General features: G+C 40.0%; 3 protein-coding genes and 1 non-coding gene across 9 annotated transcripts; 1 reads left to right on the top strand and 3 right to left on the bottom strand.

Annotated features, from left to right (window-relative positions):
• Positions 1-8,706: 8,706 nt before the first annotated feature.
• Positions 8,707-8,813, top strand: LOC141636167 (small nucleolar RNA R71). The gene has a single exon (XR_012540799.1). It is a non-coding gene; the product is annotated as a small nucleolar RNA R71 (small nucleolar RNA).
• Positions 8,814-17,273: 8,460 nt separating this feature from the next.
• On the bottom strand, positions 17,274-47,620 carry LOC141626664 (uncharacterized). 5 transcript variants are annotated; one of them, XR_012536260.1, is made up of 4 exons: positions 20,025-20,430; positions 18,949-19,012; positions 17,880-17,923; positions 17,274-17,323 (listed from the first exon to the last, which is right to left on the bottom strand). XR_012536260.1 is itself a non-coding variant. In XM_074440366.1 (3 exons), exons 1-2 carry the CDS (start codon positions 20,400-20,402, stop codon positions 18,956-18,958), a joined length of 435 nt encoding a protein of 144 aa, XP_074296467.1. In that variant the 5' UTR covers positions 20,403-20,430; the 3' UTR covers positions 17,752-17,923; positions 18,949-18,955. The 5 variants fall into 5 exon arrangements, 1 of the variants encoding a protein (XP_074296467.1); XR_012536259.1 differs by having other exon boundaries at positions 17,274-17,318; XR_012536262.1 differs by lacking the exon at positions 17,274-17,323 and adding an exon at positions 47,441-47,620 and having other exon boundaries at positions 17,752-17,923; positions 20,025-20,235.
• Positions 23,069-25,583, bottom strand: LOC141626996 (5'-3' exoribonuclease 3-like). 2 transcript variants are annotated; one of them, XM_074440524.1, is made up of 8 exons: positions 25,451-25,583; positions 24,591-24,992; positions 24,427-24,503; positions 24,152-24,342; positions 23,925-24,044; positions 23,771-23,833; positions 23,483-23,666; positions 23,069-23,397 (listed from the first exon to the last, which is right to left on the bottom strand). In XM_074440524.1, exons 4-7 carry the CDS (start codon positions 24,227-24,229, stop codon positions 23,517-23,519), a joined length of 411 nt encoding a protein of 136 aa, XP_074296625.1. In that variant the 5' UTR covers positions 24,230-24,342; positions 24,427-24,503; positions 24,591-24,992; positions 25,451-25,583; the 3' UTR covers positions 23,069-23,397; positions 23,483-23,516. The 2 variants fall into 2 exon arrangements, with proteins under 2 accessions (XP_074296625.1, XP_074296626.1); XM_074440525.1 differs by having other exon boundaries at positions 23,483-23,618.
• Positions 47,621-55,932: 8,312 nt separating the features above from the next.
• Positions 55,933-56,721, bottom strand: LOC141627649 (uncharacterized). Its single transcript, XM_074440880.1, has 2 exons — positions 56,180-56,721; positions 55,933-56,095 (listed from the first exon to the last, which is right to left on the bottom strand). Exons 1-2 carry the CDS (start codon positions 56,719-56,721, stop codon positions 55,933-55,935), a joined length of 705 nt encoding a protein of 234 aa, XP_074296981.1.
• Positions 56,722-70,672: the final 13,951 nt, after the last annotated feature.

Genomic DNA, 70,672 nt, shown 5'->3' with positions numbered 1-70,672 from the left:
CTCTTTCTCGATCATGTCTTAGATAATGTGTTTGAGCTTAAAGCAGGTTTCCGTGTTATGACCTTTCCCTTGGTGGTACTGACAGTAGGCATTAGGGTTCCAGAAGCGGGATTTCTTAGCATTAGACGGATCTGGGGTGGGTCCGATCGGTTGTAACTTCCCTTGGTCCATAAGCCTTTTCAGGGCGCTTGCATAAGTTGACCCTATATTGGTGAACACTCTTTGGGGGCGCTCAGCTCTCTTGGCAGTTGGTTCAAGGAGGTTGACCTCATCAATCTTGTTCGTCTGACTATAAGGGCGAGATCCAGTTGATTTGGATCCCTGGTAGCCTCTACCGGTGGTTTTGGCTAGGACACCCTTGCGGAGGTCGTCTTCAATGCGTGACCCAAGGATTTGTAGATCCTGGAACGTCTTGATGTTTTGGTACCTCAATAAGTTGGCATATAGCGGGTGGAGATTGTTGACAAAATTTTCCACCAAGGTTGACTCACTCGGTTTGCTGACCAACTGAGTGATTACCCTCCTCTAACGGGTTAAGAACTCGGTGAATCCCTCCTTGTCGTTTTGGGTTAGGACCTCAAGAGTACGGGTATTGGCTTGGATTTCGACATTGTCGGCATATTGCTTAGCAAATTCAACTGCAACCTCATCTCAGGTAGTGAGGTTCTTCGGGTCAAGGGAGTAGTACCATTGGCGAGGGATCGGTTCCGAGGATGATGGAATGATCCGGATGAAAAGTTCTTGTTTAACCCCTTTAATGGCCATATAGTCTTTGAAGGATCGAATATGATTGAGAGGGTCCTCCACTCCCTTGAATTTGGGCACATCGGTCAAGGTAAAGTTGTCAGGTAGTTGATCCCCAACAGGTTCAAACCTTCGGTTATTCTCAAGATGGATATTGTTACCCCTGGCTAGGAGTTGTTCTTCCAAGAGCTTGAGCCTTTTCTCAGTTTTCGTCAAAGGTGGAGTGTTGTGCTCTCCAGTTTCCTTGTTCTCCAGGGTGTCGATACGGGTCTCGACACGGTCCAGAGTGACCTTAAGAGCAGTGAGCAGGCTGGCTAGCTGAGCAGTTATGACATCTCTGTTGTCGTTGTTGTTGTTGGATGAAGCTGAAGACGGGGCCATGGTTCTGAGGCAGAAAAACGGCTCACATTACAACTCAATTCGACACGGTTCGAAGACTAAACGCAAACAACGCAAAGGACGGAACAAAGATCAGACTCAACAAGACGAGGATGACCGTGTGTGATACCTCAGTGCTGACTCGATTTATGACGTGACGGTGTTGACCGAACTTTTGGCACGCGTCCAACGTAGCGGCATGACGCCATTGGACGAGTCTCGTGGTGAGACGACTCATAAGTAAAGACCCATAAGTATGTTTGCTTCGACTCGATAGACACAAGGCGGAATTGGAATGGTGAACTTAAGTTTTCGAAAATAGAAATTTTCAAAAAGATTCATTTGTCGCTTTATGGACAGCTTCTGAAGATAGGGATCTCCGCAAGTCGGTTAGTTGGAAAGGTTGTCTTAAGTTTGTTTGCAAAAGACGGCTTGAGTTTGAGTCGGCTCGGAAAACAATGTATTGTTTCCCAAGACGGTTTTTGAAATTCAAAATATATGTTTTGAAAATCGAGTTTGAAATGTTTGAAAGGGTCTCAGGGACGGTGTATGGTCCTCGGGATCTCGAAAGTGTCTCGAGAAAAGGCTGTGTGCTTTTCTCGGGTTTTGAAAGAGCGAAACGGGTTAAAATCCGTGTCTAGACGCGGCGATTATAACGGCGTAAAAAGGTGTTTGAAATGGTTATAGAAAACCGAGTTTGAAAATCGTCATTATGACGGCCTATGAAGGCGTGTCGAAATGGTTATAAAAACCGGGTTTTAAAATCGTCATTACGACGGCCTAGGAAGGCGTGTTGAAATGGTTGTAATAACTGGGTTTAAAAATCGTCATTACGATGGCCTAGAAAGGCGTGTTGAAATGGTTGTAAAAACCGGGTTTGAAAATCATCATTACGACGGCCTAGAAAGGCGTGTTGAAATGGTTGTAAAAACCGGGTTTGAAATCTAGAAAGGCGTGTTGAAAAGCAACGGTCGGCGAAAGACCGAGGTTTGAAATGGCCATTGTAACGGCCAAAAAGGTGTTTTTGATAGTTTGAAATGACACGGAAGGAATTATGATCATATAGCACATAAGCACTCACAGTTTCATTATTGTATGCATAATGCTGACACGGGTTTTGGCCTAGAGGGTGGGTTACCCACCAAGCAATCAAACCCCGATTTGCGAGAGGGATACCAATCCAAACAAAATGTGTAAGGAGGGTGCCCTAGCCTCGTGCTCGAAGGTAATGAAAGCTCTTTGATGAAACAGAAATGTCTATCGTCAATGGTATGCTTGACTCAATCGGGATTCGAAACGCGGGGATGAGAAAACTCACGCCGACGAGACGAGCCAATTGGTCAAAAAGGGTTAGATTGTGGGCCCGGACAAGGAACCCGACCGTGACCATAATATCAATTAATGCATTCCAACCAAGACCTCATTCGAGTCTCACTATCTAGGGATCACAAAGACACAAGTGTCCTAGTTCTCCCCAGCGGAGTCGCCAATCTGTGGATGATACCCGTCGTTGTGAGCACCAAAAATAATATTTATAATTCCTATTAAAACTAACCTAGGCTAGTGGTAACAGGGTCGAACCACAAGGAGGCGAATGTAATTAAAAGTTGTCTAAATTTAGTCTAAGGTAACAAGAGTGGGGGTTGGTTTGATTTGGTCTATAGCTAATAACAATAAAAATTAAACTAAAGAAATATATTAAATCAAATATAAAGAAGGGTACTAGGATGGTCGGTTCACTATAGTTTCGGCGGCAGCAAACTAAGTCGGTCTAAATCAAACATATGAGGCGGGAAAATAAGAGGTCCTCTCGGTCCACTCTTTACAGATAGCATCTTTCGATCTCGCTATAAGTCCCTAATATCACTAATACTGACTCTCGTCCTGAAAAGTGACTAATAATCTAAACTTTACCTATCTTTCGATCTCAACATAGTTTAGTCATTTTAATTGGTGATCTAACAACTGTCCCTATCTCTCGATCTAATGGGTCAGTCACATCCTAAACATTCAACTAGTCGTGTGCACTTGATTCATCGAATAAAGAATTAAAACAATTATTACGAAGGTAAAACCTCACGTGGCCAGTCGATCGACCAGGTATGGCGGTCGATCAGGTATGGCGGTCGATCGACTGACACGCGATTTCAGTCCATGTTAATTCTACGCCGCCTAATCCTACAGTTCCCCTACATCCTAGCACAAGCAATTTAGCTACTCATACTGAAATTAAAGGCAACAATAAAATTGGCTAAATAAACTACAGAATTCATGATTAATGCGGTAAAATAAACAATTAACATAAGACGGCAATTCGGCTTTGGGGAAACTGATCTAGCAATTCTACAACTACGAATGAATGCAAAATAACTGAATAGAACCAGAGAATACCGTGTGAATTGCGAAGGAAAAGAACAAAGCCGAATGCAACAATGAATTGTATTCAATACCGAAGTAATCCTCAAACCCTAATTAATAAACTCAAACTAAACGGAATTGAAAACTGAATAAGAACTTCCTCCTTTTCTGAATGTTCTAGGTTACGTTATATAGAAAATATACGTAATACATATTATCAAAACCTAAACACAATGGGCTTGCTTTTCCTCGATCTTCTTATTCACGTCTGATTAGCGTCTTGGTCGATCGACCAAGCATGGCGGTCGATCGACTGCCCTGAGCTGAACAGTAGCTACTGGAACCCGCAGGTTGGTCGATCGACCGAAGTAGCTGATAGTTGGCTTCTATAATCTCGTGGATTTGTCTTTTGGGCCTTGAAACGCGCACCAAGCTCGTTCCTTAAGTGAATTCTTCACGTCAAATGCAATGCAGATACTGGGGACGGATTTAGCTCAATTTCCGTTGAATTCTTCACATTTCTGCAATAATGTACAAAAACACGAAAGTAGACGGAAATAGGGAGAATAGTAGCATAAACTACTAAAATGAGCTCTGAAATGCGTGTAAAACAGGATGTAAAACATCATATAAAAGACACGCATCAAACTTCCCCAAACCAAACCCTTGCTTGTCCCCAAGCAAGAACTAGACTCGATCTAATTACCTAATGGAACGAGTTCAATCTCAGAGCGAAATGCAAACTGTCTAGCCTAAACCAATTTAATGCAATAACCAACAATCAATTAGCAATGTGAATCATGCAAACGAGTTATAAAGTCGTTAAGAATCTGAACCGTTAATCGTAGAGACTTATCAAATTGGACTCTCACGGGTCGCTCAAATCACTCATAAGCACAGGTGAATATATAAGAGGATAGAAAGAATTCATTTTGTAGAGACTCTCACCTAACTACGACCTATAAGAACATGCCTGCAATCTAATATGAAAGTAATCTCTTTGACCGTACATATGCATTCCAACCAACAAATGACCATGACACATGCCGAGGTAAATATGGATAATGTGAGGTATGGGTAAGAAGAGGCAAAACATTTACGGGAAAGTGGAGGTACAGGTGATCAAGCTAGTACCAAAACGGAACCATATGACAACATCCTTCTTCTGGCTCAAAATTCAATCGATACGGTGCTATAGCAAGCACAAAACTCACAATCTCCATCATAACAGTAATCAATCAACTCCCCATAAGATACTAATGCAACATGGGAGCAAAAATCGCCATAAGATAAGGATTTTGAATTATGCGAATCGATTCCTTCGGAACCCAGTCGATCGACTTGATGTAGTGGTCAATCGACTGGGTTAACAGTACAGAACTCTTTTTTCTCTTTTTTGAATCATTTTTTCTTTCTTTCTTTTTCCTTTTCTTTGAACTTCTTTCCTCCTTCATTATTTTTATCCAACAAAATCTCAATAAGAGCAAATGCTACCAAAAACCGAGTAACAATCCCAAGAACATAGACTACTAGCTTGACAAGGGCAGGCTAAATGTAGGATGTAGTAATGGGACAAAAAGGCTGTTTTGGCAGTGTGAAGCTTATTGGGCAAAACGAATAAAGGGAAACCTCTACCACATGTGCCAACAAACCACAAACCGAATGCATACAGGTATTAAGCAGATCAAGTTCATATTTATGCACATTTATGTAACATGTCTCATAAGGAGTACTACTCACATCCTAGATAAACTGGTCATAGATGTCACCAGTTATAAGCTCTAAACCTTAGAAAATATGATGTAGCTTGCCAAAATTCTAAGTCAAGTCTCAAGTTCAGCAAATAATTAACGAAAACTCGTAGATATGCACTTATACGATTCTACTAATAACATGTCAATTAGCAAGGCTTAGGCATAAACAGGTGAAATTGCAATGTCATCATTGAAATACTACCGTTCCGACTCGACTAAATGCTACAATAAACATGCAAATTTTGAATTTTGATGAAATTTTTCAATTTTTTTTGGAATTTTCTTTATATATATATAAGAGAAATTAAATAAACAATGCAAACTGAAATGTAAACGTGAATGCAAGCAAATGATATGCGACGCAAAACCCTTCCCCAAACCAAATCGCACAATGTCCCCATTGTGCAAAATCATGTAATGAAAAAAAGAGAAACGGGAATTTGCGAGAAAATAAATAAATACGACAAGAAGTAAAACTTGGGAACTCACAAGACTTTAAGCGCAGCAAAAGGAAACCTCCCCAAACCCGGCGTGAGCTAGGAGGTTTCGTGGCTATGATGCTACCAAAAAGTACGAAAAGACAAAAGGACCACGCATAAGTCCGAGAAAACAATTTTGAAGCGGTATTATGTGCACAATTGAGAAAATAGAAGAAATAAATAATATGACGGAACGTAAAGTGGAGTAGAAAACTCCCTCAATCCCGCAAATCGACCAAACACAGTAGGGGAGAGGTCGTGAGACAGTCAACAGTCCAGGGCGGTCGATCGACCACCTAGCCCGATCGATCGACCGAGTTAACAGAACGAAGCTCCTGGGAATCAGCCAGTCGATCGACTATACAGGTCAGTCGATCGACCGAAAATACTGCTGTAACTTCTGATTTCTTCGTATTTGCTCAATAACTTGAGCTAATGAGGTCTAAAAACCTGTAAGTGCACAATAATACGCGCCCAAAATTGCGCAAAACCCAAAGTAAAGTCTAAAGTACTTAAAAATCCTAAACAAAATAATTAAATGCGAAGTCTCGCGCACACAAAAGCAATAAAATAGTTTAAAAGCAATAAAATGAAGTTTTTGATAAAGCGCGTGATCAACTAGTAGTTGATCAAGAATGGCACAGTATGGCCCACTTCGTCGGCTTCTGGCTACAAGAGGTAGCCTCAACAGTGCTCATCTTCTCAGCTGCACCTTTCTCAAGTTCAGCATCCGTAGAGCTTGACGGATCAACAGCTTCGTCATCTCCCCAATCAATGACCTCTTCCGGCTCATCAAAGTCCAAGTCGGACTTTCTCACTCTAGCTGGCTCATTTTCAAGCTCCTCATCAGTGCCATAGCTCGGGCATCCAAGACCGCCTCTTGAAACGACTTGCTCCTTCACACAGTGGAGTAATGGGCACCTCGCCCTTCCCAAACCAGCTCCCAATATCTAAAAAAACAGATTCTTCCTCCTTTTTGCTCCCAGTCTGGGGCGGAGGTGTTACAGCAGGAATAGGAATAGAGACAGGCATATTAGAAAGCACAAAATAGGATTTCTTTTCAGAAACCGTATTACAAGTGACAGGCCACATGGGGTCCTTCTTCCTAACTGTATGGGCAAAGACAATGGAATGCTTGCCTACCTTAAAGGTCAAAGTACCCGAACCAATATCAATAACTGCACCAGCAGTGTGCAGAAATGGCCTACCTATGATGATAGGTATGTGGGCATCCTCAGGCACATCTAGGACCACAAAGTCTACAGGGAAGAAAAACTTCCCTATTTGCACATGAATGTCCTCCAAGACTCCTATAGGCTGGACCGCAGAGCGATCAGCCATCTGAACGGTCATGCTCGTAACTTCAAACCTATACAATTTTAACTTTCTAGCAAGACTCAAGGGCATGACGCTAATACTAGCTCCTAGGTCACATAATGCCTTCTCAATAGAGAAGGTACCTATATTACAAGGAACGGAAAAGCTACCTGGGTCCTCTAGCTTATGGGGTGCAGTGTGAGTCAAATAAGAACATGACTCTTGAGTGAGTGCGACAGTATGCAAAGTTTCAAGTGACCTCTTTTTAGACAGTAATTGCTTCATAAACTTCATGTAAGCGGGCACTTGATTCACTAATTCAAGGAAAGGTACTTGTACGTTTAAACTACGAACAACATTTTCAAATTTATTGAAAGATACCTGTTCCTTCGCCGGCACCAATCTCTCCGGGTAGGGGGCTGTAAGAAGTAACTTAGCCCTCGCCTCTAAATCTCGCATGCCGGCATCCGTGGACTTAGGCTGGAAGTCCACTACCTTCTCCTTATTGAAGCTTGACCCCTCTTCAGACCGTCTCAAATATGAACCATTGATTGACATTGGGTCGTACTTGAACCGGATCGACCCATCAAAGACACTCGGGTCTTGCCCAATACTTTCGGAGTTGTCGTACCCCGAAACAAGTGATCCCTCAGATTATTGGGCATTGGAGGACGAAATTGTTCAATATCAGCAGCGCCCTCGGTCGATCGACCATGTTGCTCAATCGATCGACCGGATTCGATAGTACCAGAAGCTCCTGTAACTCGCACTTCAGTCGATCGACTGGGTGTATCAGTCGATCGACTGATATACCTGGTAGACGCCTTTTTCTTGCTATTACTTGTTACAGCTTTATTCTGATTCGGTTTCGCCCCATCTTTTTCATCAGCGTCCTCGACCATGGCAGGCCCCTCCAGGGTAGACCCACTCCTCAAAGTAATGGCATTTAGGATCTCTTTCAGGTCAGTTTGAGTCGGTAAGTGTCCCGGAGCTCGAGTTGTACTCTTGCTAGCCAATTGAGCAATTTGGCTCTCTAGTAGTTTCATTCCGGCCTCTCTAGCTTGGGACTCCTTTTGCAACATATTCTTCAACTCAGCAAAGTCAGAATTTTGAGATTGTTGCTGCTGCGGCACATAGGGAGGTTTTTGATATGGTTGTTGCTTGTGAGGGGGCACATAATCTTGCTGCTGCTGCGGAGGTTGAGTCGGATTCAGGACATTCTGGCTACTCCACCTCAAGTTGGGATGGACATTCGGCTCATAGTACGTGTTTGTCTGCCTGTAATGTTGAAAGGCAGCACAAGACTCGAAGGGACTAGGACAATTTTCTAAGACATGTCCCTCAGCTCCACATCTTGTACAGACGAAAGGACCGTCTGAAACAGCATTCACATGATACATCCCTCCTTTTGAAGCTCCTCCCAACTCGTATTTGTCAAACCTCGCCGTGAGAGCCTCTAATGCAGACTACGAGAGGGGATTCAAAGACTCCTCCTTTGATTGCCTCTCGAATTCCCATATTGACTTTATGGGTGGCTAAGTCATCAATGATCTTCCACCCCTTAGTCTCTCCCATATTCTCAACAAATCGGCCATTGGTCGCATGAAAGATCCAAAATAGCCCCTCGATCGTCATACAACCCATTATAGAACTGATTGTAAAGACTCCATTTTTCGAACCCATGGTGCGGAATAGTTCGCACCAGCTTCTTGAAACGGACCCATGCTTCATGAAAGTTCTCATCAGGTCCCTGTTTAAAGCTCGTGATCTGAGCTCTAATGGCATTCGTCTTCGTGGCAGAGAAGTATTTCTTGTTGAATGCCAAGGCCAAAGAATTCCAGTCGGTGATCCCATGAGCGGCTCGATCCAGATCTCTGTACCACTCCCTTGCAGCATCACGGAGTGAGAATATAAACATGGTCTCCTTTATCTGGTCCTGGGTCACACCGGTCGGTGGGGGTATAGAGCAGCAATAATCGATAAATATCTCCATATGCTTGGCTGCATCTTCATTTGCAGCACCCCCAAACTGGTTCCTCTCAACTAAGTTGATATAGGAAGGCTTCGGTTCGAATTTCCTATCAGCTCCAGGTAATTCTAACTCCTTTTATAGATTTGCTGATGTCGGCTCAGAATGACTTGCTATAGTTGCTTCTTCAGCCATGACTGGAATTTCCGAAGATGTGACTGTCTCAGCTGAAGAGGTAGAAGCAGGAGATGTAGGTGGGTCTTCTTCGAACAATTCGTTCTCGTAGTAACTAGACAGAGTACTCAGCTCTTCCTCTGTCGGCAATATCCTAGATGATCGTCTCAACTCACGCAAGGTCTTCTCAATCTCAGGATTGAAAGGTACTAACTCACCACCCTGTGACCTGCGCATAAGAAGAAACTACAAAAAGAATATAAGAAAAGTTTAAGGAACGGATGTCCCTTAAACTAAGAAACAGACTAAAATAAAACAACTAAAAATTAGAACAATTGCCTCCCCGGCAACGGCGCCAAAATTTGATACCCGCCGTTGTGAGCACCAAAAATAATATTTATAATTCCTATTAAAACTAACCTAGGCTAGTGGTAACAGGGTCGAACCACAAGGAGGCGAATGTAATTAAAAGTTGTCTAAATTTAGTCTAAGGTAACAAGAGTGGGGGTTGGTTTGATTTGGTCTATAGCTAATAACAATAAAAATTAAACTAAAGAAATATATTAAATCAAATATAAAGAAGGGTACTAGGATGGTCGGTTCACTATAGTTTCGGCGGCAGCAAACTAAGTCGGTCTAAATCAAACACATGAGGCGGGAAAACAAGAGGTCCTCTCGGTCCACTCTTTACAGATAGCATCTTTCGATCTCGCTATAAGTCCCTAATATCACTAATCGACTCTCGTCTGAAAAGTGACTAATAATCTAAACTTTACCTATCTTTCGATCTCAAAGATAGTTTAGTCATTTTAATTGGTGATCTAACAACCTGTCCCTATCTCTCGATCTAATGGGTCAGTCACATCCTAAACATTCAACTAGTCGTGTGCACTCGATTCGTCGAATAAAGAATAAAAACAATTAAAACGAAGGTAAAACCTCACGTGGCGGTCGATCGACAGGTATGGCGGTCGATCGACCGACACGCGATTTCGATCCATGTTAATTCTACGCCGCCTAATCCTACAATTCCCTTACATCCTAGCACAAGCAATTTAGCTACTCATACTGAAATTAAAGGCAACAATAAAATTGGCTAAATAAACTACAGAATTCATGATTAATGCGGTAAAATAAACAATTAACATAAGACGGCAATTCGGCTTTGGGGAAACTGATCTAGCAATTCTACAACTACGAATGAATGCAAAATAACTGAATAAAACCAGAGAATACCGTGTGAATTGCGAAGGAAAAGAACAAAGCCGAATGCAACAATGAATTGTATCAATACCAAGTAATCCTCGAACCCTAATTAATAAACTCAAACTAAACCGAATTGAAAACTGAATAAGAACTTCCTCCTTTTCTGAATGTTCTAGGTTACGTTATATAGAAAATATACGTAATACTTATTATCAAAACCTAAACACAATGGGCTTGCTTTTCCTCGATCTTCTTATTCACGTCTGATTAGCGTCTTGGTCGATCGACCAAGCATGGCGGTCGATCGACTGCCCTGAGTGAACAAGAGCTCCGAAACCCGCAGGTTGGTCGATCGACTGAAGGCAGTGGTCGATCGACCGAAGTAGATGATAGTTGGCTTCTATAATCTCGTGGATTTGTCTTTTGGGCCTTGAAACGCGCACCAAGCTCGTTCCTTAAGTGAATTCTTCACGTCAAATGCAATGCAGATACTGGGACAGATTTAGCTCAATTTCCGTTGAATTCTTCACATTTCTGCAATAATGTACAAAAACACGAAAGTAGACGGAAATAGGGAGAATAGTAGCATAAACTACTAAAATGAGCTCTGAAATGCGTGTAAAACAGGATGTAAAACATCATATAAAAGACACGCATCAGTGGACATGAGCCACGAGCCGGTCTGTGGATTTGGGACACCCACCAGTCCGTAGTCACGGGCCACCTGCACGCCAAGCCGATCTGTGGACATGCAGCGGTCTAGAAAGCCACGCTCGGCAGCGTAAAAGTATTCTTTCGACCGGATCGTTTTAGATCGGTCGGTTTCATCTCGACAAGGGTCTCGAAACGATTAGAGATGTTCGGAGTCGCCGCCAAGCATTTGTGGGATGCTTGGAACCCGTTCGAATCCACTTTATACCTCGGTCAAACGAAGCACAAAGCAGTGTTTGACATAGGTACTAAAAATAAGGAATAGTCCCTCTTTAGCATCTTATCTCTAGAATGACTCTCGTACGCCCTGGATAAGGCCATCTATTATGCAAAGTTTCTGACTAAGAGGTGAAGGTACGTATTGGGATACCCTTTAATCAGACACCCAATCCCGCCCGCGGTAGCGGCCTCTACTGATCGATCTTGGTTGGTTTAATGCAAAAGTAGATAAAAAGGTTTAAATGCAAGAATGTGCATCCAATAGTTTAAACCTAACATGTGAGAGCTTTCTAAGTCGGTTGATTTAATCCAAGTATCAAGTATAAGATGTCGAGTTGGATTTATGGTTGATTTGCATGCAAGACAGAAATTATACATCCATTTACCGAATTAGGTTTATGGTGCATAACGTGATCCATTTGTCTTAGTAAGGCATTTTGCAAACACGGTTTTTGAATGAGAAAATTAGTCATCTGATCCGTCCTATATCCGGGTTAACCGGAGTCGAGATCGTCCTAAACCAATGCTGGAAGGGGAACAGACCCTGCATCAGGCAGCCAGAAGAGGCGCAAGCCTATTAGCGATGTAAAGGGCTCTCCCCTGGTTTGAAAATAGAAAAAGAAGCGGCCTGTTTAGGCTCGGGTCAGTCAACGGTATATGACGCGTTCTGACCATTGAAAAACGTTTATAAAACGTGTTGAAAAATGGGTATTTGACCCGTTTTGGTTTAAAAAGGCCGTTTAGGCCGCTTTTGTGTTGATTTGAAGAACGAAACTTGAATAATCGTCATTGTTTTGACGATATTCGATGTCGAGTTCGACTTTGCAAGCTTGACATGAATAATTTTGAAAATGGTTATGAACTAATTGTTTTAAGTTAATTTGAATATAATTAGTCGATACTTATCATCGTACTCGGATTAAAATCCGACATGGTATGTAGAACCAAGGATGACTTTGTGTTGGTGACTAATACATTTATTTTGAAAATGTAAAGAAATGATGAAAGGCTTTAAAATACCTTCCAAAATGTAAAGAAATGAAATAAAAGGCTTTAAAATACCTTTTAAATGTAATTAACCAAATATTATCACCGAAACACGGATTAAACCGTCATGGTATTAAGAACCAAGGGTGAAAAATGTATTATGGTTAAAGCTTGTAGAAAATGGTTCGAAAATACTTGAAATGGTAAAAACCGATTACAAATATGAAAATGAAAATAGAGGAAAAGAAGAGACCAAACCCGGATTGTACTTAAGGCTGGGTAGGGTCCTTTAGGCGCGAGCTTATGCGCTACGTAAGTAGCCTCTGCCTCAACCAAAAAGTCCAGTTTTGGCTCATTCTTCCCATGTTTTGGACCATGTTATGCATGATTTAGCATGTTATAGTCATGAAACAAGTAAAAACATGATAAAAGAAGATTTTTACACCCTCATACTTACATGCTTGGCTTATGGCGAGAAACCGACATAAGTGTATCAACTCGTTTGGTCAGAAAAGACTCGGTTTAAAACCGTTTTAGTAAGTAAAGAGAGTGTTTTATTAAGTTTAGTGATGGCGTAGTGGTCGAAATGGTAGGTCAATTGATTTAATGCACGATGACGATACCAAACAATGTGTAAGGCTTGTGTTTACGATCGGTAGGTCATAAACACGTGTCGGATTGTGACTTAGGAAGTCGAGTCGAGAATTTTAAGGGAGGAAAGAAGGGGCGGACACTCGCGTAAGTTCCCAAATGGTGGAATTTGAGGGGTATTTATAGGAGAATGAGTGGTTGTGTGAGTTTTGAGCGACGTGGTCACCTGGGCTGCTCAAAGAGGCGCGAGCCACGTCGCACGTCTTCGAGGTGTCTTGTCGCTTTCATACAAATGCAATCATGATTTGTTCTATCCTAGGATTTGTATGCACATGTTTGGTACTTGACCATTCATGATCCCGGGAAATCTTAACATGGAAGCATTTGAATGGTTTGTTTTTTGTGTTTGACTTGGTTTGACTCGTTGTTGGAGTCGGGATTTGAATTTTGAGTCGGTTTTTGGTCCGGTGTCGGTTTTGACTCTAGTTAGTGTCATTGCGACCCCGTCATCATGCATTAAACACTCCAAATACTTTTGAAAAGTTTTGAAATGTTTTATTTTTGAAATCGTTTTAAGTTTTCCGACGTAAAGTTGTACACAAACTGTCGATCAAACGCCGCGATTCCAAAGCATGTTGTAGTCCGATAATCATCGGGTGTTTGTTGGAGTCTCAGCAGATACTGGGTATCTACAGGTAGTCTTTGATTTCCCTTCTTTATTCATCAAATGGGTGATGGGTTGTATTACTAACACCTGGTACTCTTTCAAGATCAATGGAGGAGTGTCTGGTTTCTTTCCTGAAAAAAGTGGCATCAGGCAAGGAGATTCCTTATCTTCTTATCTCTTTGTCTTTAGCATGGATGTCCTTTCTATATACTTGAGAGTGCTCTGTCATAAGGATTATGTTTCTTTTCATCCCAAATGTATCAAACTCAACTTTACTCATCTAGTATTTGCAGATGATCTGATGATTTTTGTCAGGGGGGATGTCCCATCTGTTTTAGCGGTGAAGGATGCCTTATCAAATTTTGCTGAGCTCTCTGGGTTACTGCTAATGTTGATAAGACCAACATCTACTTTGGAGGCGTCTCTATTAATGTAAAGCAGGCTATCCTCTTAGCTACTGGTTTTTCTTAGGGTTCCTTTCCATTCAGATATTTAGGTATCCCCCTAACTAATTCAAGAATAACTGCTGCTCTCTTTGATCCTCTCATTACCAAAGTTCAGAATGCTTGCCAGCACTGGACTTCCAAACTTCTCTCCTATATTGGTAGGGTTCAATTGATTAATTCTGTAGTGTTTGGTCTTGAGAATTTCTGGTCCTCTTACATTATGTTGCCTATGGTTGTTGTCAAAAATCTCAACAAGTCCTGCAAGGATTTTTTCTGGGGATGCTCTGATGGTCACATGAAAATGGTTTTTAAAAGTTGGAAGCACATATGCTCACCATGGGAGAGTGGAGGATTCAACATCAAGGATGCTGCTCTTTGGAACATTTCCTTACTCCTTAAATGGGTATGGAAGCTTTCCATTTCTCCTGAGGGTCTTTGGGCTAGAGGGCGTGCTAGTTAATTATACTCTAAAGCATCAGGACATCTGGACTATTAACAGTAAGGATTGGTTTTCCACTAGTTTTAAAGGTATTCTCAAAGCTCGAGACAGCTTCAATGCTCTGACTGGTAGTGCTCAGTCCTCTAAAGCTCTTTTAAACAGTTGGGCAAAGGGATATGCTCTTCATCCAGGTATAGTATACAAGTTTCTGAGAGCTAGCCCTTCTGCAAATCCCTGGACTAAGGGTTTACCTTGTACTGGTATTATTCCTAGTACCAGAATTATCTGCTCTTTGGCTGCTCAGCGCCAGTTGGCTATAGTTGCTAACATCAAAAGCAGGGGTTTCCAGTTTGTTAATCGTTGAGTTCTCTATGAGCTGCAGGAAGAAACTCATGATCATATTTTTTTTCCAATGTCCCTTCTCAGTTGTTGTATGGTCTGGTAATATGGCCTAGATGGGAATCAATCGTGCTGGCCAGGTTCTCCCTCAGGAATTGGCCACTACTATAACTTGTACAAGAACGGATAGATGGAAAAAGGCATGGTTTCACATATCCTTGGCAGCTGTGGTGTATCAGATCTGGCGGGAGAGAAATGCTAGGATCTTTCAGCAATTTTCTACTAGTGCTGCTGAACTTGTTCGTAGAATTCAGTATCTTGTTGCTATCAAGGTGATGATGAAATCATCTATAGCTTAAATCATGCTTCTATTCTTAGTTGTTTAAATAGTTAGCTTTTCCACTATTTGATCTCTCCTAGTGTACTCCCTAGTGGTTATTGCTTTTGCAAAATGTAATTTTCTTTCAATTTGAAATGAAATGATAATTCTTTGCAAAAAAAAAAAAAATAGAAGGGGGAAAGAATTGAAGTTAGACTCTATATGAGTACACTTATATCTAAAGACCGAGCTTTTAATTCCACATCATCCTCGACTCCTGGTGGTAGTTCAATCTGAATAAACGTTTTACTGAATGATAACTAGGGCACGGAAGAGCAGTGTAGCACGGGTTTAGTAGAGTCACTGATAGTACTATCCTTTTTTATCAGCAAAACAATAGAGGACTTATCAAGGCACCGCGGATACTTCACCTGGGACCTAGTTTGCCGACCCAAGCCCCTGTTCGCCACCTCACCTTTTATCCTTCTCAGAAGTGTTTTATCATCCTAATGCTTGATCAGCGGAAGATCGTGCGGGCAGCTTTGACCGCGGAAATCATACCGCTGAAAGTAGGTGATCATGAGGAAAGGGATACATCCGTTCAAATTCTTAGGCCTCTTCAGAGAGTCTTTACCAGCTTTCACAATATTATCTATCAGGTAAGTACACCAGTCGAGTTACGGGATGGAATTCACGTCTTGTATAGCCCTTAAAAACTTTAAGTCTATACCATTATTTGTTGTAGGGGTGAGGAATAAGGACATACTGAGCAACACAAAGAGCCGACAAAATTGACCACCTCCCTTTGTATCAGCCTCAATTTCGTCGAATACCTTGCCAACTGTCTTTCAACGCCTTATTCTCAGGGTTGTTAGAATCTTTCTGAGGCCCAGTTGGTACCAGTGGAAAGGGCTTGGGGCTAATTGGTATCAAAAAACAGTCATATACGTCGTGCTTACTGACCATAAAATCTTTCTTCCTGGACGCTCGAAACACATACGACCCATCCGAGAAGGCATTGAGAAATAAGGGTGCATGTTTAATTGGGAAACTGCAAATCTTAAGATCCAAAAGACCACCAAACTCAATTCACTGTACAATAGCTATCTGAGTTTCATTAAGTTTTTCAATCAAGTTAACAAACCTAAAGGGTCGACACGAGACCGTGGTATCAGACAGACGAGGAACAATGACGAGGTTCTCTTTATATAGTTCTATCTCGTTCTATTCTTTTATCAATTTTAATAAAAGTAGCTATGTACAAGTTACGAAATAACATAGTAATAGACATTTGACGAGACAATGGATTCGATGATGTCAGTGAAAATGAAGATGAAGATGAAAGTGACGAGGAGGATGATAATATGGAAATAGATGGTTAGAAAAAAAAATGTAATATGTAATTTATATTTTTATTGTAATGTATTGTAGTAGTTGTAAAAATAATTAATATATATAAAGCGTAAAAATTTTATAAGTTCAATTCGACTTTTATAAGTTCATTTCAGTTCAGCTCTTATAAGTTCAGTTCTGTTCAGCTCCTATAAGTTCAGTTCAGTTCAGCAAATAGAAGTCCAAAAGAACAAAGCCCAAGTCCTTTAATTTATAAATGTAGCAAATTGGCCCCATAAGTTTTTCTTAATGTAACCACATATCTAATTTTTAAGAATAAAATTTACTAAATTAAATATTTTACTATTATTAAACGACAAAATTATTGAACAAATATTAATCCTAAAACTCCTAATTATTAGAAAGCATGTTCAAATATTTTTCTTAATTTATTTTGGTTAAAAAATATTTATAATATGATATTTTTTAGTGAAGTTACAACTAAATTTTTCGTTGAATATGTAAATATTGTATTTAATTTTTAATATTTATTTTCAAAATGATTTTTATAGTCGAAAATAAAAGTTTTAGTTTTAAAATGGTAGAAAACTTGATTTGTGCTTAATTGCATATTTTTGGATATTTATGGGACTTACACATAATACATAAGTTATGGAGTAATTTGCTACATTCCCGGATTTTTAACTCCCAAACAATAGGCAACAAATAGAGGTATACTCCACTTCATCGACCCTTCTTACGCTCTTCGGTGTACTCTAAAAGAGCTCAGCATTACTTGTTGGAAATTTATCGGATGTTGCCGATAAAATAGCTCGGCATGACTCGGTTATAAACAAATAGTGTGTCCCTATAATCAGTCGCAGGCCCTCTGCTCTACCAAACCAGTAAAACGTTCCAACAAATTAATTAACACGGGAATGTCACACCACCAAATCTCAATCTCAATATAGAAAGGGGAATCAATGTGCTCATTAATCCCCTCAAATATTGTTGAAAAATAAGGCGAAACTCGACCTTCTCACAGCCAACTAAAACTATTTTCTCAAATTAATCCTCAAATACAAATATGGTATTTAAAGTGACCAGAAAGTAGGAAATATAATTACCAAACAAATTTATCGATGATAAAGTAAGCAGTAAGACAATGGATTATGAAACCAGCATCGACAACTTGTATATTTGAATAATGAGTATTTATTCGCTTTATAATTTTCTTTCCTGTTATTATAAGAATGATGGATCAAAGGATTATGAAGCAGAAACTATCATAAAGTGAAATTGTTTTAATTCATCATCACGGATACATTCAGGCTTCAGCAAGAAGAAAAAGTGGAGTTCAAAATATTTACAGATTGTACGACTCTACCATTAGGGTTTCAGAATTCAGCGACATTATGAGAGAAAACCACTAGATCGATGTCAGCTTTACCTTACAACACTGTCAAAACATCCAGAGCCGCAATAGCAGTAGTTCTGCAACATATGCATAAATGAAATTATGTCAGGGCAGGCTATTCATGTTTACATAAAAATAAATCATTAGAACTCTTAAGGCCTGAAAAACTTCTGACTAGGGGCAAAGTTACATATTCCTGAACATCAAAGGCGGTTTTCTGCAAGTCTTGATTGGGTCAACAACAGTCATCACAAGGTAGCAGAGATAGAACGAACAATAGGTATTGCTACCAATAGAACATGTAACAGCTCAGGATTTTTAAGAATTGATCAGTCAGTTAAGAAAACGACCAAAAGGCTATAAGATTAGCTGCATTAGCTTCTTCGGGCAATGCAGTACAGGCAATGACTTAAACACAACTATTCTTGAACTCTAAGAAGTGACAGGCTCATGGAAGAGTTTTCGCATCAGCTTTTTTAGGATGAGTCATGAGTAGTATGTGGTGTATGTAGGTCAATCAGAATAAACCTATGTTATGATAATAACTTATCATCGTCTATCAATGTAAAGAATACCAGAGTATCGTGTGCTCATGACACAAATGAAATCAAACCGCGAAGCTAAAGCCACTAGAAGAGCGAGCAGGTTCAGAACAAGGATAGCATACCCCCATTAAAAACATGGTATACCAATGCTTTATCGATTATTGTTGAAATCTCAGTATAGAGATATTGAGGATTAAATGTAATAGATATGGACACAACCACCAAGTAACGAAAATTCCTAAATTTACAGCCCAGGAGATTAAATATTTTGATTTGGCAAAGAAACATTATACTTTATACAAGGACGATTTTTTAGTCAAAGCTATCATGATTATCATCAGTTTATTACACTGAAAAGTAATTACCACAAACAGTATCCAAGAGGTTTCTTTGTAGAAGTTAGTAAAAATGGACAAGAGTAAGCCTGCATACAGGCACTGATGATAGAAAAAGTGTTGAACCATTGCATCAAGGTACTAATAAAACATATGTATTCAAGAAACAAAATCCAAAAACAGACTCCACGATTATTGATATCATAACCCCCACAACATTACCTTCTGGTTAGAGAGACAAGCCAGCAAAAAGCAACTCTAACTCTTCTTCCTGTGAAGCAGATCTCTGAATAAAAAACCAAGAAACAAACATGTGAATCAGCAATAATATTCTACCGCAAAACTGTGATACTCTGACTCTCCGACACAGTGTCACATGTGTCGGAGTGTCGGATAGGGCTATTTTGAGCAAAGTTTCCTATTTTGTGGTCTAAAGTGAAGTGTCGAAGTATCGTGTCGTGTGGGACACGCGACACGGCGAGTGTCTAGTAACATAAGTAAGTACATAACTGCAAAATAGTCAACTTTCAAGGGAAAGAGTTGTCACAGATCAGCATACAGATAAAGGATTTAAAAGGTGGATAAGTGCCAATAGTAATTTATCTACATGGGCTAATAAGATAATGTAATGTTATCATTTTCAAGATTAATGACAGCAAATCCTTAAAAATTGGTGTTGTGGTAGTTCAATTCATTTTCATTTTCAAGATTAATGTTATCACCGTCATTTTCATTTCAACAAAAATTCTACCTCAGCTAAAGTGTCTCACTTTATCATTGAAGGTTACTTACTCTAAACTTGAGTAACAAAGACAGAAAACTCTCAAGTGTCATGCAGAAAGAAACCGTAAACCTTCAAACAAAAGAAGTGTGGAGTAATAATTATCACAGCTCCTCATCAAAAGAGACATAAGCCTCTCAGCAACTCAAGTAATGAGTGACGACCAAAGTAAAAACAAAAAACAAATAAGTAGTGGAAAAAGAAATCAGAGAAGACTCACGCCAAAATTTATTTTTTAACCAACGTTACATGGAGCACGTATTGTTTGCTTCAACATGAGAAAAAAAAAAATATACAGGACTAGGTTGACTGATCAACATTCCAAAAGGCAGTACATTATTTGCCAGAAATATTATAAACATCACTATATTCCTTACCGTAGTCAACAACAGAAACAAATTTTTCCAGATATCACAAGTATAGTAAATCAGTTTTCTCCGCCTACACAGCCATGACGATGAGATAGGCATACATACATAATCACCAACTTAAGTGTTGGGAACATGAACATAATTACCTGAATGGACATAAGCTGCAGTAATTTGTTAAGAACTCGGATGCGATGAGTGGCATAGCTACTATTGACAGGAAGCTGATGCATCCGCCTCATCTCTTCTTGAACCGTCACCTTCTTCCCCTCTTCCCCCATTTGTTTCCATTGACTTCTTGAGTTAGTGGTCACTTCACATCTCTCAGGCATGGGAGAGGCCTTTTGACCTTCAAAATTACTGAGAGGATCCAGTGTTTTGAGTCTGTATTCCAGTTGATTGACAAAATGAAAGTTACACAAGCGTATGACAGAATGGTAGCATGAAAGAGTGCAGCACAAGGCAATGTGATAGCATACTTTGATACCAATATCAACAACTGACATCAACCTTACATCATAAAGCATGTGTCTAGCCAAACACTGATTCTTTCAGAAATTTAAAACAGCCAAAGTGACGAGTACAGTATGGTCGTAAGATGGCAAGAATGCATAATAAGGTAGACACTGATGGACCCTCATTACCAATTGAACAATAAACTAACCATGCATTTTGAAAAAATCAAAAGTCATAATAGCTTAGATAAGTTTACAATGCAACGAATTATAAAGCGTAAATTATTTTTCAAAAAGTGAAGAGTATACAGTATACCATCCGTACGCCTTAATACAAACCTCTACCCAAGGGTGACAGGATGAATAGTCTCAAATGTGTGCTACAACTTCCTCTTTTTGCAAAAGGCACTGATAGAGCAGAATTTAAAACATCAACCACGTCGATAACCAATAATAAACTAAACGTGCATTTTGACAAGTTTGTAAAAGTGTTTTTGGACTCAAAAACACTTTTTGGCCAAACACATAGTTTTCTAAAAGTTAAACAAAATTTCTCAAAAACTAAAAATCCATATTTTTGCCCATATAAATAGAAGCAACTATTTGTTGTTTCTGCTTTTGAAAAACACTGAAAAACAAAAATTCATTTTTTAGAATCGAGGCCAAACAAACACTTTTTCAAGCTAAGCCAAACACACACTTAGTACAAGGCACTGATAGAGCAAAACTTATCAATTACAACCACGAGTGATAAAACCAAAGCAGTTACTGGATAGCGAAGATAAAGTTCCTGAAGACTTGGACGACCTGTTTGCTATCACGTTGTATATGTACGGCTCCGTTTGGCGAGACATTTCAGGTACCTGATTTGGTCAAAGTAGCTTATTTGACCAAAATTCAGGCACCTTATTTTTCTGTAAGCGTTTGGCAAGTAGCTTATTTAACCAAATAAGCGACTGAAATGAAATGCTACATAGAGTAGATTTGAGATTTTGACACGATTTGATTTGATTTTCCGTTTTTATTCCTTAAATTTATATTATTAAATTATTATCATATCTTTTTACGTCATTTCATCAAAATCAGTTAGCTTTTCAGTTAGTTTGGCAAACATCTTTTTATATAATCAGCTACCTTATCAGTTCCTAATTTTCAGCTACCTTATCAGTTACCTTTTCAGGTTTCAGTTAGCCTTTCAGTTTTCAGCTACTTTTTCAGGTTTCGGCTACCTTTTCAGTTAGTTTTACCAAATAAAGCCTAGTGGGAATAGAAAACTTCACAAATCAGGTAGAATTATAAAGATGGTTGAATCAATAAGGGTTTCCAAACACCGCCAAAATAGTTGGTATAAAAGCGCACAGTCATTAATAGAAAAGGAAATGTATGAAGAAAGTTGAAGCTTCCCCCACCAACTCATTATCTTCATTCTGAAAATCATTAAGATTCTATTGAAAATAGACCGTAACTCCAATATCATGGGTGATAAGCTAATAATCTCAGACAAAGTACTCTCAGAACTCAACAAAACCTCAATACTCTCAAGAATTAGCACAGACTTGCAATTGCATTCGTGAATCAACCTTAATTAGGCAAACTATAGTAATTGCATGCGGGAGAGTTCAATACCACATGGCACATACTACTAGTTTCTTCATGTCCTAGAAAAAAAAAAGAGTCAAGTAAAGATAGACACACCATTTACATGAGTTCTTCCTCTTGCACTACCTTTGACAATACCAAAAAGACGCATAACCCTTGCAAACCCTTAAAAATATTATTTTCTTAGGTTTTACATACACCTCAAAATCTAAAATTTTCACCTTCAAACATTCAAATCGGGGCAATAATTATCCTGTTGCATCGTTTCTTAATTCTTACATGACCAAACCACCTTTAGGTGATTCTCCCGCGTCTTACATACCCAAGATGCAACTCTTACTTCCTCTCTAGTCACTTCATCCTTGCCAAACAGCAAAAGCAGCTCATGTATCTTTGTCAAATTCATATTGTGGCGCAAATTTTTATTGTCTTGTAACCATGGATGCATAACTTCTGAGCAGTAGACATTTGGGTGACGTCTGAAATCTTTTTAGAAAGTAAATACATAAATCAAATGTGTTGGGTTCCTTTGATTGATGATAACATGCCCATTTAATCAGGGCCGTCTGGGACATTTTCGAGGCCTGTACAAAATTTTAAACGTGGCCCCTATGCCCTTATAAATTTATATATTATATCTAAAATAAGACGGTATCACAAGTCACACCGTTGAGGCGGTTCATTACTTTTTACAAAAATTACTGATTTATTATTATCAATATAACTGTAATTTTTACATAAATGGACGGTCATACAATGTAACACCGTCTAACACAATAATTACTTAACTTTGTTTTATTACTAGATTTTGTGCCCGTGCGTTGCACGGGTTTCAAATTTGTCTTTCCTCTAACTTTTATGGAGCTTTCAATATCATTTTAAATGATACGCAACAGTTGTGTTTCAATTACTCAAATAAGGTACTTTGTACCGTTTTCCCAAATTTTCGAAATTAAATTTTAAACTAATTAACTATGTCAAACAATAACACATGGAATTTGCATGATTTTCTCATATATCGTAAAGCTAAGACTCATGCTTGTTTACTTGCACATAGTCTCTTAGAATTTTTTTTTTTTGTTTTTTACTATCAAATCAATTTTTAATTTTTACTTTTCTATGCCAGATAATAAAAGAGATAATAAAAGAGCCCGTAGTTATCTATTGAATCAAGAATGTCGGACCGAGGCTAGAACTCATAACATTCTTAACAATCCTTCCTGTCACCACCATAATCTTACATGCTGCTAACTTTGCCTTCCTCGCTCTCATAAGCCCAATACGGCTTGTTCCCACACTTGCCTGTGAAATTGTGTGAGTTACGCTTGAGCCTAAAATATCCTTCCTCTCCCCATTTGTTTCCCCACGAGTTCCTGACAGTCCAGTAATCAACTCCATTCTCAGTTCCATACCCGACTACCACCACTGCATGGTCTACGTTTGTCCCATATTGACCCGTGAACACACCCTACACATATGAGACCAGTAACGAATCAATCAAATTAATCACGCTAATCACCGGGATAAAATTGAGTAACAGATAAAAAGCTTACGGATTGTTAGTGCTGTAGAGCTCTGCCGCCGGCCTCAATGGCTACGGTAACAGGCTGGTGAGCAACAGCTTTCCTTAAAGCTCTCTCCAGCTTTCCTCTTCGCTTTTCCTTCACAATCTGCAGCGAAATGGCCGACCTGGCCACACAAAAAGCACTTATCTTGTTGTCCCGGGGTGAATACAACCTGCATTGACATATAGAAAGTGCGTTTCAGAAGACAAACAACATTGGAAATAACATTCAAATGGACTGTGCCAGCCACATAAGGATAAATCTATGATTACAAACCTCTCTCAGGATTGAGAAGTGAACTTCATGGGCAGCCAATGCCAACATAATCAAATCGGCATCCTGTTCAATAACATCAGAAGAGATCAGGTGACCTTAATGGGTACCAACTGCACGAATTAAAATCTCTATGTCTAATTAAAAGAGCATTTACCAGTCCGTAGAGACAATGTCTTGTATTTGGATCATATCCAGGAAGATTCCTCTGTAGACGTACATAAGACATGATCTTGTGCTCTCCTTCCCTAGGAACATTGGCATCAGATAATATAACCTTGTAAAAATCAACCACAGACATGATTAGAAACCAGCAAAACTACTACTCACTGACACAACTACCATGCGAATAAACACCATACAACCCGAGAATTAAAGAACTACCTTAATGGATTTCCATCCTGGGTCACTATTTAGCCTCATGTGGACATAATATTGCAACGCAACAGACAATACAAACATAAATCTGTTCCAGGAGTAATAATATTGGAATCACACGTTTGCGACGACTCCTTAGGAGGAAGCTTTCTGCCTTCTTGTTCAAACTCCTGACGCAGTCGTTCCTCTTCAGCGAGCTAAACAAAGACGAAAAATAGAGATGAACATGTAAATCACCCATAGTATCAACAGGAAAAAACACCGTCAAGGAAAGTACATACGGCATCTGCTGCATCTTTAGCAGCCCTGAACCGCCTAGAACGCTGCTGGTTCATCTTTGCTCTAGGAGCAACACCATCTGAAAGCAGATCATGTTAGATGAATGTGATTTCCGGATGATAACGCACATAAAAAACTTGGAATATCAAGCAGAGCTGAAACTAACCGATTGCCATATATAGAAGCTTTCTCGGGCGAACCATATTAAATATGTAGTCAAAAACATTCTGAAACACCTCATCAAAGGTTGACGGAGAAGCCTGCATGAAGAAGAGAAAGCATTCAGAAAGTACTGAGTCCAAACCACATGAGGTAAAATAGTAATTAATATTCATACTATATAGAAAGTAGAAATTAATATTCATAGTAATTCAGAAAGTTTTGACTTTTGAGTGAGTTTGTGGCTGTAAATGTAATTAACTTGAGTCGGTTTGGTCTCACATTATATCAACACAAAAGATTAGATGAAAAATCAACAAAGGCAAACAGACCTCCCATATCAGCAGCAATGAGAATTCCATCCTTGTACTTGATGCCAAGAACCGATGTTCCCGTCACATACGGCTGCCTACATCATCAAAATTTCGACACAATCAACCCCAATTCAACCACCTAACACAATCTTCTACTAAATTCAATTAAACTTCATCTAAACCTAAAAAGTTTAAAACTTTAATCAACCTAAATTCTAACAATTAGCACAATCTGCTCCGAATCAAAACTTTAATCAACTCCAATTCAAACAACTAATACAATCTCCTCCAAATTAGCACAATATGCTCCAAAATCAATATAACTTTATCTAAACCTAAATAGATCAAAACTTCAATCGAAAATACTAAATCCTCAATAAAATACAGTATAAAAATCCATCTTAATCATATACTTCTACCTAAAGGCCATACATTTAAGAAATTAAACGATTGAAAAAGTGGATGTGCTTGATTGAACTGAGACCCAAAACAGGAAAAAGAATTAAAATTGAGAAAGAATGAAGAAAGAGAGAAAGGAAAGATGAGAAATTACTGGGTTCGTTGAATGTCATTGACGAGTAAAGAGTTGTTGGTGTTGCCGAACTCCATTGTTGATTGTTGTAAAGCTTGAGTTTTGAGTATGGTGATCTGCAAAAAACAATAATAATCCTAAAAAAAGAAATCGCAAAAGTGGTTTGCATCAGTTAATAGATCCTACAACCAGTTGTAGCCAGTTGTATGCTCTAGAACCTGAGCTATATAATAAAGTTTTCGAGTTTTGTTTTAAAGAAGTCGAGTTATACCATAAAATTTCTGAAGTCACTCACTTAAACATAAAAAACTTAACTTTAAGAAAGCTTAAATTACACATAAGCTCGATAAGATATAACTTGGTTGTATGATGCTATTATACCACTGGAGGTATAATGTTATTTGTGGGTTTGCATGGTATATATATACCTACTTTATAATTAATGTTTTAGTTCTTAACAAACTCAAATGGAAAATAGATCTTTTGTTAGTTGTTATTAATTATAATATAATTATTATATCTTCTGCATTATCTGTTTGGCCAAATTTATAACTTTTCGTACATATTAATATTTAAACTATATAGGTGTTTTACAAAAGTTGGAGACTCTAGAATTGCCTGAAAAAAGCCTCTTTTATATATATACTAGATTTAATGCCCGTGCGATGCACGAGCCGTTTGGTAGAGTCTTTTGGTAAATAATTGAAGTGCTTTAAGATAAAAATTGTTTGATATATGTCTCAAGTTCCGTGCTTTCTCGAGTAAACAATGATCAAATAACGAACACTTTAAAAAAAAGCACGCTCTTTGGTCTTTGTACCAAAATCAAAAGTAAATAAATGACAGAAATGGAAGAAATATATTAATAGTAACAGTTTTACAATAAAATTGGGCATAAAGTTATGTAACTTAAATAGCGTAGATGGATGAGAGATTGAAAGGCAAAGAGTAATATAATTGATAAGTCTGATGAGAGACCGTCTCTCACTACATTAATGAGAGAAAAACTAATAAATACAGTAAAAACTAACTAAAAAAAAGATAAAAATAAAATAAAAATAATAACTACCTATTATGTCTCTTTTAAGAATTTGTGATAATTAATATATAGTTCTAAGAACAGAACAATCATACTACTTAACAAATTCATATAAATAAGGGTTATTTGATGGGAATAATCCCAACTATTACCGACCTGCTCAAAGTAATCCATACTATTCATAATCCCATATTAATCTAACGTATTCCTTCATTTAACTTTTATCGCCTTAAGTGAAGGGCAACCTATTGAGCAGGTTACTCCTTCATCTTTAAGTCACTTTAACCCTTCGCCCTTCTGTTTACTTATCTTACCTTTCTCATTTCTTAACTTTTTCATCTCTATTACTCTTCATCTCCATCGCCATTCACCTCCATTGTTCATTCTTCACTGTTCTTCATCATCCAGTATTTCTTTCATCGTCAATTTTCTTGTTTCATCGCCATTGTTAGAGTCTCAATGGATAAATTAAATTTTGGGATTTTTATTATCAATTGTTATGTAGTATATTTTCTACTCCATTTCACGAATGTGTTGTCATTAAGTTTTTGATTTGGATTCAATTATTATCAATTGTTATTTTCAATTGTTATGTAGTATATCATCATCATCCAGTATTCTTTTGCTTCCTCCATTGTTCATTCTCCACTATTCCCTGGAAATTAATTTTATCAAAACTGGGCACATTCATCCTTCTGACACGGATCATGGATGCCAATTACAATCAGGTACCTAGAGAAGCTAGTACCTATCATGCTAAATTGCTAATAATGAGGAGGCTAATTGTTGTTTATTAACTTGTAACTTCCTATATCATTTTGCATAAAAAATAGGAGGATAAGAATATACGGAAGAAAATAAAAGTTTATGAAAGATAAAAGATGAGAAACTAAAATTAAGATACAAAAAGGAAAGATTCCATGTCGGAATTTAGTAATTAATTGACAGCTTGTAAAACATAGAGCAAATTGGAGGAAGCAACAGAAAAAACAGATCTGGTTAAATTAAATGGAGGAAGAAAAAATGGAGATTGTAGTTGGGAAGGAGAAGAACAGGAAAGCAAATAAAGGTAGGAGAAGAAGATTAATTAAAGAAAGGAAAGGTAAAAGAAGAAGATTATATAAAGGAAAGGAAAGTAACCTACAAAAATCAAAACGTACCGGTTGCAGCAGGTAGGTAGGAAGGAGATAACATTGAAAGTTAAATGAATGAATAAGTTAGATTATTATCGGATAATGAATAATATGGATTATTTTGAGCAGATCAGTAATAGTTGGGATTATTCTTATCAAATACCCCTATAAATAATTGTACTACTAACTAAATTGATGTTTGTTAGATTGTTTTCCAACACATGCACGTTTACAAATTTCTACATGTCTACTTAAACTCAAATACGTGCTCGTTTATAGTAATTTTTTTCATCTTATAATCCAATTTGGAAATTTTAACATTTTTTTCTAAATAATAGTTCCGTTTCTTAATTTGTGCTTTTTATTTGTATATTCGCTAGTATTTCACTAATATTGGAGTGTCTCACAACGCTCGAAAGTTTTCAAAAGCCCTTTACGTAAGCATTCAATTAAGTTTGATTGTAATTAATTATTTATGTAGTGAAACTTGTTGTAGTGCTCTAAGGATCAAGATAAAGAGTTAATAGCTGCGCCATCCACGATTTCATTTTTTATATGCATCAGACAATTCCTCGAAGACGACTAATTTTACTATGACATACTCCCTCTGTCCCGGTCATTTGTTGTCATTTTCTATTTTAAGAATGAACTTGATGAGTAATTTGATCATTCTCATTCAATTTGTTCCACTTGTCATTTATTTATTGGTCTCATTCAATTAGTCTCCTCAGAAGCGACGCGCTGCACTTCTTAGACCCGGGTGTAGTGATAAGTATGTGAGGGTTGCTAGGTCGTCGCCCGGAAGCGACGCGCCATCTTTACATCTGGGGGTGGTGTCAAATAGGCAAGGGTGCGCTACATCTTCTAGACCCGGGTGTAGTGAAAAATATGCAAGGGTTGTTAGGTCGTCGCCCAAAAGCGGCGCGCCACCTCGAAGTATGGGTGTGGTGTCAAATAGGTTTGGATCTAGGAAGCATGGTCAAGAGCGGGTAAAGAAATCAGGACATGACTTTAGGAAGGGTAGTAGGTTACGGTTTGGTACTTGGAATGTTGGCTCGTTTGTGGGAGATTAGCCGAGGTAGGGAAGTTATGAAAAGGAGGAGAGTGCATATAATGTGTCTACAAGAGACAAAGTGGGTCGGAGATAAAGCAAGGGTGATAGCGCCTTGGGGTTATAAGCTTTGGTACACGGGTAAAGACAAAAGTCGTAATGGAGTGGGTATTGTCATTGATAAAGATTACATTGATGATGTGGTAGAAGTATCGAGAAAGAGTGATAGGATTATGAGTATTGTCGGTAGTCGGGGATGAGGTGGTGACGGTTATAAGTGCTTACGCACCTCAAGTAGGTTTGGATGCTTCTTTCGACGAGCCTTCTGGGAAGATTTGGAAGAGGTTGTAGAACGAGTCCCTATTGGAGAGAAATTGATCATTGGTGGTGACCTCAATGGGCATGTGGGTACTAGTCGAGTTGGCTTTGAGAACATTCATGGGGGTTTTGGGTTCGGGGAGAGAAATGAAGCAGGAAGTGACATATTGGATTTTGCTTTGGCATATGACTTGGGTATAATGAACACTTGGTTCGAGAAAAGACATTCTCATTTGGTGACTTATAGAAGTGGAGGTAATGCTAGTCAAATTGACTTCCTTTTGGTAAGGAATGTGTGGAGGAAAGAGTACACCGATTGCAAGGTCATACCCGGGGAAAGTGCCGCAACACAACATAGACTAGTGGTTCTTGATTTTCGGGGTAAGAGAGACTTGAGGAAGAGAAAGATAATCGGTGAGGCACGGATCAAGTGGTGGAAGCTACAAGGGGGAAACCAACAAGCGTTTTTGGATAAGGTTGGAAGTAGCGATATTTGGTCGGATTGCGAGGAGAAAGATATTGATGCAACATGGGATAAATTGGAGCATGTTGTAAAGGATTTGGCGAGGGAGGTATTAGGGGAATCTAAAGGGAATATACCATCAAGTAAGGACACATCTTGGTGGAACGATGTGGTGAGACAAGCGATAAAGACTAAACGTGAATGCTATAAGGTTCTGGGGAAATGCATGAGTGATGAGAACTTTAAAAAGTACAAGGAGGCTAGACGAGCCGCTAAAAAGGCCGTACGGGATGCGAGGGCAAAAGTTAACCAAGAAGTGTATGCCAGGTTGGACACGAGGGAAGGAGAGAAGGATATCTATAAACTGGCTCGCATAAGAGACCGAAAGACGAGAGATATTGGGAGAGTTAGGTGTGTGAAAGATATGGACGACAAGGTTCTCAGTTCGTGATAACGAGATAAAGGCTAGATGGAGTTCTTACTTTGATAATTTATTCAATGGACATCAGGAACAAGGTTTTGGGGATGTAGAGGTAACACCAAGCATGGTTAATCGGGAATTTGTGCGTAGAATACAAAAGAGTGAAGTTAGAAAGGCGTTAAGGAAGATGGGGTCAAAGAAAGCAGAGGGACCGGATGGTATACCCATAGAAGTTTGGAGGTGCTTCGGGGAGAAAGGGATTGAATGGGTAACCATGCTCTTCAACAAGATTTGGAGGAGCAACAAGATGCCATCGGCTTGGAGGAAAAGCACTCTTGTCCCTTTGTACAAGAACAAAGGTGATGTCCAAGAGTGTTCCAATTATCGGGGAATTAAACTTATGAGTCATACAATGAAGTTATGGGAGCGGGTAATCGAGCAAAGGCTTAGGAGATATGTAGACATCTCGGAAAACCACTTTGGATTTATGCCCGGGAGATCGACTATGGATGCGATTTTTATCATGAGACAGTTGATGGAATACCATCGGGACAAGAAGAAGGATTTGCATATGGTTTTTATTGACTTGGAAAAGGCATATGATAGGGTACCAATAGAAGTACTTTGGTGGGCTTTGGCGAGAAAGGGTGTGTCGCGAAAATATATTGACCTCATAAAGGACATGTATGAGGGGGCTAGTGCAAGTGTTCTCACTAATGTTGGGAGAACGGAAGAATTTCATATTACCATCGGGGTGCATCAAGGTTCCGCACTTAGTCCTTTTCTCTTTGCTATAGTTATGGATGAGTTGACAAGGGATATTCAGGACGACATCCCTTGGTGTATGATGTTTGCTGATGATATTGTGTTGATTGATGAGACAAAAGAAGGGGTGGAGAAAAAGTTGGAATTGTGGAGGCAGACTTTAGAGACTCGTGGGTTCAGCCGAGCGGGAGTAAGACCGAGTATTTGAGGTGTCGATTCACTAAGGTGGCGGGGTTGAGATCGACAGAGGCGGGGAGTATTATTTTCGATGGGAATGTTGTTGAGGGTTGGATTTCTTGAGATATCTAGGATCTATTATTCAAAAAGATGGGGAGTTAGACGGAGATGTGGCTCACAGAATTAAAGCGGGATGGTTGAAATGGAAGAGTGCCTCAGGGTTTCTATGCGATAAAGATATGCCCCAAAGATTAAAGGGAAAATTTTATCGCACGGCAATTAGGCCTGCCCTACTTTACGGCTCCGAGTGTTGGGCCGTGAAACATTGTCACATTCAAAAGATGAGTGTGGCGGAGATGCGCATGTTGAGGTGGATGTGCGGACATACAAGGAAAGATCGGTTAAGGAATGAGGTGATTAGGGAAAAGGTAAAAGTGGCGCCAATAGAGGACAAGATGATGGAAAACCGACTAAGATGGTTTGGCCATGTGAGAAGGAGACCTATGGACGCACCTTGGGTTAGGAGGCCGGAGACTTGGAGAACGAGAAAAAGGTCCCTAGAGGCAGAGGAAGACCGAGGCAGACATGGTTGAGAGTGATAGAGCACGATATGAGAGTTCTGGGGCTTGAGGAGAGTATGGTGACGGAGAGGGCACAATGGAGGGAAAGGATACATGTGGATTTTTAGTATTTGATGTTTTTTGACAGATTTAGTGTTTTTTTATTTAATTTAAAGAAATTAATTTATTTATTTTTCTCTCCTTTATTACACACTTTTTCAACAACCACTTTCTTATAGATTTTACCTGATTCATTCCGGATCCTTAACTCTATTTCGGTTTTTAAAAATCGTTTTAACCTTTTCTCTCGATTTAAATTTTAAGTTTTTATAAAAGAAAGACGGAATTCGATTTTAAAACCCCTAAGTTCTCCTTAACTTTCCATTACATTTTCGTTCTCCCTTTTGTTTTTTATCTTCCCTTTTTATTCGCATTTTGAGGCGTGCGTTCACCCATGGACGGTTCGAAAGGATGATTCATGTCAGCCGACCCCAAATCATTTTGGGATTAAGGCTCTGATGTTGTTGTTGTTGTTGTTGTTGTTGTTGTTGTTGTCATTTATTTATTGGCCTTCTCCTTTTTCCTTGTTCTTTGTGCCAAAACTAAATAACAACAATTAACCGGGACGGAGGGAGTATTCACTTAGATAATTCACATTGTTAATCGAAGTCATGGAAGATAATCACACTTAATGTAATTTGGGAGTACAATTTGATTGGAAGTTAAAGAATTAGGAAAGTACATTAAAACATGCTGAAATCTATTGCTAATGAAAATATTAAGAGTAAGTTTGTGCGTCATATGAGTAAGATCAACTTACATTTACTCTATAATACTTTTTTTATCAGATGGATCTTTATATCTTGCAGAGTGATTCTTATGATGGTTAGACACTTAGAAGTTAGACTTGGACTCTCCCCTCGTTATTTACAATGATGTACTCCCTCCGTCTCGATCAATTGTTGTCCTTTGGTTTTGGAACAAAGACCAAGGAAAGAGAAATGAACCAATTACTAAATGACAAGTGAAACAAATTGAGTGTGAATGATCAAATTGGTCATCAAGTTCATTCTTAAAATAGAAAAGACAACAAATGATTGAGACACCCTAATATGAAAAAGGACAATAAATAACCGGGACAGAGGAAGTAAATCATAGCAGGTCATCGTTGAAGTAAAATTATATGCCGTACAATGTTTTTTTATTTCATATCTTATTTAGAATTGTAGTGGGAGTGTAAGTCGGTCTAATAAAGAGCTAAGGACTTCGCTAGTTCATTTTCTCTTTATCCATTCTCATATAAGTTACTCTGTATGAATGTAAAGGCAGTCTTCCGCAAAACTTCTTAATTGCATTGATGTTATCGAATATGGTTATAATAATTTATTTAAATTTCTTACTCCTTAGAATCACACAACTGATATCCTTATTTGTGAATGTCATGGCAATATAATGAACCAGTTAGTTGAAGTTCCGTGTTCCAACACCACCGACACCCAGCATGTAATCCCGTGAGGCTATAAGATATCACAATAGTAAAGGAACATATACGGAGACATAATATTAGAAGCAAGATTATTAAAATTGGCATAGCAAGACAACAATCAAGAAGCAAATAAATAACTACATAAAACAGCTAAAAACAACAAAAAAATGCATAATGATGATTATGGTGAAATCATGAAACACAGTTTATATTTTGCATAAATATAGCAGTGAAAGACTGTTAAGAATAGACTTGTAAGTTGTGATACCCATGCTACCTACACCAAGTACAACTAAAACTAAGATCTTTGTCATTCATTGTCAAAACAACTCAAAATCATTAGATATAAAACTAAAGTAGCAAAAACAACATAATAATAGCGCAAGTAAATGTAACTTACAAACTTTTCTTTGTAATCTTAGAATTTCCAAACAAACAATTAATTTTGTTGATGACTATATCAAAAAGCAAGTCAGTATTCTTTAGTTCTTTTGCTCCTGAAAATAACAAAAAAATCCAACTATTAGTACGCATAAAAAAAATTGGGTGACAATCTATATTATCAAATTGATTATAGAAAAAAATACGTATATGCATTAGGTAACATAAACAATAAGCGAATACAACAAAAGATCAAAATTAGGAGCAATAATAATGCATCCTCTATAAATAGATCAATTAGTTCTAAATAAACAAACCACAATTTATACGTGAAGTAGTCGAGTTTAAGTATAATTGTTGCTACTATAACAAATTTCACGTACTTTGCACTCCTTATTGATTCTTTTCAATTCTAATTCTAATACAGGAGAAACACCGAGTATTTTAGTATTATATTCTTATAAATTTCCGTTAAAATATATCTTTGAATTATCAACTTTTTTGATTGGCTGTTAGAATTTCACAAAGATTGGAGTCTTTCTCATCGCTCGAAAAAAGCTTCCTTTAATAATATAGATAGATATTGATTAATAATCGACGTGATAAATATGCTATTGGCCAATTAAGTAACTTAAAACCTTGTAGGCTTGTATAATACACTAAACGATATTGAATTAGAATTAGAAAAAATAATAAAAGGAAAAAATAACAAATTACGATATTATCTTTTTAGAAAAAAAAAATAACACATTAAACAAAACTAGTAAAAAAATTATAGAATGTCACTGCCAAGAGTCGAACACACAACCAAATGGAGAAGTAAACACACTGACTACCAACTGAGATAGTTATGCTTAGTTTTACTTAAATGCACTGTTCTATATATAACTCTACTGAACTGCTTTTTCCATAAATTGGACCCCCAAAATTCGGGGGCCCTGTTCAATTGAACGGGTTCAACCCCCTCATATCCGGCCCTGCATTTAATGTGTGTTATCTTAGTTTACCTTTTCAGGATTTATGATCAAATCAAGCTTGGATTAAGATGTGTTGAATCGTTGGTCACCCAAACTATAGAGTCACTTGTGTTATCTAATGTACAAGTTAGGGAGTAGAGTACTTAATTAAGACTACTGTTATTCTTAAAAGTGACAATAGCTTGGACTGTCACTATGATCCGTAACACTTGAAAGTTATTTTTCACTTTTCGAAAATCCTTTTTATTCTTTTAAAGCAACTCGGATTTTATAAACAAACTTTCAGATTTCTCTTCAAAGAATTGGGTTTCTAGAAAAGAGTTTAGCTAATTACCAATTCAAATTGTTTCCTCTTTGTGTCAATTTGACTCCTTGGTCTTTTATAAAACAAGGTTTGCTTTTTGCCATTTTGGTGAAAACTTGTCACTTTGTGACTTGTTTTCCACCCTTTGTTTTCTGAAAAACCAAAGGCTCCTTTTGGATAATTACAAACTCCATTTTCTTGCTTTGCCTCTTAATAGAAGTACCTTCTTTTGTGCAAGTTTGGGAAAGTGTTGAACTACATCACATGTGATGATCTTTGACTTTCAAAAACCCTAACACCTACCTTGCTTGCTCTCCCTATAAAAGGCGTGCCCCATCCCTTCATTTCCTTAAAACTTTTTCCTGAGAATTCATTCAAGTTTGCAAAAATTGTTTTCAAAGTTTTAAAACCGAGTCATTGTTTTGCAAAGTCTTAAAAAGTCTTCAAGTGTTACAATCATAGCCACTGTTACTTTAAAGTACTAAACTCTCTCACTTATGAACCGTTTGATCTTGTAAAAGTTGTCCATATCAATTCTTGTCGAGAATAAGTTTCTGGAAACTTGATCCATATAACGTTCTAAGTTAGTGTGTAGAGTTTAGGACGGAGTAGTCTATAACTCTTTGGCAACCGGAGTAGGTTGCAAGTCACCTTGTTCTAGGACGGGGTAGTTCTTGAACTTGTGTCACAACCGGAGTAGGTTGTTGGTCTTTTTATTGTACGGGTTTTTAGTAGTCGGAGTAGATCACTAAAATTAATCAATAAAAAGTAGATTGGACGTAGGCACTTGAGTTCTTGCCGAACCAATTCAAAAATCTCGTGTCTGATTTTATTTGTTTATTCCGCTGCTCTTTAGTATGTTTGCATTTCCTTTGCTTAACTCTTGAAGTAACAGTTCCTCATACTGTTACATTTGGTCTGTAGTCTGTACTCCATAAATTGAGACAAATAGCAACAGTCAGAACTATTGTTACCTTTGTACTTTAGCAAACGTCCATTGTAATACTCGTTTAATCTCTCAATATTATTCGAAGTATTCTTCTATCTCTTTCCATCCAACAACTTACTTTAATTCAATAAAGTTTAAGTTAAAATTTTTAAATAGTACCTCATTTGGGGGTTGTCTGTAGATGGAAATTTCTCTACCAAAACAGTAACTTGGTTAGCGCAAGGTTTGTTCGATCAAACTCTTGACAAATGTGAATTTCAGTGGATTTGGAAATTAAATATTCCTCCAAAATTGAAATTTTTTCTTTGAAAAGCATGTGTTGACGGCCTACCAACGAAAAGTAGACTTCTCAAGAGTCATATTGATGTTCCACCTCATTGTGTTCTGTGCAACAATCCTATTGAAAATAAAGATCATTTCTTTTACGAATGTCCCTTGATTGGGTCTGTCATCCAAGACCTGAACATTATTAGTTTCAACGAGTTTTTGTCAAATTATGATACTATTACAAGTCAAAGTTTTCTAACGAAACTTAATTATCTCAAAGATTTAATTCCAAAAGATGACTTTATAAAGATTATTTTTATTTGGTGGAATGCATGGTTCCATAGAAATAATATTATCTTTAATAATGTTAATTTAAGTATCAGCAAACTTATTACTTTATGTAATAATAGCACTAAGACATGGAATGTGACTAGATACAATCCCGAGGTAGAAGAGTCAGCTAGAAACAATTCTAGTATGGAAGAGATTTGGTGGGAAAACTATACAAACGGTTTCCTAAAGCTAAATTTTGACGGATCGAGAATAGAAGGTAATAAAGCTGCTTTAGGATACTCTATAAGAGATCACAATGGTAAAGTCGTTTTGTTGGGAGCAAAAAGGTGCGAATCCAATAGTATCCTTGTTGTGGAAGCACTTGCTTTAAAAGAAGGTATTTTAGCAGCTAAATACTTAGGAATCTCAAAGTTAATTGTGGAGGGTGATAACTTATGTGTTATTAACTCGATTCGAGGTACTTGGCAAGTTCAGTGGGAAATTTCTAGTATTATTAAGGATGTGAAATTAGACCTTCATTTTTTCGATGAAGTGATAATTAAACATTGCTTTCGTGAAACCAACAAGGTTCTTTGACTTCATGGCTTGGTTGGACATTCATGTCCAACTCTTTCAAGGTGGTTTGATAGCCGGTGGCTTCAACTTACCTCGCTCATTCGAAAGGATGAGATAGGTTGGTCCTACTCTAGAGGATCAACCTAGTTTTCTTACCTAATCAAAAAAAAAAAAAATAGTACCTAATTCTCCCCTTCTTAAGTACTTGAATCTATAGACTCTTCAAAATGCTTCCAGCTATACCGCTCCAGAGGATAACATTCCACACCTTCACTTATGTTAAAAATATTTGGAAAAAAAAAATGATTTGCCCCAAAAAAAGCTCTTCATATCACATCCCCAGTTCCATAGGAGTCTCCTTAGAAAGATCTAGAAAGAACAAATGGAAAACATGGAAGATGCCAAGGTAATGTAAGGTAATGGTCGTTGGTGCTTCACCAATGGAGGGATAAACTAAGCTCTATATTTTGCCAAGCTCAAAGGTACTACATGATATTCTACGTACTATCTATTTCCTTGGATAAGATATTATGTACCAAACTTATCGTTTTTGCGAAGATGTAGTAGTGTAGTACTGACTGTTTATTTTTTTTTATTGGATAAGATATTATGTACCAAACTTATCGTTTTTGCGAAGATGTAGTACTGACTGTTTTTTTTTTTTAGAAAAGAACAATTCATTAATAGAACGTCATTAGGCACTTACAAAGAATAATTATAATCGAAAATAAATCTAATGGAAACCAAAGAAAAATAATTTTCTTATAAATTAGGGATCTCAAAACAGCATCTGACAATTCGGCTCGTCCTATTATCGCTATCTTCATGTAGCTTTAGAGGGGATTCTTCGTTTGATTTATGAGATAAAATTTACCTCTGACTGGTTCAAAAGATGGTTGACAAATCACTTTTACCCTTTGAAAGAACACGCTGCAAACCATCAACGAACTACTCTTGAACTACTCTTAACTATATTACTGATGAAAGTAAAACCACGAATAAATGGAAACCCACAAAATAAGGGACGGAAAAACAATTCTCACCAAAAGGGAGACTTTTATTGAATAGAAAATAGGTATGCATACTATTGATTAAAATTTGAAATAATTTTGGGGCTTACCATCGATTGATTGATAATCGATGGAGCCCCTCCCCTTGTATAATTTGATGGAGGTTAGGGTTTTTTAGAGAGAGTTTTTTGAGAGAGAATTTTAGAGAGAGAAATTAGGTTTATTAGATAGACATGTGGTACTGACTGTTGATAGAACACAAATTCACAAACCCAATTGATCCATCAGTCGCTTGGTGTAAGAGAAAATCCCAACAGCGAGAAACACACACTTAGGGGTCGTTTGGTTACCACTTAAAAAACACAGGCATTAAAAAATCCCATGATTTTAAAAAAACAAGGTAGTTTGGTTGCCATTTTTGGGCAGAATGTAGGAATTGGAACTTCCCAGGAACTTACAATGCCTACATGATGTGGGAAGTGGCTTACCTATTCCCCCCTTGGTCATTGGAAATTCCTGTGGAATTTAATTCCTACATGGGCAACCAAACAACTTTGCCAAATTCACCCGAATTAGATGATAGAACTTAATGTAACACCCCCGTACACCAGAACGCCTTACCAAGGACCATTCCAGTATATGACGGTGTCACCATCTCGGTTTCCCGAGGAGGTAGATCAAATTAGACAATATAAGAACAAAGTTATATCATTAGAACATCTATTACATTACCATTCTATTCAAGTTCCCTAAAGTACAATTCAATTACAACACTTGTGATTCTACATCTCTAGACTAGTAGCGTGATGACTCGATCCCTCCAATCCCAGCAGCAGTAATCAACAATACCTGCTAAACCAACTGCTCACCATCCCCGAATGGATCACCGCAGATACCACAAAACAACACGGGGTCAGTACTGACTAACCAAACATAAGATAAAACAATAAAGTAAATAGCTGATCATCCACTATCCCACACTCATCACCTCGTACCAACACCGACTACACACGAAGTGTGTAGCCCTGCCAGATTACCCATCGCAACAGGTAATCCTCGCCGCCGTGGGTGACCGCAGCCCATCCCCACCTAGTCCAGCTCCTCAACGAGCGACTAACAGTCCCTGTCCCTTAATGTGCACATCCCCTCCCGTGGCGGGTTCCACGGAAGGCGAACTAGGGTGTGGAGCCACTCCCGCAAGTGACTCCACCACAATCTCAATCACAACATCGCAGCTGTCACATGACAACGTCATCATTACCACAACCACTATACTCCGATGATCAGCGGATAGCCATGGATCACAATACAATCATAAATTCAATTCAATTAACGAAGAGGGCGAGTAGGAGACCCTACCTCATCGCAAAGCATGAAAGACTTCCAACTACAGCCGCGCACGACTCCAATAAGCACCCTAACAATAACAACCATGTCCTATTACACGACTATACTCAAAGAATCAATCAAAAGGACACAAAGAACTTACCTAACCTTGCACATCGGTGACGACATAAACAACCACCACCCACGTCCTCCTTGCTCCGCGAATCCCAACATTCCCATGGTAGGGTTTTAAGCTAATACCTTTTAGGTTTGAGGCTATGGAGTGATAGAGTAGGGAGATGTTCTAGGGTTAGAGAAAGAGAAACTGTCGAGGAAATGAGAAAATAGAAATGAATCTCGCGAACACGCATTTATAATAACACGTCGACAAAGCAGCCCATACTCGGTCGAGTATAGGAATACTCGGCCGAGTAGACTCCACTCGGTCGAGTATTGGTGATACTCGGCCGAGTGGCCTCCGCTAGGTCGAGTGACTGACTTATACGCCCCTATTACGGTCGATCCCTCACCCAATCATCCCTAAGGTCTGTTTGGTCAACAAGATCGGCCAACAAGCGTTCCTACAATTCCCGAGTATTACAATCTTCCCCCTTAAAAGAACTTCGTCCCGAAGTTCAGCCCGTACGATACAAAGGTACCATGGCCTTACCCACCTACCCAAAGTATATAACTTCACACTATCCCTCAATTATCATCAGCCATCTTATTCAACAACAAGCCATCTTATTCAACAACAATCGCTTACCACCGCTACCTTCCCAAACAATGCTACTCACAACTTACACATATACATACGGAGATTATACAAAACGGCATTCAACTCTATACTTACACAAGTATGCAATTGAAACGCTTTACACAATGTAAGAAAACCATACACCCTTGTAACTACTACGTTCCATACGTTTATATTAAATATACAATTGTCAAGCGACACACCATTGTAAAGCATGTATACACAATCACCACATTCGAACACGTATACCAATTATCATCAATTGAATCGACTCTTCATATTACTTGACACCCTTGCGCCCTAAAATTTTCATATTACTTGAATCCAACATAGATGTAGCATAAAGAAAACATAATTGTAATTCAGTAATCCCAAATGTGAGCGTACCTAACATACATATGATTCCCAATATCTCATAAAATTAAATACTTACACATGAAGAAGATACATTTTTTCATAAATACAATACTTGTCATAAAATTTAGTTGAGACATCATAGTATAACCTTTATATTACCCGAATACAACATAGCTATCGCATAACCTTTATATTACCCGAATACAACATAGCTATCGCTTCAAGAAACATGAACATAAATTCCGAATGTTAACTACATACATGTAATTCCAAAATCATAGGTATAACTAAACACATATTTTACATAATTAAATACTTAATTCCGCGACATTACTCTTCCCCTCTTAAAGGAACTTCGTCCCCGAAGTTCACCAGTAATCATTTTCCCAAACCCAACGCTAAAACGTACCACATGACGGTGACATTACTTATAAACTCATGTAGCTCAACTTGTTTTACGACATTACACTTTAATGACTTATAAAAACCAAATACTTCAATAACCAACATATATATTCTTATAGCGACAGTTAACATCTAGAATAACTGAAAAAAAAGAACAGGTCTATACTTACCCTCATTGAAACAATTATCATTGTAACCAAACATATACATGCGTATAAAAATTTCTCACAGTGAGCACGTGATATGAGTAAAGTATTACCTTCATATAATTAAATGTCTAGGGTATCTCCCCCTCCCTTAGAATAACTAACCTGTTTTATACCACAAAACATTCATAAATTTATAGCCGATACCAACACTCACAAATCCATGATACCATAATGATCCATCTGTAGGACGTTATCTACTAAAACATAGTAACCAAGTATCTAACAAGCTTTGTCACACAATTATCACGTAATTATGAAATTTTCATAACAAACTGTCAATGTCCCTCTGAAGTCGCAATAATCGACCGAGTATGAAAGGCTACTCGGTCGAGTATGCTCTACTCGGTCGAGTATAGGAATACTCGGCCGAGTAAGCTCTACTCGGTCGAGTATAGGAATACTCGGCCGAGTAAGCTCTACTCGGTCGAGTAGTAATCTATACTCGGTCGAGTGATGCCGCCAGAGAGCGTTTTGTCGATATCACTTGGCTATCACTACAACCTGCAACAACCCGCAACAATACTTCACAATGGTTTAACACATGACTAATTCCTACTTGAAGTGACATGAAACACGTCTCCATACGTTAACCAAGTAACGGCCTTATGGCCTAATACAATCATCCAACAGAAGACACCAAATACTGAAAGCAACGTCTAAAGAAGAGGCAATAAATCCGACACAACAAAACAAGTCCATCACCACTAAATAAGTCTAACATCTAAGAAATCAACTAAACAACGTCCAAGATCAGCAATGAGGACCCTCCTCCATGTCATCACCACCGCCGCCTTGGGAAGTACGCACCCGAACTCCCTGCACTGGAAAACTGCCGCCGCCGAGTAGTCCCCTCCCCGATCGCCGGAGTTGGCTCCCCACGGTCCCGCGAGGTAGCCAAACTCGGTCTCCTCTGGAGGTCTCCAGAAACTCGGGTCCACCCCATAACTGTGGAACACTCCCGTATCCACTCCCGGTCCTCTCCACCATACAGGTTGTGCCAAATCAGTCCCGATGCCCTGATTAAGGGTCATCTCATGAAGGTTGCGGAGCACCAAAGTAGAAGAGATCCGCTCAGCTAGCTCATGAGGCTGCATCCTAGGGTCATGCACCATAGGGTACGGCGAGAACTGGTAGGGGTGGTAAGGGTAAGAATCGGGGGCAGAGTAAGAGGGCTCAGACACAACCGGGTCTACCCTAGGCTGCCTAACTCCACGACGCTCCCTAGGTGGGGGAGGTGCTGCTCGCTGTCCCTCATGTACGGTGACGGGCCCGGGTAAGTCCGGGAGGATCCGAGGGTCGATCGAGGGTAAGACCGGGGCTCAGTCAGGAATGCCACAAGGCTCCCACTCGGCCAAATGATCAACAACAGGGAGGTGAGCTGGGTCCGGAAGCACCATCCACATAGTACCTCTCACCCTCCAAGCATACGACCCATCATCCATCTTCCTCAACCATCGGTTTTGACGCCAGTATTGGGCGTCCATGGTGGGCACAACCTCAACATACTCATTCCCCTCAGGAGGTGGGGCCTCAAAGTCGGTCAGTCGCTGAGCTAGGCGGGTCACTATGGCCCCGCAAGCAATAAATCGGGTCTCAGACTGTGCCATGCGCTCCGGACTAGAGCACACTATACCAGGAACCTTTGTAGTAAAACGGTTTCCGACGGTGGAGGTTAAGGTAGGACACAAGAAGCATGACTTCGTGAGAGTTGAGTTTACTCACGTCCTCTCTCGAGTAAAGTAGACAGGTCAACATCCTTAGAAACATACGAAGGGAAACGTCTTTGGATATCATTAATCAACATGGCATCGCGGTAGGGGCGGGTCCGCGGTCAAATAAGGAAGGTGCGAGGTGCGCCACTTTGTTCTTGGCCACGTCACTAAGGTAGTCATCATCCTCGGCCTCTAAACCCAAATGGTCAGCCAACTCATCAAGGGTAAGCTCATGATCCTCATTCATGAGACGAAAAGAGACAGTCTTGCCCTTCCTATCATAAACGAAAGAGCTCAAAAATTCTAAGGTCAAGTGGGGGTATGATTTCCTTCTCAAGTGATACAATCCCTCCATGCCCAAAATCTTGAAAATGTGAATTATGTCCTCCTTAATCCCCAAAGTCTCAAGGATACTAGGGTTGACACAACGGGTGGGGCGAAAAGGACGGCGCATAAGAGCCACGAAAGCCTTACGATGATCGAAGTTAGCGAAAATTACCGATGGATAGGCCTCCACCGGCGGTACAACCGGTCCACTGCTACCTTGCCCAACCTCGAGTTGGACATTCGCGCGAGGTCTCTTGTTGGGTAAACCTCTAGTTTTCACCATACTGCAAGAAAATTATCTTTAACAAAGGATTGACATTGAAACTCTTAGCACAAAAGACGGACTGTTTCACTTGCATACCGATTTGAGAACAATATTTTTAAGACAACTATCAGAAAATCACCAACTACCCTACTACTCATATGGTTCCAATTTTAAATCACTTCAATCTAGAGAATACTCAACAATCACAATGAGAATTTCGTTTTTTTGATAACCCTACATCATAAAACAATCAACCAAAGATGTACACAAAGTCTATATGAAGTCGAATTCGAAAAATTAATGGGTTTAAGACTGAATTTCACTTGTTTTGAACAAGAAATCGAAGTATAGCATGCTAATACACAATGTCTTTGAAAACAATAAAGGAATTTGAGTCTAAATCTTACCTTAAACGGAGTTAGGGCAACTAAGGACAAGTGTGACACCAAGATTTTACCCAAAAGCTTGAGAAAGGAAGAGTATGGAGTTTTAGAGAGAAGGAAAGATGAAGATGGGAGGCGGAAATAAGAAAGAAAGGCACGAAATTAGGGTTTTTGTATAACCCGCAATTGGCCTGCTACAGCAACACTCGGTCGAGTGTTGGGAATACTCGGCCGAGTGTTCACTACTCGGTCGAGTATTTAGGATACTCGGCCGAGTGTGCGTTACTCGGTCGAGTACCATTCTTACTCGGTCGAGTTTTGAAGACCAGAATAGATTATTATTCTAACAAAATGGGCACTCGGTTATGTAACATGATACTCGGCCGAGTTTGTTCTACTCGGTCGAGTACTCGCATCTACTCGATCTAATTTTCGAAATAGAGAAGGAGTCGTAACTTTTCACTGTTCCTGCAAAATCAAATAATATTGTTCGGAGTTCCGGAATTCCGGCTCGTCACAATTAAAACTGATTCCTACCACGTAAACACATAACAACACGTATATCCGTACATTCATCTCCAAACAATCATCGCTTCTACCTTCATCCCTCACTATGCCAAGAAACTATTTTTACTGTACCCACATGGCATATGTCACAACCTAATTACGGTAACTATCAGGTTTAACTCTATATCACATCATTTCTACTTCTGCTAATCACCAGACATACACCTTATTCACATTTGGAACACAATAATTTCACACCTAACCCATTCAACATAAAACAATTTGATTAATTTGTCACTGATCACACATTGCAACAATTCCGTATTCACTTCCACTTTCCTACACATCCAACTAACACATACCACTCTAGTAGAAGATACACACACAATAGACGCACACAACTCACAACACTTCACAATCCACGACTCACACTATCTGCCCTTTTCCCGTGTCTGGCTTAAGTCCGATGGGGCCATGATTTTGAAATGAGGGCGCCTACTCACTCAAAATCTAGCATCGGCTGGGGCTCCCAACGTACATACACCAGGTTCATTTTAATTGACACCCTATGTTCATTAATTACGTTAGTTCAGGTTCCAAAATCGTCGGCTTTGATACCACTTTGTAACACCCCCGTACACCAGAACGCCTTACCAAGGACCATTCCAGTATATGACGGTGTCACCATCTCGGTTTCCCGAGGAGGTAGATCAAATTAGACAATATAAGAACAAAGTTATATCATTAGAACATCTATTACATTACCATTCTATTCAAGTTCCCTAAAGTACAATTCAATTACAACACTTGTGATTCTACATCTCTAGACTAGTAGCGTGATGACTCGATCCCTCCAATCCCAGCAGCAGTAATCAACAATACCTGCTAAACCAACTGCTCACCATCCCCGAATGGATCACCGCAGATACCACAAAACAACACGGGGTCAGTACTGACTAACCAAACATAAGATAAAACAATAAAGTAAATAGCTGATCATCCACTATCCCACACTCATCACCTCGTACCAACACCGGCTACACACGAAGTGTGTAGCCCTGCCAGATTACCCATCGCAACAGGTAATCCTCGCCGCGATGGGTGACCATGCAGCCCATCCCCACCTAGTCCGGCTCCTCAACGAGCGACTAACGATCCCCGTCCCTTAATGTGCACATCCCCTCCCGTGGCGGGTTCCACGGAAGGCGAACTAGGGTGTGGAGCCACTCCCGCAAGTGACTCCACCACAATCTCAATCACAACATCGCAGCTGTCACATGACAACGTCATCATTACCACAACCACTATACTCCGATGATCAGCGGATAGCCATGGATCACAATACAATCATAAATTCAATTCAATTAACAGTAGACTGAGTAGGGAGACCCTACCTCATCGCAAAGCATGAAAGACTTCCAACTACAGCCGCGCACGACTCCAATAAGCACCCTAACAATAACAACCATGTCCTATTACACGACTATACTCAAAGAATCAATCAAAAGGACACAAGGCAGCAACTTACCTAACCTTGCACATCGGTGACGACATAAACAACCACCACCCACGTCCTCCTTGCTCCGCGAATCCCAACATTCCCATGGTAGGGTTTTAAGCTAATACCTTTTAGGTTTGAGGCTATGGAGTGATAGAGTAGGGAGATGTTCTAGGGTTAGAGAAAGAGAAACTGTCGAGGAAATGAGAAAATAGAAATGAATCTCGCGAACACGCATTTATAATAACACGTCGACAAAGACCATACTCGGTCGAGTATAGGAATACTCGGCCGAGTAGACTCCACTCGGTCGAGTATTGGTGATACTCGGCCGAGTGGCCTCCGCTAGGTCGAGTGACTGACTTATACGCCCCCTATTACCAGTCTGATCCCTCACCCAATCATCCCTAAGGTCTGTTTGGTCAACAAGATCGGTCAACAGCGTTCCTACAATTCCCGAGTATTACACTTAATTCCTATGAATTGCAAGTTCCTAGGAAGTTGAAGTTCCTTGATCAACCAAACGACTCCTTAAACATTGCTTTCGCACAACGGAGCTTTATTTCAACGATTACAAATCTAATACTCCCTCCAATTCACCATATTCTTCCCTATTTTCTAAAACGGTTATTCAGGTTTTCTTCCCCTTTCTATTTTTGGTAACTTTTTACTCTTATTTTATTCATACATCTCTCCTATTACCCCACCCACCCAACTCTTTTAATCCTATTTTATTCCTTACTTTACTATTTATGGCCCACAATTCATTATTTAACTCTTAATTATTCATCCCTCTCTCCTATCACCAAACCCCACCCAACTTTTTATCAATATAATACTCCATTTCTTAATTCTTGTGCCAAAAGTAAAGAGGAAGAAAATAGAGGATTGGAGGGAGTAGTTGCGACATAAAAGCATCATTGTTACCATAGATTACTAATTCCATTGACCCCTTTTCAGCTCTCACTACAATCCCCACCCCCGGAATTACTCAATACATTACAGCATTCCAAAATCCAAGTCATTATACATACAATCACACAGCGGCGGATTTGGGGCCTTGGGGAGGGCGGGGGAGTGAGGGCACGTGCCCTCACGTGACGGAAAAAAAAAAAAAAAACCCTGAAAATCTATGTTTACATATTTAGAGCGCCTATTTTTAGCATGATGATGCTCTTGGTTTGGTGGTAAGAGGCTTATAAACTTCCCTGATGGTCTTGTGTTCAAATCTCACTATGGTTAGGTTTGGCTTATTTTTTTTTTTGTATCTTCAAAATTAGATTTAATTAATTGAATTTCAAAATGATGCTACAAGGGTTCGAAACCTAGGACGTTAGGCTAGTATATTCAATGATTGTCCAACACACCAATTGCATACTAATATTGTTTGTTAAGCATATATATTTTTATATCTATAGAATTATACACTTTTAGAAGTAGTTCCGTGTAAAATTTCCCACTGTCTTATAAATAAAGATTATGGTACTCTTTGGTTAATTTTTTTACTATTTTCATGGCGATAATATATGAAATTGAAGGGGTCTGTCGAATTTTTTTTACACAGGAATACAGGATCCCCAATTCTACCGCCGAAAATGGATATTCCCTCTAAAATAATCCACTTGGGCTTGTTGCTATTTGGTTTAGCCGTTTAGGGTTTGTTGATATATTTTTTCTTTACGATTATATTATTATGTATTGACGATGAAAAAATTTTAATGTATAAAAGTTGTCCGCAAATTTTTTTTTTTTTGGGTGTGCCCCCCTTTAGTCAAATCCTGCATCCGCCACTGCAATCACATGCCATCTTAAGTAGCAAAATTTAAACCAGACAACAAAAACACCGTCTCACTTAAAAAGTTAATCCCTCCGTGACGTCTCATCATTTATTTAACTTTGATTAAAATACCTTTCCAAAAATAGAAAAGGTAAACAAAAAATTATTGAGACGGAGGGAGTATATCATCCTAAGACTATCGGATGATAGCTGAAGCGAATACATACGCAGTACACCACATGAAACTTGGATACAAATCAGCCAACTACAACATCATACAGATTTTCAACTGTTAAAGTATCGAAAATTCGAGAATTTGACGAAGTTTCTAGCTTTACCTTCAAACGATAACAATAATATTGATAAGCATATAATTCAGTTTGTTAATTGCGACGGCACAACCAAATATATGGATATTTGGTATTTGGTCCATCTCAATCATTTGTTTATTTATTTTAGGTGTATTTTAATCGAAAGATAAACAAATAATCGAGACGGAATTTATGAAAAAAAGATAAAAAATAGGAAAACCTGTGTAGAATTGATGCAACAGAAAAGTAATGGGGGCTGTAAATGTTGGAGTTAGAAGTTGCTCCAAAACTTAAGTATGACAATATTTGTCCCACATTTGGAAGAATACTGGGGAAATGTTGTGTTTATATATGAAGTGGGTTAACAAGTGTTAACTAGACTATAGATGATAGACTATAGTCTCCCCACGCGCGCTACCGTCGTCGTCCGGCTCGGCTCGTGACACGTGCGCAGTGGGCCTCTTTTTGCTACTGGTCTGAACTTTTTCCTTGGATTCTTTTCTAGCTGTTGAGATTTTATTACACAGTCAAATCCCGCATTCATTGTTCGAATTTATGGCCATTTAATCTCAGAATCAATACCATTAATATATGACGGTTGGAGGAGCCTTTCTGTTTGCTATATAAACCTCAGTTCTCCACAGTTTTAGAGACAACAAAAAATACAAAACATCTTCTCTTTTTCTTCTCTGTTATATTCTGTCTTATTGAGAACAGTTCCCACTTCCGTCTTTGGTGTGCAACATTGTGCGGAAGGAGGCGTTAACCCTGGAATCGGTGACCACGGAACCCAAGGAGCACCTGTGTGGGGGTCTTACTGATTTAGAGCAGTGTCTTACACGGCGTCTCGATTAAGGGTATTTTCTGATCAGCTAAGTTCTATTTCTTTCAATCTAAATCAGTAAGAGAACTTTTCTGATCTTTGTTATTGCCTACTGTTTTATTCATTTTCAAACAATGACAAACCCATCCGGAAATTCTGACGATTCCAATGTCAATCGAGAAATTGTTACCACCACTCCTAATACTCCTGTCAACCATTTCACAATGCCACACAAAATTGTCCCAGACCTTAGTAAGATGGAACTTTTAGATGGGAAAAATTATAGGAGATGGTTCGAAAAAATTTTGTTTTATTTCTCGCAATATGAGACTGAATATGTTTTATTTCAAGAGCCACAATCCACTGAAGAGTCTAGTTCGTCTGAAATCATCAAACCCGACCCCAAATCTGTAAAAGATAATAACACGGTTAGAGGTGTCATGTCACACTATATGGTTGATAATCTGTTTGACATCTACTATAAAACTAAGGCCGCTAAAGGAATTTGGGATGCTCTGAAAACTAAGTATGGTACTGATGATTTCGGTACTAAGAAATATGTTGTAGCAAAATGGTTAAAATTCTAGGTTACTGATGGTAAACCTATAATGGATCAAATACATGAATATGAAAATATGGTTTCTGAAATTCTTGGTGAAGGGATGGTGTTGTGCGAGTATATGCAGGCTAATGCTCTTATTGAGAAGTTGCCTTCTCCTAGTTGGGATGAGTATAAGTGTGGACCATGAAAAAACGCTCCACTCAAATGCTTTTTCAAAACATTTTTGATTTTAAAAGAGTCGCCACTAAATTTTTAAATGGAATTTAGAAACCAATTTTAGAGATTTAAATTCGTGTGACTTTACGTGTTAGGAAGTTAATTTAATTTCATTAAAACAACACCCAACCCCGCCCGTTGCAATAACGGTCTCTACTAGGTGAAAGATGGCTATTTCGGAAAGATATCACATGCGTATGCAACCATTGAATTTAAATCCTATCATGCGAATTTCATTCTAAGTCGTTTAAAATGCATTTAACTTCGTCGAAGTGGTTTAGCATGTGAGGTTCATTGATTAAACTAGAAAACACATCCAAAGAGAGGGATAGGAAGGCTTACGCTTAGCATAAGATGTATTAACAAACATTAGTGGTTAGCTCATACATACAATATAAATTATAAATAAAGTAAATTAAAATCTAAAACATAAACTAATTAAACTAAGGATTAATCAAACAAAGTCAAACAAGGAAGCAAATTAAAACACAAAACCTGGACAAACCCGTGCACTGCACGGATCTGAAATTTTCGAAATATGTCAGAATTGACCCGTGCACTGCGCGGGTTTTGAATTAATACATTGCTAATTACGAAATAAATACTAAATCAATGCAATAAATTACGAAAATCTACCTAAATTAAAATTACAAATTATAGGTCTGGAAAATCATAAAAAATTAATTTTTATATGGTTAAAAATAAATACACGTAAATTAAATAAACTCGATTTATTAAATTGCCCTATTCCAACACAAGGATATGTAAATGAGACGGGGTGTACGACCGACCGATGTGGCGGATTTCTTTCCCATCTCAAGTCAACGCGGGTGCCGGAATGGTACTTTAACTCATACTCAAACTATTCTAGTTTCGATATTAGTTAGACGATGTTAGACAGTGGTTAGTAAATAAACAATAAAAAAACGAAATAAAAAGGAGAGAAGGGAGTTTTAATGCACCCTCAACCTACATGTATCGTTGACACCGTCTTGGGTCGTAATCGATCGTAGATTTTATCTCAGGGGCCGTCGTCGCGAAGACAATTGAAATTGAATTTTGAAATCACGAAACAAACACGTTCAAAAGGCAGACTTGAGCAGCGATTTTCAATCGCTCACCACGACTTCGTTTCTCAACGATTTTTCAAACCGAAAGATGTTTTGGAAATTAGAAAGACTGAATTTTGTGAATATGGAAACAAACCAGAAGTTTTAATGGGATTTGCGCACGAGAATCAAGGCCAAAGACCACGACAGAAACTCAAAAACACGATTTGTGTCCTGTTTTTCGAGCGGTCATCACGGCTTTAGTTTAGGGTTTTTTGGACGATTGATGGTTGTTATTTGCAGTATGTTATGGGGAGAACTTAGAGGAATGAATGTATGGTGAAGGGGGGGTATTTATAAGGAGTTTCGAAGGGTAGAAGTAGGGCAACAAGCGATCGGGCTGTTTCGCATATTGCTGTCCATCAGCTAATTCGTGGGGTTTTTAGGGTTTGTATGGGGGTTTTCTTGGTGGTTAAGCTAAGGTAATATGGGTAGGATACTAGGGTATGGTGTAGGGTTAATGGGCACGGGTTTGGTAGCTGTTTGGAGCGGGTTTTGGGCTCGGGTTTGAGCACGCAAAACAGGGGGGGCTGCTTTTGTTGCGGGTTGTTTGTGGAGTATTTGGGACGGGAATTGGATGGGTTTTGTGGTGTTCTAGGTGCTGGGTTGTTTTAAGTAATGTGGAGCGCGGGTTGGTGGTGATGGGTTGTGGGTTTGGACCAAGTTTGAGTCGGTTTAGAAGGGCTTTCAAGGGCTATACAAACACGGGTAAAGGAAGGAATTGGGCTGTGTTGGGGAGTGTTTAGGACGAGATTTGGGTGTGGATATGGGGGTTCGAACTGGGGTTGAATGGGTAGAGGCCTAGGTTGGTTAGTGTACTCGAGATTCGTGCCAACTCGTAAAGAAAGCGGGCTTAAAAACCGAGCTAAGATCGAGCTCCAAAACGCGTGGTTGAAACGAGTTTTATATTTTCAAATTCGATTTTTCAAATCAAATAGCACATTTAAAATGAATGATTTTTCAAATCAAAAAAATATATTTTATTTTCAATAAAATAAATTTAAGGAAATAAATTCAAATTAAAACAATAAAATGAATTCACTTAAAAAAAAGCTTTAATTTAAATATCATTTAGATTAATAAAATACTGCGTCGACAACGCTCATTCCACATCGTAAAACGAGCCCAAATAATGACAATGACAACTAAAGAATACATGTGTCCTACCATCATCGGGTGTTTGTCGGGTTCTCTATAAATTCCAATATCGACGGATACGGGTATCTCTGAGCCCCCACTTTGACCGAGGCTTGGACAAGGCGAAAGTCAAAGTATACCCCAAGTCCCTCTCGACTGAGGATTACGGGTCGTTTAGAGTCCATTAGACTTGCGTATGTAAGCTACTTGATCATAAGAAGAGATCATACCCGAAACTTCGTCGGGGATTGACTCTTGCTTCTGTTGTGTCAAATTATCATCGTTAGTCATCGACCCATAAATTGCATATATGGTGGGTTGAGCCTTATCCTCGGGCGCCTACGTATCCGTTTCTGACGGAATCAAACCCGTGTCGTAGTTCGGCTCGATGGCCTGTAGCTTTCTGCTGCTTCGGCTCGGATGCCAATATCCCATTGTTCATGTGAGTAAAGACAAAACTTGCGCTTTGCTTATCAATTTATTTGTTCGCTAGGGAGAACGATTTCACGAAACCGCGTTTTGTTGGGGAAATGTCATTTCCGTAGCATTCTGTTGTCGATCTTTGTTAGGAGGATGCCATTCATGTCTTTTTGTGGTGGTCTCTGGAGCCGACGGCGTGACAGAGCCCCCGATTGGAGCATATTCGCAAATTTAATCATAATATATAGCACGCGATTCACGTAGCGACATTTTGATACTTGAAATGGTCATCGACCGAATTTTGATGGGTCTGGAGCCGGCGACGAGAGAGCCCCGATTGAAAGAAAAGGAAAATGGGTTATCGACCCTTGAGACATGAACATTGCTTAGAAAAGGTGGGTCATTGACCCGAACTTTGAATATCTCGAAAATGATTGGCCTCTTCGAGGCGAGAATTTATTTCAGTTTTCTGGATCCAAATGATTTTTCGAATTAACACATAATTTTATTATTTGCGAAAAATCATTTCAAATTTCTGGAGTTAAATGATTTTTCAAATCAAAACACAATTTTATTTTCAAAAAAATAATCGCAGAAGTTTATTTCAAATTTCTGGAGTGAAAGCGACGGGTAGACACGACCTTTTGACGAAAAGACTCGGACTTTCTGACCCGTAACCAATGCGGGCGTAACCCAATAAAATCCGTAAGTGTGTACGGGATGTTAATTCAACACGGGACGCGCAGGGGATGAGATTGTAAATTAGTCACTTCGGTGCACGAACTATGACAAATTCCGCAAGAGAAATGAGCGAACAAAACCCGGGACGGATGGGGCCCACTTGGCGCGCCACACAGGCCCTACACGGCCGAAATAGAGGAGGTATGGGACTTGCTTTCTTATTTCGAAAAGCTACCAAACTTCCTAAAGCTAGTAGGCTTCCAAGTTTCCAAATTTCCTAGAAGATTTAGGTTTCCAAAACCTAAAGGAATTATACTTCCAAAATTCCTCATCTCTTTTCATATATAAGGAAGGGCTAAGGGTTGAGATTTCCCACAATTTCTCAAACAGAAATCTCTCTGCTTAAAAGAATATCTTTCTTAGAAAAAAACTAGTCATGAATTCCTTGTTTGGGACCATGAAGGGATGGGGCGGAATTCGGGGTTTAGAAATCCAAAATCTGAATGCGGCGGGAATTCAACAAATTATTTTCCTGAGGCAAGTTATGATTCAACCCGTATTTCTTAAAGAGTGCCTGAGAGTGTGGGATCCCGAGCAGTATGTCTTTGCTTTTCCGGAGGGAGAAATATGTCCCCTTCCTGAAGAATTTACCGTCTTGGGAGGATGGAGGACCACGCAAGAGCCTGTGGTTCCCGACTTTGTGTCCAACTGGACCCAAAAATACCGCGAATATATAAACTTGTCGCGTGATGAAGCCCGTACCATCGTCGATGGTGGAAAGGTGGACCTGCTTGCGCTAGTGCATAAATTCCGGCGTGCGAATGACCCAGATATACCGATCATTTATTGACGCCGCGCCTTTGGCCTCATTCTATTGCATCTTTATTGTTTCGAGGGGGCGATAGAAATTCCATCTTATCGCGGCCAAGCTAGACTAATCCGAGTCGTGGAGCAAATGGAGAATGGTGCTAATTCTGCATGGATTATACTAGCTGAGACTATTAAAAGCTTGGATGCACAAAAAGCCAATCCGGATGCTGTATTCATGGGATCAACCCATCTACTGCAAGTTTGTCTTTCTTCTCTTTTTTCCTTTTTTCTCTTTTCTTCGTCTCTTTTTTTCTTTTTCTTTTTTCTCGTCTCTTTTTTTTCTCTTTTTTTTTTTTTTTTTTTTTTTTTTTTTTTTTTTTTTTTTTTTTTTTTCTTCGTTTCTTTTTTTTTCGTCTTTTTTTTTTTTACCTGCCTTTTCCTGACTGTCTAACAGGTATGGCTCAGCGAGCGTCTTGGTTTGATTGATCCACCGTTGAAACCAGAAGATTATCATGTCAGAAGTCTCACTAATCGGCGACGGCGCTACGATTCGAGCAAGGATCCGACATTGGCGAAATATCTTTGATTAGCGGAACAGGGTCTCACATTTGGTCCTTACCATGGCTTCATTTGAGCTCACTTACCAGGCTCGCAGATCACCGATCATACACGGTATGTCACTTTGTTGGGCTTGGATCACCCTGTCTATTTTTACCCGGACCGAGTGCTTCGCCAATTCGGTCGTCAACAAATTGTCCCTGCGACGGAGGCTTCGCGAGGTCCTGCTTTTGTTATTTCTCGGGGTAGATGTCATACTTGGCTCCATGCGTGACGCCGAAGGACCGTGTGGCGCATTCCCGAGCCACGCGAGTCTACTTGGGTTTCCCCTTCATATCTCAAATGGACTACAGAACCGGGCCTTAAAGCAAGGAAGAAACTACAGAAAGATGATGGCATTGATCGGGAGAAGCATGACAGGGGGTTAAAAAATCGACAATTCTTTACTGGGTCGATTTCGGGCCCGACTGAGACCGAGACTAGGCCTGACGAGAACCCTAGGGCTAAACCTGGTGCTCCTAGCATGTGGGACCAACTGGGTACTACAAGTGGTGACGTTCCGACACTTGCAGAGAGACTTGGCCCTCGACCAAGCGTAAAAGAGAGATTGGGCCCGCGAGAAGACAACGTGGTCCCCCCGAAGAAACGGGCAAGAATGATGATGGGTGAGACATCGTCTCGTAGTGACGGGACACGCGACCCAACTAAATATAGGTGGTAGTTACGGCTCTATTATTTAGTATTACTATTATGCTTTTATTTGCTTTCCTGTTAGTTTGATTTGTAATGGGCGTCGCCCGGATTTATCAAAATAAAAGACACGTATTATTTATTAGAAATCCTCAGTTTCTGCATTGAATATTTCATTTTTATTGTGGTTGTACCCTTTTCAAGGGTTGCCTACGTATCTGCTTTTCAACAGAATCAAACCGAGGTCATAGTTCTCTCATAAAACATTTCAGGCAGTGGCAACAAATGCCAAACTTAAAACTTATTCAAATACATCACAATTCAAGTGTTATTTCATAACTTTGAGAGTGAGGTCTTAAGGATAGTACTTCTTCAACTGATCCAGATTCGTTGGATTCGAGAAATCATTTCCATCCAAATCTGTCAAACGTACCGCGCCTCCTGTGAGTATCTTCTTCACGAGATAAGGACCGGCCCAATTAGGCTTAAACTTCCCTCTTGGATCGACTGGTAATAAAGTCCTTACTGATTTGAGAACTAAATCGCCTTCATTAATTCCACAGGCTTCACCTTCTTGTTAAAATCCCGCTCTATCCTTTTTCGATAGAGTGAACATGACACAACGCATTCAAACGACGCTCATCAAGTAACACCAACGAATCATATCTGGCTTGGACCCAATCCGCGGGACTCGACTTTCGAGCAAGATGCGCAGGGAGGGTACTTCGGTTTGTTGGTTATCGCTTCCATCCCGTAAACTAGATAGTACGGGGTTGCCCCTGTGGTCGCATTCGATGGATGTTCTATATCCCCACAACGCGAAGGGTATCTTCTCCGGCCACTCCTTGTATTGTCAGACATCTTTCTCAATATAGTAGCCACCGTTTTGTTAGCGGCCTCCACTGCTCCATTTGTCTGAGGTCGATATGGGGATGACTTATGATGCTTGATTCTATACTTTTCAAGTATAACGGCTGTCTCAGCTTGAAAGTGAGTTCCATGATCACTGATGAACTCGTGTGGCATTCCGTACCGACAGATGATGTCATTCTGAATAAACTTGGCTACTTGCTTCGCATTTAGCACTTTGTAAGACTTGGCCTCTACCCACTTGGTAAAGTAATCAATAGCGACTAGGATATAATAATGCCCTCTGTTCGGAAGGGTTTACTTTTCCGATGATGTCGATTCCCCAGGTTGAGAAAGGCCAAGGTGACGTCATGGTGTATAGCATAGAAGGTGGTACATGTTGAATATTCGCAAATATTTCGCAATTGTGACAATGCCGGACATATCTGCGACAATCTGTTTCCATTGTTGTCCAATTGTATCCTAACCTCATGATCTTCCGAACTAGCATGTGGGAGTTCATATGCGGCCCATATTCCCCGTCGTGGACTTCTTCCATGACCTTTTCTGACGTTGTCTTGTCGACGCATCGCAACAGGACACCCTGTGCTGTCTTCTTATACAATTGTCCATCGTTAGTTTTAACGAATTGGGCGGATAACATTCACAATGCACGCTTTCCACGTGTATCGAGGTCAGCAGGGTATTCTCCTGCTTCTTTGAATCTCACGATGGATGCATACCAAGGTTCGGCTTCGCTTTCCTCTCCATCATCGACAGCATTTATATAAGCTAGTGAAGACCTTTGTTCGACACACAATGGCATGCTATCCATAAGATCAGGGATGTTTATCAACGCTGCCAGTTTCGACAGTGCGTCAGCGAACTAATTTTCCTCCCTTGGGAGGTACACGTATCGCACCTCTTCGAAGAGTTTTTCTAGCTCTTCTATCTTAGCCTGGTAGGGTGCTAGGCTGCTACTTTTGATCTTCCATGACCCCGTCACTTGATTAATGACCAAGGAGGAATCCCCGTGTACTGTCAACTTCATGACTCCTAACTTGTTAGCGCTCTGCAAACCAAGTAGGCATGCTTCGTATTCCGCGGCGTTATTTGTGACGGCGAAGTCCAATTTGATCGAAACTGGTACGTGCTCTTCTCTCGGTGAAATGATAAGGACACCTATTCCGCATCCCATGTTATTCGAAGCCCCATCGAAATATAGATCCCATGCATCATCTTCAACATGGACAATATCCTCATCTGGGAACGACCAAGTGTCAATAATGTCAGTTTCTTCGACTGGATTATCGGCCAGGAAATCGGCAACGACCTTTCCTTTTATCGCTTTCAGCGGCACATATTTGAGATCGAATTCCGATAGCATGAGGGTCCATCTTGACATTCTGCCGTTTAGCACCGGCTTTTCAAACAAGTACTTGATGGGGTCCATTTTGGAATATATACTCACACCGTAGGAGCATATAGTGACGTAGCTTCTTCGTTGCCCGGACTAAAGCTAGGCATGTCTTTTCTAATCTTGTATACTTTGATTCATACTCCAAGAACTTTTTACTAAGGTAGTAAATTGCTCTTTCTTCTTTGTCAACGGTTTGTGCCAGCATTGCTCCCATCGCAGATATCAGAATCGTTAAATACGGTGATAGAGGCAAGCCGCTACTGAGCGGATCGAGAATGGCGGAGAAGATAACACTTCCTTTATCTTATCAAACGCGGCTTGGCATTGGTCATCCCACATAATATGCTCCCCAACTTTCAATTTCTTAAAAATTGGTTCGCAGATCATAGTTAGTTTTGAGACGAAACGGCTTATGTATTGCACTCGGCCCAAGAAACCTCGAATTTCTTTCTCGGTTTTAGGATGGGGCATTTCCATAATGGCTTTAATCTTTGATGGGTCGATTTCGATGCCACGATGGCTAACGATATGACCCAAAAGCTTGCCAGAGGTGACCCCGAACGCGCACTTCTGTGGGTTTAATCTCATATTATACTTTCTCAACCTCTCGAAGAATTTTCGTAATGCCATCAAATGGTTATTATGTTCCTTCGATTTTACGATCATGTCATCGACGTAGACCTCTACTTCCTTATAAATCATATCATGCAAAGAACGTCGTTCTTTGTTCTCTCGTAAGTCGACTTTTGCATTTATTAATCCAAACGGCATTACTGTGTAGCAATAAGTGCCCCATGGTGTTGTGAAAGCAGTCTTGTGCATATCTTCCTCGGCCATTTTTATCTAGTTGTAACCGACGTACCCATCCATAAAGGATAATAATACATGGTTAGCGGTATTGTCAACCAAGATGTCAATGTGAGGTAACGGAAAGTCGTCCTTTGGACTAGCCTTATTTAGATCACGAAAATCAACACAGACCCGAACCTTTCCGTCTTTCTTTGGCACTGGCACCACATTAGCTATCCAATCCGAGTATTCCGATACTTTGATGAACCCGGCCTTGAACTGTTTATCAATCTCTTCTTTGACTTTTAAAGACCACTCGGTATGCATTCTACATGGCTTCTGCTTTACTGGTTTGAACCCTGGCTTGATCGGAATCTTGTGCTCTGGAATTTCCCTATCAATACCCGGCATATCTTTGTAGGACCAAGCAAATACATCTTTGAATTCATTCAACAATTCAACAAACCCCTTCCTTTCTGCGGGATCTAAGGTTGTTCCTATCTTAAGCTCTTGAGGCTCTAAGGTAGTCCCCACATTAAAAACTTCGGTATCTTCGATTACCGAGCTTCTTTGGTCGTATTCTTCCAACCCTTTTACTAACTGGGGAGGCGGTTCCACCTCCTCCTCTTCTTCTTCCACCTGTCTATCCTCGACCTCATTCTCAACGTTATTAAAACAATCAATTGAATCGCAATATAAATGAGACAAGTCGTAAGCAAACTGATTCATCTTATTATTGATTTGAAACTGCACAAATTGCGTTAACTGATGCGTGTCTTTTATATAAGGTTTTCACCTCATTTTTACACGCATTTATGTACTTTTTATGTAGCATCTGGCTACAAATACCCCCGAATATTCTACTTTGGTCCGTTATTTGTAATTTGCAGGAATTGACCGAAGAGGAGCTAAATCGAGCCTTAATTGTCCCAATTGTATGCATTCATGGAAAATAAGGAGCCGGAGCTGGGAAATCTAACACTTGGAAGACGCGTGAGCTGAGTTCGGGAAGCAATTCAAGTCCTAACGTACCTATATAGCTCGATCGAGTGGTTCACTATTCGATCGAGTGCTTTATGTACTCAAGACTGGTCGATCGACCAGTTTAAGGAGCCCATCGAGGAGCTTTTGCAAGAGGTGCTCGATCGAGGGGGTTATTTCCACTCGATCGAGTGGTTTGGTGATGCTTTGTTCGATCGAGTAGATTATTTCTACTCGATCGAGCGGTTTCCTATGTTTTAGCTAATTTTCGCCTAATCATATTATGGGCTTTTGTAATTAGTCCATAGATTAGGTTTTAGGATGAATATTTGGTATAAGATAGAGCAGCAGGACTACGTTAGGGGGCTCTCTCCTTCCTTCGTTCGTTGGATTTTCTTTGTATTTCCTTACTCTTTGTTCTTGGATTTTTGCGCTCTCTTTATCTTTCGTTACTCGGATTGGATTTCGCGATTGGTACTATCATTCTACTTTATTCTAAATTCTATTATTTGCTTGAATTCCCCTCTATTTATCGTTATCATAATAGTTCACCGATTCAATCTTTGTCGAGTTGTTATAATGTTTAATCCCAATTACCTATTTGTTGTCATTGTTAATTCAACGATTATGAGTAGCTAATTTTCTCATGCTGAGACTATAGGGGATCCGTAATATGAAGGGAGAGTAATCGATTTACTAGGTTAATGCTGGTACCGTCTTCGTTGTTTAAATGCTACAATTAATTATAATTGCCTAATTGAGTCGACGCAGTTAGACCTTTATTCTTAGTGATCCTTGACCTGGACCGAAGGGTTGGAAGAGGTAGACTAGTGGTGAACAATAGAGTATTGCAGTGAGGGTGAAAGTTAAACTGTTTACACTTTAGGGTGAATTAAGGACCGAAAGGTGACATTCGCTACCCCTTAGACCGTACTGCATTGACCTGGGACCTAGATTACTTGACCGGATGATTATGGTGAACCGATTGTCTTAGCTGTTCTTCTTTATCTGTTTAATTCCTTCCTTTATTTCTATTCTCCTTGTTCTCTTTAGTTTAGAAATCACATTTTATAAACCCCCAAGTTGTTTACTTGACGAACTTAGATTTAGCTGACATTTTCCTACCTCTCTGTGGATTCGACCCGACTTCCCTAGCTATATTAGTTAGAGCCAGTTGGTTATTTTTGACAGGTACGCGACAGTCGTGTCAAATTTTGGCGCCGTTGCCGGGGAGGTGGCGCAAACTTGTTGCTTTAATTAAGTTGGTCCCTCATCTCAAGGAATTCATTCCTTGAGACTGATCTCATTTCTGCAAATTTTTGATCAGTTTGCAGGTTAGCAGTTGCTTTGAAAGTTTATTTGCCAAGATGCCTACTATTACGGAGCATAAAGAGCCATGTGGTAGATGTGGCACGGAAGGGCATGACCCTATCTTATGCATGGAAAGTGTTGAGCGCGTTCTTGCCTACCAGAAATACAAGCAGGGAGTTCCTTTCTCCCAGCTGTATGAAGAAATCAAGAATGATTCTACCCCTTCTACGCCGATTACCACAACCGGTCTCTCCTTCCGCAAGAGAAGAAATTGCCGAATTAAAATCCATCATGTTGAGTATGTCAAAGATGTCACGGCAATCAAACGATTATATCGGAATTGAAAGAACAAGTGGCGCTAGATTAACACTCGCGATGAGACCAAGCCAAGCTTCTTCCAATTTGCGATCCGATCGAGGTGCAATGAATTTTCAAAATGACCTTACTCATGAAGAAGACGAGGTTTTGATAGCTGACGATAACTCGGATGATGATTTAGACGAGTTTTTGAAGGAAATACTTGCTGCGTGTGCTGTAACCACTCGATCGAGTAACCTTTCTACTCGATCGAGCAGTTTAACTCACCCTACAACTCGATCGAGTGAAAACGGTGGTCGATCGAGAAGCGCAGAATTCCAAGTTGGTCGATCGAGTGACAATCTTACTCGATCGAGTAACTATGCTGAAGAAATCACTCGATCGAGTGAAAAACAAGGTCGATCGAGTGAAACAAGAAAGGCAATTGGTCGATCGACTGATAAAAGTACTCGATCCAGTACTTTAAGTGGCGGGGATCCTAATTTACTATCTAATACCGCCACCGTGTCATCTTCCCCTGTTGTCGAGACGTCACGCAATGATAAGGGTAAGGAAAAGGTTGCGGGGCCACTCATCGCTACCAGGGTACCCTTCTCAAGTCGTCTAAAGGACGCAAAAATCGAGCAGCAGTACGGTAAGTTCGTGGACGTCGTGAAGAACCTCCAGGTAACTGTTCCCTTTTCCGAACTTGTTACTCAGGTACCCACTTACGCTAAGTTTATGAAGGATATTGTGACGCGTAAGAGAAATTTGAGTGAATTTGAGACAATTTCATTTATGGAAGAGTCTAGTAATTTCTTTGTTGAATAAGGCCCCTCCAAAAATGAAAGACCGGGCAGCTTTTCTATTACCGTGTCATAGGTAATATGGTTATTGATAAGGCCCTTTGCGATTTAGGTGGTGCAGTGTCGGTGTCATGCCCTTCCTGTCTGCAAGAAATCGAAGATGAGTCATTTCAAAGTGACTAATATTACCCTACGAGATGGTGATAGATCGTTAGGAGACCCTTAGGTGTCTTAGAGGACGTGCTGTGAAAATAGGCAAGCTTTATATCCCGAAGAGATTTCATTGTTTTGGATATAGGCGAGGACGCTCGGACCCAAATTATCTTAGGAAGACCATTCCTTTGTACAGGGTCATTATCGATGTCGAGATAAGGGCGTCGACTCTTGCGAGTAGGGGATGACGCTATCACATTCGGTTGCCCAAGATTACTTTAGCCCACCCAATGATAGAGGACACTTGCTATTCGGTCGATATCATTGACGAGTCTATTTATGACTTATGGCCGGGTTCTTTTATGAAGGACCCATTAGAAGCTCTTATGCTTTTTGACGAGTGTTCGGATAGCCAGGCAGCGATGACTGCGTTGGATTTACTTGTTGATGATTTAGATGAGCATGAGGGAGAACAGGTGGAACAAATAATTAGCACTCTTTGCTCCATTGAGGTAAAGGTACCTAACGTAAGCCTCTCCCTTATCATCTTAAATATGCTTTCTTAGACGATACAGAGCAATATCCGGTCATTGTCAGTGCCAAGCTTAGTGATGATCGGTGACCTCTTTGTTAGCTATACTTAAGAAAAACAGAAAGCAATGGGCTATTCATCGGACGATATCACGGGGATTAGTCCCGATATTTGTATGCACAGGATAGAGTGGAGGAGGATTACAAACCTTGCGATGTGGTCGGGTGAACGAGAAGATGCAAGATGTCGTGACGGGCTGAGGTAATGAAGGCTGCTGGATGCGGTATTATTTATTCTCGTCGGTAATTCTAGATGGGTGAGTCCAGACGGGTGGTCCCGAAGAAAGGAGGGACAATCGTAGTTAATAATGAGAAGAATGAATTAATACCTACTCGAGTAGTAAGGCGGTTGGCGGATGTGCATAGACTACAGACATTTGAATGCCGCCACTAAGAAAGATCACTTTCCCCTTCCTTTTATTGATCAAATGGTAGAAAGGTTAGCTTCTCATAAATTTTTCTGCTCTTTAGACGGGTATTCGGGTTCTTTCGGATCCCTATCCACCTGCACGATCAAGCTAAGACTACATTTACTGTCTAAAGGCATTTTTGCGTATCGAGAATGCCTTTTGGTTTGTGCAATGCCCCCGCCACCTTCCAAAGGTGTATGATGGGGATATTTTCAGAATATATTGAGTCTATCATGGAAGTTTTTATGGACGATTTCAGTGTATATGGAAGTGATTTTTTTCGTCTGCTGTCTAACCTTGAGAAAGTGTTCAGTCATTTGTATTGAGGTCAATCTCGTCTTTGAATCGGGAGAAGTGCCACTTTATGGTCAACGAGGGAGTTGTCTTAGGGCACTTAGTTTCTGATAGGGGAATAGAAGTTGATAAAGCAAAGATGGAAGTGATTCAGCAATTACCACCTCCTGTTAACGTTAAGGGGGTGAGGAGTTTTCTTGGTCACACCGGCTTTTATCGCCGGTTTATCAAGGATTTCTCCAAAATTGCTAAACCACTTACACAGTTGCTACTTAAGGATGCCCCTTTTGTGTTTACTGATGCTTGTCTTTCTGCTTTTAACAGGTTAAAGCAGGCTTTAGTCTCTGGGCCGATCATACAGCCTCCCAACTGGGACTTGCCGTTTGAGGTCATGTGTGATGCGAGTGACTATGCACTAGGAGCGGTACTTGGCCAGAGGAAAGACAAAGCCTTGAATGCTATCTACTATGCGAGCCGAACTCTGGATGAGGCTCAAGTGAAGTACACTACCACTAAGAAGGAGCTGTTAGCTATAGTTTATGCCTTAGAGAAGTTTCGTACTTATTTAGTTGGGTCAGAAGTCACTATTTTTACTGACCATGCAGCTTTGAGGCATCTCCTTGCTAAGAAGGAGGCCAAACCACGGCTACTGAGATGGATACTCCTTCTTCAGGAGTTTGATTTGCAGATCAGGGATAAGAAAGGAGCTGAGAACGTTGTAGCTGATCACTTGTCGCGACTGATGCGACAAGAAGGGGAAGATTCCCTACCCATTGATGATTCTTTTCCTGACGATACTTTAATTGCTGTTATATCGTCTATTGTTAACCAAGAACCTTGGTATGCAGATATAGCTAACTTCGTTGTCAGTGGCAAGTCGCCTTTGACCTTTCTCATCAGCAAAAGAAGCGTTTTCTGTATAACGCTAAGCAGTACTTCTGGGATGATCCTTACTTGTTTAAGGAATGTGCAGACGGTCTCTACAGACGGTGTATTCCGCAGTGGGAGACCAAAATAATCCTGGAAGGCTATCACTCCTCTTCATATGGTGGTCACCACGGTCCATCGCGCACCGTGGCTAAGGTACTTCAGACTGGTTTTCTTCTTGGCCTTTCTTTGTTTCCGACGCTAAGTCTTTTGTTTCAACTTGTGACGCTTGCCAACGATCGGGAAACATTTCAAAGAGACATGAGATGCCACAAAACGACATCCTAGAGGTTGAGGTTTTCGATGTCTGGGGCATTGATTTCCAAGGACCGTTCCCATCCAAAAAGGTAATAGGTACATCTTAGTAGTCAGAGACTATGTGTCAAAATGGGTTGAGGCAATTGCTTCACCCCATTGTGATGCTAAGACCGTGATAAAGATGTTCAAAAAGATCATATTCCTCCGTTTTGGTGTCCCTAGGGTCGTCATTAGTGATGGGGGGATGCATTTCAAAGAAAAGAAACTAACTTCCATACTGTCTAGAGTTGGTGTCCAACACCGGCGTGGTTTGGGGTATCATCCCCAAACTAGTGGTCAGGTAGAGGTCTCTAATCGCGAGTTGAAAGAGATCTTGTCTAAGGTAGTTTCTAAATCACGGAAGGACTGGAGTCTTAATCTAGATGACACATTATGGGCTTATAGAACCGCCTTTAAGACACCAATTGGTGCATCACCTTATAGGCTAGTTTATGGGAAATCGTGTCACTTACCTGTTGAATTGGAATGTAAGGCCTGGTGGGCAATTCGTGAGCTTAATTATGATCCTAAGTTGTGTGGTCGAATCGTCGTTTTTTGACTAGATGAATTAGAGGAGTTTAGGCTTAATGCCTATGACAGCTCGCACATTTACAAAGAAAAGACGAAGAGATGGCATGACAAGAGAATCCTACCTCGGGAGTTCCATGTTGGGCAAAAGGTGCTGCTGTTTAATGCCCGGCTGAGACTATTTCCTGGCAAGCTGAAGTCCAGATGGAGTGGTCCTTATACGGTGACAGCTGTTACCAAATTTGGATCTGTGGAGCTTTAAGATTCCGAGGGGCGTAGATTCAAGGTGAATGGCCAATATGTGAAGCATTACCACGAGGCGACTGAAGCAGACAATCGTGTTAAAGTCTTGCGCTTCGACGAGCTCGACGCGCCAGTTAATTAATGCCAGAAAGGTCGTGCGGGACCTCTTAAACCAGCGCTCTCCGGGAGGCAGCCCGGACTGTTTTATTGTACTTCTGTTGAACTATTTAATTTTCTTTAGCTTTAAGTTGAACATTAGACGCTGTTTTATGAACTTCCCATGCATTTCCTTGCTTTTTTTTGCGTGTGTTGCAGGTCAAAGGACTCGATCGAATGATATTGTGTTCGATCGAGCACTTTCTGAGGCAGCTTTCACTCGATCGAGTGATAATGTCCTCGATCGACCAGATCCGAACCCACGCCTACTCGATCGAGTGGTTTTTCACTCGATCGAGCCCTTCCAATGCACTGGTTCACTCGATCGAGCTGTTCCAAGAGTTCGGTCGAGTGGTTTTGACTCATTTGTTGTTTTACGTCTATGGAGCTTTGCTTGACTTTCTTTGACCTCCCATGTTCATGGTCGGTTTGGGGAGGTCCCTCCTTATGACGTTTTGTAAGTTTTCCGACTCCACTTCTCCTTTTCCTTTCAGTTTGCATTTCTTTCCCTATTTTTGGTACAATGAGGGCATTGTACGGTTTGGTTTGGGGAGGTATGCATCCATATCTGTGTCTGCATGTTTTCTTGCATTTCTGCTTCCATGTTTATTATTTCCGCATGCATTGTTGTTTGTTTTACTTCAAAAAAATCATATAAAATTTCAAAAAATTTCAAATTTCATGTTTAATTTTGGGTCGGAACGTTTGAACATTGACGCTACTTTGAATCCTTACTTGAGCCCTGCATTTTTCTTGACATTTAGTTGGCGTGATTATGTGCATAATCTATGAGTTTTTGTTTCCTCCTTATCTGAACGAATAGACTTGATTCATTATGTCGGCAAGCTACATTACATTCTGAGGTTAGAGTTTTTTTAAACTGGTGACATTCATGACCGGTTTCATTTAGGATGTGAGTAGTACTCTCTTTAAGACATGTAACATCAATTTGCATAAGCATGAGTCTAGTCTTCTTAATACCTGTATGCATTCGGTCTGTGGATGGTGACACGTGTTAGGAGAGGCAGTCCCCTTTATTTCATTCTACCCATGAGCCTCACATAGCCAAATTGCCTTTTTGTCCTATCAACTACTTTCTATAATACTTCCTACCCTAGCTGAGCTAGTAACGAGTAGTTCTTGGAATGTTTTATTGCAATATGGTTATTTTATCTGATTTCAGAAGATGGTGGAAGAATTGAAGGGAAAGAAAGAAAGAAAAAAAAGAAAAAAAAATGTTGAATTGAAAAAAAAAAAAGAGAACGAAAAAATGCGAAAAAGAAAAGAAAAGAAAAAATGGAAAATGAAGAAAAATCAAAAATGAAAAAGAATGAGAATTGTACAATGATTCACACTCCCATGTCTTATCTATATTTTATGGGGAGTTGACGATTTTTGGTGTTTTGTGAGTTTAGTGCATAATTTTGCACCGTTTTATCTTGCTGCCATGAGTACGAAGTTGGGATGCAGTTTATGTTTGGATCCGTTGTTGCTAGCCCGGCTATTAACCCCACATATCCAAATTCATTTTAGCCCCTTCTTACCCATTACCTCACTTACCTAAATGTAAGTCCTCGGCACGTGTCTTGGTCATTAGTATGGTTGGAATGCATATGTACGGTTGTAGAGACTTTATTCATGTTAACTGCATGCATGTTCTTATAGGTCGAGTTAGGTGAGTGTCTGATTTCTTTCTATCTTTCACATATATACTCACCTTGTGCCTGATTTTGAGTGACGAGCGACCCGTGAGAGTCCGATATCTTTTGAGTCTTGGAAGGTCGACGGTTCAGTAAGTTTGAAACATTAATTTAACTCGTTTGCACTTTTCACTGCCACTTTGTCATATTATCGCATTAAATTGGTTCTAGTGGGTGATTTGTAGCTGATGCGTTGGTCCCGTTCCATTGTTCACCCTTAGTTGCATTCATTTTTGCTTGAGGACAAGCAAAGGTTTGGTTTGGGGAGATTTGATGCGTGTCTTTTATATAAGGTTTTCACCTCATTTTTACACGCATTTCTGTACTTTTTATGTAGCATCTGGCTACAAATACCCCCGAATATTCTACTTTGGTCCGTTATTTGTAATTTGCAGGAATTGACCGAAGAGGAGCTAAATCGAGCCTTAATTGTCCCAATTGTATGCATTCATGGAAAATAAGGAGCCGGAGCTGGGAAATCTAACACTTGGAAGACGCGTGAGCTGAGTTCGGGAAGCAATTCAAGTCCTAACGTGCCTATATAGCTCGATCGAGTGGTTCACTATTCGATCGAGTGCTTTATGTACTCAAGACTGGTCGATCGACCAGTTTAAGGAGCCCATCGAGGAGCTTTTGCAAGAGGTGCTCGATCGAGGGGGTTATTTCCACTCGATCGAGTGGTTTGGTGATGCTTTATTCGATCGAGTAGATTATTTCTACTCGATCGAGCGGTTTCCTATGTTTTAGCTAATTTCCGCTTAATCATATTATGGGCTTTTGTAATTAGTCCATAGATTAGGTTTTAGGATGAATATTTGGTATAAGATAGAGCAGCAGGACTACGTTAGGGGGCTCTCTCCTTCCTTCGTTCGTTGGATTTTCACTGTATTTCCTTACTACTGTTCTTGGATTTTTGCGCTCTCTTTATCTTTCGTTACTCGGATTGGATTTCGCGATTGGTACTATCATTCTACTTTATTCTAAATTCTATTATTTGCTTGAATTCCCCTCTATTTATCGTTATCATAATAGTTTCCTGATTCAATCTTTGTCAGTTGTTATAATGTTTAATCCCAATTACTTATTTGTTGTCATTGTTAATTCAACGATTATGAGTAGCTAATTTTCTCATGCTGAGACTATAGGGGATCCGTAATATGAAGGGAGAGTAATCGATTTACTAGGTTAATGCTGGTACCGTCTTCGTTGTTTAAATGCTACAATTAATTGTAATTACCTAATTGAGTCGACGCAGTTAGACCTTTATTCTTAGTGATCCTTGACCTGGACCGAAGGGTTGGAAGAGGTAGACTAGTGGCGAACAATAGAGTATTGCAGTGAGGGCGAAAGTTAAACTGTTTACACTTTAGGGTGAATTAAGGACCGAAAGGTGACGTTCGCTACCCCTTAGATTGTACTGCATTGATCTGGGACCTAGATTACTTGACTGGATGATTATGGTGAACCGATTGTCTTAGCTGTTCTTCTTTATCTGTTTAATTCCTTCCTTTATTTCTCTTCTCCTTGTTCTCTTTAGTTTAGAAATCACATTTTATAAACCCCCAAGTTGGTTACTTGACGAACTTAGATTTAGCTGACATTTTCCTACCTCTCTGTGGATTCGACCCGACTTCCCTAGCTATATTAGTTAGAGCCAGTTGGTTATTTTTGACAGGTACGCGACAGTCATGTCATTAACATTTGGGCCAACTGATCAGAGGTCAGTGGCGAGATAGGAGCAGTATTCGGGACAGGCCCCGGAATACCAGCACTAGGGGGAGGTACAGGAAAAGGAAAGACTGGGGAAGGGGTATCTTTGACACCTAAAACCCTAGACTTAGCCTTAGGACTTATGTCAGACTCAGACTCAGACTCAGAATCGTCATCAGGTTTGAACATTTGCCCTTCTCCAATGGTCATCTTGAAAAGCGAACCCTTGTTGTCGGTCCATTTCATGGTTTTCCGCCATCCGATGTATTCTCTCGAGGATCTACATCAGTAATGAGGGTAGATGGATCAAACGATCACTCCTTACGATTATGTTTACCAAGACTTCGTTTGGTATTTCCGGCTTCTTTTCCTCTCCAAAGAGGAGACCCATAGCTTTCCCATCTTCGATCGGAACAGACTCCTTCTTTATTGGAGCTACTGCCATAATGTCTTCGGGAATATATAAACAATCACGGAATACTTCGATTCCGGGGACCAGCTTGTTGGCCTTTGAGTTGAACAATGGTTCGGGGAAGTCTAAACTCGGCATTTCCTCCCCGGCTTTCACAAAGTGGCCGTTTAGAGTTAGCAAGTGCGGCCCCATCTTGATGTCTCGGTCTTCGATCGAGACTCTCTTTCTCGGGAGTCTTCTTGATTGGCTCATACCCAAGCCCGTATCTTGTCCCCTTAGGCATCGGCGACTTCAATTGAAATGCGTTTTCTCTTTGGGGTACATGGAGTACCCAAGTACTTTCCGGTCTTGAAGATTGTTTTACAAACACGGCTTCCTGTATATAAGTCCATATTCGGTGCCTCGAAAGTGGACTCAATTGCGTTTACTACCTCGAAACCACAAGACTCCAAGGCGGTATTATCAGTTTGCACTTCGGAAGTAACATCTCCTCCCGTCACAATTATAGGAGTAGCATCGATGGTCACTACCTCTCCCTTGAGAGGGATTTTAATCTTGCGATGGAGGGTAGAAGACACGGCTCATTGTGTGAATCCATGGTCTCCGAGCAAAATGTTGAAAGATGAGGCAACATCTATCACTTGGAAATTGACCTTGCGCTCCACCTTTCCCACATTCACGCTTAAAGTGACGAGTCCAGGACACTCTCGACGCTTTGTGCCATCGAAAGCCCGAACCGTTTGCGTAGTGGGTGCGAAGTCGCTTTTCTCGAGTCCCAAAATGAAAGCGGTCCGTAGTGGGAGAACATTAACTGCAGACCCGTCGTCGACAAGGGTCATTGGGAGTTGCTTATGACGGCATTCTACCGTGATGTACATAGCGAGACAATGTTGTGGCCCAAATGAGGGCAGGTCTTCATCAGAAAAAGTTACGACATTAGTGAGCCGAGGTTGGTTTTGAGCAACAAATGAGACCACATCATCTGGAGTAGTGTGCGGTGACACGGTCATATTCATTAAGGCTTGAAGCAGAGCTTGTCGGTGTTCAAACGAGCTCAACATTAATTCCCAGATGGAGACATCTGCCTTAGTCTTTTGTAACTGCTTGATGAGGGAGGCCTCTGAGGTCGACCCTTCACCAAGAGCCCGAACTGAGGTGGCCTCCTTGGTGAGTGTCTTACTTGGACTCTCTCCAAAGATAGAGACATGGTTTGCCTTCTCGACACGATAGGGACGTCCCGATCGAGTCAAATGATTAGATTCGAGGACATCTTTCCTCAATTTAGAAATTTCTTCCTGAGTTCGGGGAATAATCGCACCTTCGGTGAGATAGATATCGTCTTCATCGTCAGCCCAGACCCCATTAATTTCATTCTCGCTTCGAAGAATGTATTGTGTGCAATCGATAGCAAAATCCCCATTTCGAACTTCGTTCTTAGCTTGAGGGATATACTCAGAGCAGCTTACATAGACCTTCCCCACGAAAAACCCAGTGAGACGGCAGATGGGTTGGATTAAGTGAGATACATCGGTATTGTCTTCGACGAATACTGCATTGGCATGGTCGCCAAAAGGATTGTTCAGGTTGTTAGGTCGGACGGTGGGGATGGGGAGCGACCCATTCTCGATCATGTCTTGGATTTCATGTTTATGACGGTAACAATTTTCGGTATCATGACCTTTTCCTTGATGATAAGCATAGTAGGCGTTGGGCTTATACCATTTACCCTGTCGATCCGCAGGCGGGTCCGGAGTTGGACCAATTGGGTTCAGTTTTCCTTGGGCCGAGAGCCTTTGGAGGGCGTATGCATAGGTACACCCGATGTCAGTGAACGCTCTTGGCCCATGGCGTTGCGATCCCTTAGGAGCTCTTCCCAAAAGACCGATGGCGTGGATATGATTGGCAGAACAGGATGCCTTAGCTTTGGAAGAGGAGGCACTCTGATACCCTTTTGGCTTTTCAGCCTCACCAGAACGAACGTCGTCCTCAATTTTTCTTCCGACTCGAATAAGGTCCTTGAATGAGCCGAAATGTTGATATTTGATAGCGTCACGGTAGACAGGTCGAATATTTTTGATGAACTTATCTACCATTTCAGTCTCTCCTCGGCCTTTTGGCCAACTTCACGCTTTCGGGCGCCGGCGGTTGAGGAATTCGAAGAAATCCCTCCTTATCCTTCGTGTCATCACCTCGAGTGTGCGCACGATGAGTCCGAATCTCGGCATTATCGGCAAAGTGTTTCTGAGAACTCCACCGCTATATCTTCGAAAGTGGGGAAATTCTTAAGCTCAAGGTTGTAGAACCACGCCTTCGGGTGTTCTCCTAGGGATTGAGCAAAAATGTGGGGCAACATCTCAGCAGGTACCCCTTTCTTTCAAA

This window comes from Silene latifolia, chromosome Y, assembly GCF_048544455.1.
Source record: "Silene latifolia isolate original U9 population chromosome Y, ASM4854445v1, whole genome shotgun sequence".
NCBI lineage: Eukaryota > Viridiplantae > Streptophyta > Magnoliopsida > Caryophyllales > Caryophyllaceae > Silene > Silene latifolia.
Note: the sequence above shows the minus strand (reverse complement) of the source record. Positions and strands in the feature narration are given on the sequence as shown.

Bases quoted from the DNA above. Each gene is read 5' to 3' on its own strand.
- LOC141626664 (XM_074440366.1), bottom strand. From the start codon at position 20,402: ATGCTTTATGATGTAAGGTTGATGTCAGTTGTTGATATTGGTATCAAA. The intron at 19,013-20,024 runs GTAATTATGTTC...TTTTTTATTCAG, and splicing joins TGCAGCTTATGTCCATTCAG to AGATCTGCTTCACAGGAAGA.
- LOC141626996 (XM_074440524.1), bottom strand. From the start codon at position 24,229: ATGTTTGTATTGTCTGTTGCGTTGCAATATTATGTCCACATGAGGCTA. The intron at 23,834-23,924 runs GTAAATGCTCTT...GTTATTGAACAG, and splicing joins GACATTGTCTCTACGGACTG to GATGCCGATTTGATTATGTT. The intron at 23,667-23,770 runs GTTTGTAATCAT...ATGTCAATGCAG, and splicing joins ACTTCTCAATCCTGAGAGAG to GTTGTATTCACCCCGGGACA.
- LOC141627649 (XM_074440880.1), bottom strand. From the start codon at position 56,721: ATGGACCCCATCAAGTACTTGTTTGAAAAGCCGGTGCTAAACGGCAGA. The intron at 56,096-56,179 runs GTACCTCCCAAG...TCTTATGGATAG, and splicing joins TTCGAAGAGGTGCGATACGT to CATGCCATTGTGTGTCGAAC.